Source organism: Sciurus vulgaris, assembly GCF_902686455.1.
Source record: "Sciurus vulgaris genome assembly, chromosome: 10".
In the NCBI taxonomy this organism is placed as follows: Eukaryota; Metazoa; Chordata; class Mammalia; order Rodentia; family Sciuridae; genus Sciurus; species Sciurus vulgaris.
In genome coordinates this window covers 10112040-10183249 of record NC_136470.1, presented here as the reverse complement: position 1 = coordinate 10183249, position 71210 = coordinate 10112040, and the positions used below count along the sequence as shown (strand labels likewise).

At 45.8% G+C, this 71210-nt stretch overlaps 4 protein-coding genes across 9 annotated transcripts; 2 read left to right on the top strand and 2 right to left on the bottom strand.

Moving 5' to 3' along the window:
- Nucleotides 1–13444: 13444 nt before the first annotated feature.
- Nucleotides 13445–16075, top strand: KCNE2 (potassium voltage-gated channel subfamily E regulatory subunit 2; the record flags this gene model as incomplete). 4 transcript variants are annotated; one of them, XM_079100809.1, is made up of 2 exons in its annotated part: nt 13445–13582; nt 15692–16075. In XM_079100809.1, the coding sequence occupies exon 2, from the start codon at nt 15701–15703 to the stop codon at nt 16073–16075; it is 375 nt and encodes a 124-aa protein (XP_078956935.1). In that variant the 5' UTR covers nt 13445–13582; nt 15692–15700. The 4 variants fall into 4 exon arrangements, with proteins under 4 accessions (XP_078956935.1, XP_078956934.1, XP_078956933.1 ...); XM_079100808.1 differs by having other exon boundaries at nt 15689–16075; XM_079100807.1 differs by having other exon boundaries at nt 13447–13611.
- Nucleotides 16076–18930: 2855 nt separating this feature from the next.
- On the top strand, nt 18931–28571 carry SMIM11 (small integral membrane protein 11). 3 transcript variants are annotated; one of them, XM_079100813.1, is made up of 4 exons: nt 18931–19039; nt 22952–23064; nt 27491–27668; nt 28378–28571. In XM_079100813.1, exons 2-3 carry the CDS (start codon nt 23053–23055, stop codon nt 27653–27655), a joined length of 177 nt encoding a protein of 58 aa, XP_078956939.1. In that variant the 5' UTR covers nt 18931–19039; nt 22952–23052; the 3' UTR covers nt 27656–27668; nt 28378–28571. The 3 variants fall into 3 exon arrangements, with proteins under 3 accessions (XP_078956939.1, XP_078956941.1, XP_078956940.1); XM_079100815.1 differs by lacking the exon at nt 18931–19039 and adding an exon at nt 22266–22350; XM_079100814.1 differs by lacking the exon at nt 18931–19039 and adding an exon at nt 22304–22434.
- Nucleotides 28572–35762: 7191 nt separating this feature from the next.
- On the bottom strand, nt 35763–60574 carry LOC306637914 (uncharacterized protein C21orf140 homolog). Its single transcript, XM_079100805.1, has 3 exons — nt 60537–60574; nt 59856–59965; nt 35763–38498 (listed from the first exon to the last, which is right to left on the bottom strand). The coding sequence occupies exon 3, from the start codon at nt 37382–37384 to the stop codon at nt 36629–36631; it is 756 nt and encodes a 251-aa protein (XP_078956931.1). The 5' UTR covers nt 37385–38498; nt 59856–59965; nt 60537–60574; the 3' UTR covers nt 35763–36628.
- On the bottom strand, nt 49437–60568 carry SMIM34 (small integral membrane protein 34). Its single transcript, XM_079100812.1, has 2 exons — nt 60537–60568; nt 49437–50937 (listed from the first exon to the last, which is right to left on the bottom strand). Exon 2 carries the CDS (start codon nt 50885–50887, stop codon nt 50552–50554), a length of 336 nt encoding a protein of 111 aa, XP_078956938.1. The 5' UTR covers nt 50888–50937; nt 60537–60568; the 3' UTR covers nt 49437–50551.
- Nucleotides 60575–71210: the final 10636 nt, after the last annotated feature.

The window sequence follows — 71210 nt, the reverse complement described above, 5'->3', positions numbered from 1 at the left end:
AAAAAAACCAAAAATGAGTCAAATGACTGGGAATACAAATCATATCACAATAATAACCCTGAATGTTAATGGCCTGAACTCATCAATCAAAAGACATAGACTGGCAGAATGGATTAAAAAGAAAAATCCAATAATATGCTGCCTGCAAGAGACTCATCTCATAGAAAGAGATACCCATAGACTAAAGGTGAAAGGATGGGGAAAAACATACCATGCACACGGACACAGCAAAAAAGCTGGAGTATCCATCCTCACTTCAGATAATGTGGACTTCAAGCCAAAACGAGTCAGAAGGGATAAAGAAGGACATTACATACTGCTTAAGGGAAGCATAAATCAGCAAGACATAACAATCATAAATATCTATGCCCCGAACATTGGCTCATCCATGTACGTCAAACAAATCCTTCTCAATTCCGGAAATCAAATAGACCACAACACAATAATACTAGGCGATTTTAACACACCTCTCTCACCGCTGGATAGATCATTCAAACAAAAATTGAATAAAGAAACCATAGATCTCAATAACACAATCAACAATTTAGACTTAACCGACTTTATATAGACTATACCATCCAACAAAGAACGAATACACTTTCTTCTCAGCAGTACATGGATCCTTCTCTAAAATAGTCCATGTTTTATGCCACAAAGCTACTGTTAGCAAATACAAGAAGCTAGAGATACTACCTTGTACTCTATCAGATCATAATGGACTGAAATTAGAAATAAATGACAGAATAAAAAACAGAAACTTCTCCAATACTTGGAGATTAAATAATACACTATTATATGATGAATGGATAACAGAAGACATCAGGAGGGAAATTAAAAAAAATTCTTAGAAGTAAATGAGAACAAACACACATCATATCAAAACCTCTGGGACACTATGAAAGCAATACTTAGAGGAAGATTTATTTCATGGGGCGCATTCAACTAAAGAAGTAGAAATCAACAAATAAATGACTTAACACTACAGCTCAAAGCCTTAGAAAAAGAAGAGCAGACCAACACCAAAAGTAGTAGAAGACGGGAAATAGTTAAAATCAGAGCTGAAATCAACGAAATTGAAACAAAAGAAACAATCGGAAAAATTAACAAAATAAACAGTTGGTTCTTTGAAAAAATAAACAAAATTGATAAACCCTTAGCCATACTAACAAAGAGAAAGAGGGAGAAAACTCAAATTACTAAAATTCGGAATGAACAAGGAAATATCACAACAGACACGAGTGAAATACAAAACATAATTAGAAGCTATTTTGAAAATCTATACTTCAACAAAACAGAAAACCTCGAAGACATCAACAAGTTTCTAGAGACATATGAATTACCTAAACTGAACGAGGAGGACATACACAACTTAAATAAATCAATTTCAAAAAATGAAATAGAAGAGGTCATCAAAAGCCTACCAACAAAGAAAAGTCTGGGACCAGATGGGTTCTCAGCCGAGTTCTACAAAACCTTTAAAGAAGAGCTCATTCCAATACTCCTCAAAGTATTCCATGAAATAGAAGAGGAGGGAACCCTCCCAAACTCATTCTAGGAAGCCAATATCACCCTGATACCTAAACCAGACAGAGACACATCGAGGAAAGAAAATTTCAGACCAATATCCTTAATGAACATCAACGCAAAAATTCTCAACAAAATTTTAGCAAATCGCATACAAAAATATATTAAAAAGATAGTGCACCATGATCAAACAAGGTTGGTTCAACATCCGGAAATCAATAAATGTCATTCACCATATCAACAGATTAAAAGTTAAGAATCACATGATTATTTCAATAGATGCAGAAAGAGCATTTGATAAAATACAGCATCCCTTCATGCTCAAAACACTAGAAAAAATTGGGGTAGTGGGAACATTCCTTAACATTGTAAAGGCCATCTACGCTAAGCCCATGGCCAATATCATTCTAAATGGTGAGAAACTGAAAGCATTCCCCCTAAAAACTGGAATAAGGCAGGGATGCCCTCTTTCACCACTTCTGTTCAACATCGTTCTTGAGACTCTAGCCAGAGCAATTAGATAAACCAAAGAAATTAAAGGGAACAAATTGGAAAAGAAGAACTCAAACTATCCCTGTTTGCTGATGACATGATTATATATTTAGAGAAACCAAGAAATTCCACCAGAAAACTCTTAGAACTCATAAGTGAATTCAGTAAAGTAGCAGGTTACAAGATCAATGCTCATAAATCCAATGCATTTTTATACATAAGTGATGAATCTTCAGAAAGAGAAATTAGGAAAACTACCCCATTCACAATAGCATTGAAAAAAAATAAAATACTTGGGAATCAATCTCACAAAAGAGGTGAAAGACCTCTACAATGAGAACTACAGAACACTAAAGAAAGAAATTAAAGAAAATCTTGGACGATGGAAAGATCTCCCATATTCTTGGATAGGCAGAATTAATATTGTCAAAATGGTCATACTACCAAAAGTGCTATACAGATTCAATGCAATTCCAATTAAAATCCCAATGATGTACCTTACAGAATTAGAGCAAGCTATTATGAAATTCATCTGGAAGAATAAGAAAACCAGAATAGCTAAAGCAATCCTCAGTAGAAAGAGCGAAGCAGAGGGTATCGCAATACCAGATCTTCAACTCTATTACAGAGCAATAGTAACAAAGACGGCATGGTATTGGTGCCAAAATAGACAGGTAGATCAATGGTACAGAATAGAGGACATGGACACAACCCAAATAAATACAATTTTCTAATACTAGACAAAGGTGCCAAAAATATGCAAGGGAGAAAAGATAGCCTCTTCAACAAATGGTGCTGGGAAAACTGGAAATCCATATGCAACAGAATGAAACTAAATCCCTATCTCTCACCCTGCACAAAACTCAACTCACAATGGATCAAGAACCTCGGAATCAGACCAGAGACCCTGTATCTTATAGAAGAAAAAGTAGGTCCAAACCTTCAACTTGTTGGCTTTGGATCAGACTTCCTTAACAGGACTCGCATACACAAGAAATAAAAGCAAGAATCAACAACTGGGATAGATTCAAACTAAATAGCTTTCTCTCAACAAAGGAAAATATCAGTAATGTGAAGAGAGAGCCTACAGAGTGGGAGAAAATCTTTGTCACTCATACTTCAGATAGATTGCTGATTTCCAGAATCTATAAAGAACTCAAAAAACTCTACACCAAGAATAAAAATAATCCAATCAACAAATGGGCTAAGGAAATGAATAGACCCTTCACAGAAGAAGATGTACAAGCAATCAACAGATATATGAAAAAATGTTCAACATCTCTAGTAATAAGAGAAATGCAAATCAAAACTACCCTAAGATTTCATCTCACCCCAATTAGAATGGCGATTATCAAGAACACAAGCAACAATAGGTGTTGGAGAGGATGTGGGGAAAAAGGTACACTCATACATTGCTGGTGGGGCTGCAAATTAGTGCAGCCACTCTGGAAATTAGTATGGAGATTCCTCAGAAAGCTTGGAATGGAACCACCATTTGACCCAGCTATCCCACTCCTTGGCCTATACCCAAAGGACTTAAAATCAGCATACTACAGAGATACAGCCACATCAATGTTCATAGCTGCTCAATTCACCATAGCCAGATTGTGGAACCAACCTAGATGCCCTTCAGTTGATGAATGGATAAAAAAACTGTGGCATATATATACAATGGAATATTACTCTGCCATGAAGAATGATAAAATTATGGCATTTGCAGGCAAATGGATGAAATTGGAGAATATCATGCTAAGTGAGATAAGCCAATCTCAAAAAACTAAAGGACAAATGATCTCGCTGATAAGCAGATGAGGACATATAAGGGGGGGTAGGAGGGGTTAGCGTTAGGGTTAGGGTTAGGTTTAGGGTTAGGGATAAGGAGGGTAGTAAGAATGGAGGAAGGACGGACTGTATAGAGAGAAAAGGGGGGGAGGGCTGGGGGGAAAGGGAAAAAAATAACAATGAATCAAACAACATTGCCCTATGTAAATTTATGATTTTTAATAAAAAAAAGAATAAAATCGATCATAGTTTTTTCATAGATGCCCTTTCTGAGGAAGTTCATGCTGAGCACAAATGAATATTGAATTTGTCAATTTTTTTTCTATTATTAGTTGAAATCATCTTGATTTGTTTTTCTCCTTTCTTGTATAAATATGGTGAATTACACTGTTTTTCAAATGTTAAATACCCTTTCATTCTTAGGGAAACCCCACTTAATCATGAGATACTGCTGGATCTGATTTGCTACAAGCTTGTGGAGAACTTTTGCACCTTTGCTTTAAAGTGTGTTATCACCTAGACATGTTTCTTATGTCTTTGTCAGGCTTTGTGATTAAGGTTACACTGACCTCATGAAGTGAGTTCTTCCACTGCAACTTTATGAAAGAATCTATAAAAGAGGTACATTATTTTTGCTTAAATTTTTGGTGGAATTCATGGCGCCATCTAATCTTGGAATTTCTTTCTAGAAGTCTTTTTAATTACACATTCAATTTGACTAGTAGATTTAAGGCTATTCATATTTTCCATTATGTGTTAAGGAAGCTCTAATAGTTTGTAACTTTGGAAGAACCTATTGATATCATCTAAGTTGTGGATGTATCAACAAAAAGTTGTTCATACATAATATTCCCTTATTATTTTTTCATTTTTTGTAGTATAATCTATAATATTCATTCCTAATATTAATTTATGTCTTCTCACATTTTTTGATTATTCTTGATAGAGCTTTATCCAGAACCAGCTTTGGTTTCATTGTTATGCATTTTATAATTGTTATACATTCCACCTCCTCATATGCCATTAAACCCAGAGTGCATTGTCAATATTTTTGTTTTAAATAGTCAACTCTTTTCTATAAGGAATTTTACAAAATGAGACAAAAATAATTTTTATTTTCTCACATATCCGCTATGTTTAGCACTCTTCATTCCTTTGTGTAAGTTCCAGTATCATTTTTCTTCAACCTGAAAAAATTTAACCTTTCTCATCGTTCTGCTTCAGTTTTCTGTAAAATTCTTAATTTTGCCTTTTCACATTTTTGGAATATTTTCTAAAGATGTAGAATTCTAGATTGACAGCTATTTTTTTTTTCAATACTTTGAAGATGTCATTCCATCTTTGCTTTTAAGGTTATATACCTTTGTTTCCTCTGTCTGCTTTTAAGATTTTCTCCTTGTTGTTAGTTTCCAGCGTAATTGTAATCATGAACAGGGGTGTAACTTCCTTTGAAATAATTATATCTGAGGTTTTGGGTACTTATTTAACCCATGGCTTGATTTTTTAAAAAGCAATTTTGGAAAAATCTCAATCACTATTTCTTCAAATATCACTTCTGATCTGTTCGCTTTCTCTTCTTTTGGGACATTTGTTAGTCCCTTTCCCTGTATCTCTTATAGTCCTTTTTGTTATTTTCTAATTTTTTTTTTTTTACTCTTACACTTCACTCTATTTCCTATGGCTAAGCTTCTATTCCTCTAATCCTCTCTTCAACTTTGGCTACTCTGCTAGCAAATCCATCCACTGAATTGATACATTTAAAAAAACAGATGCTAGTTTTCTGCCAAAATTCTATTTCAGAAATTTATATTTTGTGAAAAACTATTTATTTCACACAAATTTTCAAATGCTATTTATTGAGTGGATTTTTATTTACTTGGTTCTATTTTTCCTTGTTTTCTTTTTTTTTTAAATCAATTTCAGTTTTTCTTTCAAAATACCATTTATTGTACATTTTTAGTGGACCTTATAGCTCTTCTTTTTGGAAAATTTAACATTTTCTTTCTTTTTTTTTTTTAATCAAATGCCTGTATGTTATAAATTTGCCTCTAAAAAGACATTTTGCATCCCAGAGGGTTTCTTAGACGGCGTTCCCTGTGTTAGTTTTTATCATGGTGATTTCGTGATGTTTTCCTCTTTATGAGTTAACTGGTAGTGTTTTTTTTTTAGACATATCAGAGTGTCTTGACTGTAATTTTACTGTTTGTTTATAATTTAATTGTATTGTGGTCATAGAACCTAGTACATAAAACCAGTATTTAAAAATTTGGTGAGTGTTCTTTGAAGACTTAGCAGATTGTCAATTTTTTTTAAAAACATCTCAAGGGCACTTATGAAAATTGCATATTTATTTATTGATTGGATGTAGGATTCTACCTAGTCAATAGCCTGTTAATCCTACTACTCAGATATTCTCTGTGCTACTTATTTTAACCTCTCAGATTCTGAAACCTAATTCCTATCGTTGTGGATTCTACAATGATAAGCTGCCTATTCTGCTTCACCTACTTAGAGTTCACACACAAGCCCATGATGGTACTGTTTTCCTGGCAGATTGTTCCCTCTATAAAACTGCAGCTGCATTTCATGTCCTGTGAATCACCTGGAATTTTATTCTTCCTTAGATTGCTGTAGTTAGCTTTAGCTTGGAATATTTTTTGAAACTGTGTTTTCAATTTCTTATATCTTCTTACTTTAGACTTGTATCTTGCAAGAAGCACATAGCTAGGTTTTGCCTTGATGTTCAGTCAGGTAGTCTTTTAGTGTGTACTCCTTCCATTTAAGGATATAGTGATCACTCTATTTGAATAAATTTCTACCTTTCTATTTGGCAACTTCTGTTTGAAAGCTTTTTTCTGAACATCTTTTCCCCACCTTGTTACTATTGATTTGATAAAATAGTCTACTCTGGCATTTATTTAAACAAGGGAATTAATTTTTCTGCATTGTAATATGAAGTTTATTTTTTCCCATAATTACCCACACATTTTAAACGCAATGTTGATACCACTTGAGATCAAAACTACTCTGCCTTGGAGGAACTTATTCAAATAAAAGGGTAGAGTCTTCTCTTTGAAGTTGGATTTTGGGGAAGACAAAGTTGCTTTTTGTATAATTTACTCCATTTCATTTCATTTGAACTCATTTTAAAGGGATCATCACATTTCATATAAACAAACCACAATTATTTCAATATTATGCTTACATGAAATAAATTATTCAGAATACAATAAAATGAAATTGAATGTGCAGTTCTGGGGAATGTGTTTACGTGCATTTTTTCTGGAGTGTGGTTATTAATGTGCATCAGGTTCAGGATTCATGACATCAGAGTGTTTAAGAATCACCGACCCCGATCTGTGCCCTGGGCAACAGGGGCCCTGTGTACCACTGGCCCGGAAGATGCTATGGAAGGGGACTTTCTACTATGAGGCATGTCTGGGAAATGCAGCATGGAACACCTTCCTCCTGGGATTCACAGTGCAGGGGTCATTTTAAAGAACTGCTACTGTAAGCTGGACACAGAGGAGCATGCTTGTAATCTCAGGCACCCAGGAGGCTGAGGCAGGAGGATGGCCAGGTGGAGCCCAACCTGGGCAACTTAGTGAGACCCTCTCTCAACAAATAAATAAATAAAAAGGACTGGGTATATAGTTTAGAGGTACAATACTCCTGCATCCAATCCCAGCACCAAGCAAAAGCAAACAAACTATAACCTTCCCAAAACAGAGCAAATGAGACCCCTGCTGTGAAGAACCTTCCTTAACACTGAGCACGAGGGGAACTGCTCAGTGTTCGGGTTCTGCGGGACTTCCGCGGCTGTCTTGTAAACCTGCATCGACCAACTACACGTTGACTTTGCACTATCAGCTAGTTCTGAGGAACTTTATTTAAAACAACAAACAAACAACAAACAAGGTCTGGTTTCAATACGGCAGAGTTGTTCAGGTCCCTGCTTCCTCAGAAAAGAGGAAGAGGTCAGGAGAGGGGCAAACAGGCTTCTCAAGGTGGTGGAAAGGGACCCCACCAAGGGACAGCTCTGTGGCAGGCTTAGGAGCAACCAGTGCTGGGCAGGGCAGGAGGTGGCTCCTCTGGGAATGGCTCGGGGATAAAACACGTGGCGGCCTTTGAGGAGGAGGAGGTGGGAAGACAACCAGGTGGAAGTTTAAAAAAATAATAGAATCATGAAGTTCAAGGAGAGATGTAATTGCAGTTCCGTGCTTGGCTTATCAAGGGATGATATTTGCATTGTCCTAACAGTGCAAACCATAAAGTTGGACTGAACCCTAAATTGTAATGTGATTATTCAATGCTAAATTGTGTGTACTGTTAGGAGGGTGTGCAGACGGGAAGAGGGTGTGGCCATATAAACTAAAACCCTCCCTGCCTGAAGAGGACGTCAATAGATCGTAAGATGACTGAACTCATAGAAGCAAGAGTGAAGGGTGGCTACCACAACAACAAATGTTGGCGAGGGTGTGGGGAAAAGATAATGTTTGATCACACATTACTGGTGGGACCGCAAATTGGTGCAGTCACTCTGAAAGTGGCATGGAGATTCCTCAGAAAACCTGGAATGGAACCACCATTCAAACCAGTTATCCCACTCCTTGGCATATACTCAAAGGACTTAAAATTAGCATACTACAGTGACCCAGCCACATCAATGTTCATAGCAGCTCGATTCACAATAGCTAAGCTATGGAACCAACCTAGGTGCCCTTCAGCAGATGAATAGGTAAAGAAAATGTGGTACATATACACAATGGAATATTACTCAGCCTTAAAGAAGAATGAAATTATGGCATTTGCCAGTAAATGGATGAATTGGAGACTATCATGGTAAGTGGTATAAGCCAATCCCAAAAAAGCCAAAGGCCAAAAGTTCTCTAGGATATGTGGATGCTAACACACCACAAGGTGTGGCGGGGGGTAGAAATTCATTGGATTAGACAAAGGGGAATGAAGGAAAGGCGGGGGTGGAGGGGATAGGAAAGATGGTAAAATGAATCCGACATCACTTTCCTATATTCATATATGAGTACCCACCAGTGAAACTCCACATTATGTTGAACCACAAGAATTGGAAGCTATACTCCAGGTGTGTATAATACATCAAAATACACTCTACTAGCATGTATATCTAAAAAGAACAATTTTTTTTTAAAATGACTAAAAAAAAAAAAAAAAAAGACAGTGTCTACCAGAGGCTGGAGAGATGGGGTGGGAAGGTCATAATTACTGAAGGTATAGAATCTCAGGAGAAGTAAGTTTGATTTTTTTTTTTTTTTTGATCTATGGAACATCACAATGAATACAGTAATTATTGGGGCACCGTACACCTCAATATTGCTAAGAAAGTAAATCTCAAATATTCTCATCACAAAACATGTCACGGGTTTGAGGTGATGGGTTGTTAATCAGCTGGATGTAATCATCCTACACCGTATGCAAAAATCATAAGCTTGCTGTGTACTTCATTAATCTGTAAACTCTGATTTGGTGAATAGTAAAAATACAGCCAACGCCAGGTATTTCCTAGCAAGTTTGGTTGAGACAGAGAGGCACTAATGCATGTGAAGACCCCCAAAGCAAAGGCCGCCTCTCTGGTCACCCCCATGGCCTGTCATCAGCCATGGAGTGATCTCCTAACAGCTCGCCGGTTGCTCTGTTGGCTTGTGTCCATGGAGGTGGCCCAAGAACAACCCTGGCGGCTTGAGAGGCAGATTTGATTAGAAACAAAGCCTCCTACAGCTCTTCTCTTTTGAGAGAATTTTTGTTATTGTTTGTGCTGGAGGTGGGACTGAATTACATCCAATTTTATATCCAAATGCAGTCACAACTCCCTGGGTTTCAAACACATGTGCCCCATGTAGGCATAAGAGCCCTGTAAAGATGTGGGCTTCAATTTGGTTTCCAAAGAGAAGATTTGCTTTTATGAACCCTGTTTTCTGGGCAGATACCATTTTCCTCTCCTGTTGGAGGCAAAGCCAGTGGATCTACTGGGAGCCTGTGGCAGACATCCAGGAAGCTAATCCTGGTAGGGGAAGCTTGGATAGCTCTCTCCCCTCCATCATCTTCTCCATCCTCTACTGAGGCCTGGATCACACTTACACTCTGCTTCTGCATCAAGCTCCTCCACTCAAATCCAAATTCCTGCTTGTTGTTGTTGTTGTTGTTTTAATGGGACTGGGGGGTCAAACCGAGGGCATCCCACGGGCTAGGCAAGCACTCTACCACTGAGCTACATCCTAAGCCCTTTCTGTTATTTTTATTTTGAGTTGCCCAAGCTGGCCTTGAACTTGAGATCCTCCTGCCTCAGCCTCCCGAGTAGTTGGGACTACAGGTGTGTGCCACCACATCCCATTCGTTCCAGATTCTCGATCTCAGTTTTGTGACTTGTGTAGCGGAATATGGGTAAGAGCTATCTAAGAGTAGACAATTCAGGAGCTGCTTTTCACCTGGTGCTGGAATGTTCTATTCTGTGTTGAGGGTTAATCAAGCTCTACTCTTCGCTGTCATGTCTTCCTGCTTATTTTTCTTAAAAATAATAGCAGAGGCTCATATCTGTAGGACACTTACAACGTGCCAAGTTGTATACCAAGTACTGTAGATCCGACATCTCATTTGATGACAGCCTACTGAAATAGGAACTTTTATCTCCATCTTGTGTTTCAAGGAGCCAAAGACCAGGGTTGCTAAGCTGTTTGCTCCCCGGGCTTGTCGGCCTCCAACGTCAAGCTTTAACCCCTGTGATGTGTCACTTCCAGTTCTGCCTTCAGTGACCAAAGTGTAGACTTGCACTTTACGTAGGTTCTCCCCTCTGGGCACTAAATGCAAGAGTGAAGTTAGCAGCCAGGGCTACCATAGCAGGAGCTGGCCTCTGTTCCCTCAGTCCACCAGCAGGGGGCACCATCACCCAGTGCAATCTCACTCCAACCGGGCAGCATCCACTGCTGGCAGGCGCCTGCAGCTCAGCTGGACCTCCAATAGTCCCTTTCTGGTTGACTTTGCCTGGTCTTGTTCAGTGACCACAACCCTGGGGCAGAAGTGAAGAGTTACAGGTTCTTCAGAACACACCTATGTGTGCGGTAACTTTACCTTCCTCCACCATCCAGGTGCGTCAGATCACCTTGTTAGGGGACCACTGAATGAGAAAACCCGTCTGTGGAATGAAGTTAACAGCCACAGCCAAGTCACAGCCTTGAGAGTCACATTCGCCTGAGTCTCGAACCATCTTGGTTGAGTGTGACCTCTACCCAGCGCTGGGATTGGACTCCAGTCCTGGCTATGCTTCTCCGCCCTCTGGCCTCTTCTCTGTGCCTGGATTCCTCAGCTGTCAGGTGCATCCTCTTACACCTGGGGCTGTAGCCTGAGTTCATGGAATTAACATAACCAACACTTGGGGGAAGAACCTGGCACCTGGTATGTACTCATTCCTAAGAGTGCCTATGAAGTCCCACTCTGCCCAATTCCAAGGACTCCCGACAGGGCAGAAAAGGACTTTTTTGGTAATTAGGGTTTGCTTGGCTCCTTATGGGTCTTTAAACGCTTTGTTGGACCTGCTTTCGTTTCTTTGTATAATTAATACCTTTGTGACCAGTTTCTATTTTACAAGACAACAATGTTGCTATAAAGTCGATTGGAAATGGTCCCAGAGACCGGTACTGAAATAAAATCTAGCACACGGGGAGGTCCTCAGAACTCACCTGGAACCATGCTGTCCCCTCTGCAATGCTCAGCATCCGCTCAGAGATGGCCACATGCACCTCATCCTCCTCAGATCCCTTACTTCTGCATATGTCTGGCCTGGAACAGTGGCCCACTGAGGCACGTTGCTGAGAAGACTTTTCCTGGGAGAGATGTTCCCTGTGCCCACACACCTCCCTGGCTGCAGATGGCATCACGGGGCCCAGAGAGGGAACTTGGGCTGCTCTGTCCAAAGCCACGCTCCACAGAGGCACACCCCACCAGGCACCAAGGTTAATTCCCAACTGCCCGCCAGTATTTAACTTTCCACATCAGATTAGATTAAACATTTGGGCTCATAAAAGCCCAGGATTGCAGGCTGCAGTTAGCAAGGACTTAGCTGGTGCTCAGCAGCCTGAGATTTACGTCCAACCCCGAAGAGCTCCTAACACCAGCACGAAGGCTCAGAGCGGCCTGGCTCAGCCAAGGCCTTTTGCATTGCTGCCTATGTAAGTTCTACTGAAAATTCTTTGTATTTTTGAGGAATTAAGTAACACATTTATCTACTTTCCTTTTCCAAAATACTGTAAAGTAGATGCTTTTTCTGGTAGATGCTTTTTCTGGATGTCCTGGCCCATCTGCCCAGCCTCCCTCCCTCTCTCCTTTCCTTCTGTTCTTCCCTTCCTTCCTTCCTTGCTTCCTACTTTCCTTGCTCATTTCTTCAATAATTGTCTTTGGATGAAAATTCTGGAAGATGTTTTCTTTAGAAATGGGAGAATCATGGTAAATGTAGATCATCACATTTTTTCTCTTCTTGATGTAAAAAGATTTTGCTGCCCTTTGTAGACCCAAGTGATTCCAATGATCCATTGACTTTCAGGACAAGAGAACTTTGGGTTTGGGGGTCAATGGGTCTTGCTTTCCTTATATAGTGTCCGGATTGCCATTGTCGTGAATTATATACTCAGGATGGGAGAGCTGGAATTGTGGATTCTGTAGTCTGGAGACGGGATTCAATTAATTGATGTATGGAAGCTCAAACCACAGTCTTAGTCTTTTATCTTTTACCCAATTGAGCTGGCCGGCCACAGGCCTGGGGTCAGGCAGCTATTGGAATCTGTGACCCCTGGAGGGACAGGAGGAGTGCTGGGCACTGGTCTGCCAGGCGACGTGGGTTCTAGTCTGTACACTGTGGCCAACTTGAGATCCCTGTAATCTTGGACAAGTGATTTAAGCTCCCTAGACTACAGTTATTCCACCTACAAAGACTACACCAGCCTAAATCATCTCTGGGGGCCCTCTTCTGTGTGACGTGGTAAGAACAATCTATTGAAAATGCAACTTCCATTAGGTTGAACTACATGAAAATGCCAATATCTGACCATTTTAACCTACATAAGTGGCAACTTCATATGACTCAAAAGAACACAAAAATACTTAAGTTCATATTAATAAAGCAAATGCCCATTTCAGTGTTCATGGTGGGATAAATATGTATACCGAATCTGGTTGATGCTTGTCAGTTCAGTAGTTATTCTGGGAGTAGAACTTTAAATCAACCCACTTATCATCTGAATTACAATGTGGATCAGTGGAATCGCTTTCACACACCATGATCTGGATCTTTTCTGTGGTCATGAAACAGAAAATGGACTCCCCGGCCAAGCCACATCTCGTGCATCAGTATTCAAAGTTCCCTTGGACCTCACTTGCTCAGCCTGGCTGAAGGTCAGCACTTGGGTACCCAATCCCACTGGCCCTGGGCAGCCCTCTGATTAGGTCTGAATGCAAAGCACTCCCGCTCTGCCTAGCAGTGGGCCCTTGTCCATGTTAGGAGAGCTGAACAAATAACTGGCAGTACCGCCCGGCTCTCAAGGGCTGGCAGAGGCTGCCGTGCCCGCACCTGGAGGCCACCCGCACCACTCCAGGGGCCGTCAGCGCTGAGGGCTCCCGTCTCACAGGCAGACTTCCCTTAGCACACCCGGAGGATCTTTATTTTAGCAGCTTAGCTCTTCTGGGTCTTTTTTTAGTTGTTTCTGTGTTCCACCGGTTTTCCCAATTTGGCTTCTCAAAAGGAAAATGAATTCTCTCTCGAGTGAGTATGTGGCAGAAGGAATAGATAAGGTGGGAAAAAACGACCACATTCTTTCTGGAAGAGGTCATGGAGAAGGGCTGGGAGGGACGGAACAGGAAAGACTTAGGTGAAGTAGCCTTGCCCCGCCATGTTTTAGGACTCACCTTGGTATGGGCAGAGGGTGGGGAGCTGGCTCTCTAGAGGAAGCTGGTATGAACTCACCCCAAGTGAGTAGACCTGTCTCCTCCAGCGTAAAAGAAACAGAGGCCAAGTCTAGAGTGGACCAAGCCACTCAGCTGTGCTATCACGGAGAGCTGTATTACTGATGTGTCTGGTGGGGGGAGACGTAAGAGATGGATCTTAGAGCTCTTTGAAAATAGAACTGAGAAAAATATATTCATTACACTGATTTCCAATGAGGGAAATCTGGGAAGACCTGCTCTGTGGGAGAAATACTTAGAAGTGTATCTCTGCTTCTTTCCCAGACGGGAAACATCTCTTTTTCCTGAAGGAATGACACATGTTCAAGAGAGGCGACAAGCTAGTTCCTAAAGAAAAAAAAGAGGCAGCAGGTGGAAGAGTAAGGTAGAAAGGATAGAATGTGCAAATGTCCTGAGGCAGGAGAGCTCACTGACTTAGAGGAACAAAATCAGGTGTGACCACATCATTGAGAGCAGGGGATAATTGCAAAGGTGGGGCAGGAGCCAGCTCAGGCCAAGTGGGGTGCGCCCTGTTAAGAAACTGGATTTTATTTAAAACAACAGAAAGCTATTGCACCATTTTAAAATCAAGGGAATGGCATGATTCTGTTTCCTCTTAGAAAGAGCACATTGCTGTACATACAGAGCAGAGAGGACAAAACCCCAGTGATGAATGTACTGCATTGTGCTGCATCACCCAGGATGGGCGGCAGTGATGGGGATGAGGAGGAGAAAGACTTGAGAAAGATGAGGGACTGCTCAGAGTGTTTCTTGGCATCAATTTCCTACAATGCTCTTGAAAATACAATTGTGCACATTCCTTTCTTTGGGACAAAGCGCCACCTAGACCTGCCAGGTGGGCAAATTGGAAAGTCTGTCAGCACCTCTTTTGCCTGATGCTGCATCCCTAATCCCTATAACTTAGAAATGAGCCACTGCTTCATTCAACTGATTTTTGTTGAATGTTTATCATGAATGCAGCATGATGCCAGCTGTTGTGAGGTTAATGCTTGATCACGAGTAAACATTTGGAACATGAGAAAAGCATAAAGCATAAAGATTTTTATATATATATATATAAAGATATATATATAAAGATATATACACATATACACACATATACATATGCACATGTAATTACCACCCACTATTAACATTTTGATCTATTTACTTCATCTTTCCCCTATTTTCATAGGTATGTATACATTTACGTGGAGATGTATATATCAAAATGTATATATGTGTCATTTATGTCCACCATTAAAAGTTTTTTGTAAAGTGATTATGCATGCAAAAAAATGAATACAATGTATAAGATCAGTTCAAAGACTAACAAAATGTGCATTCAGGAGCTAGGCAGGTTAAGAAGAAACATCACAGCAAAAGGTGATGAACAAAAAGTGCATCATCAAAGAGGGAGACAGCTCATGTCACTGAAAAAAAGAAGTCATGTTTTCCTGTAAGGGTGCATAGGTGGATTCGAATGTAGCTTTCATGTCACCTGTAACAAAGTGTGTTTAATAGCAGATTGTCCAGAAAGAATTTTGAATGAAGAGGTATAAACCCTTAAGGGCCAAAATTCTGTGTATTACTCTTAAACAAAAAACCAGCTGCTGCTTTTATGCATACACATGACATATAAATAAGCAGTGTTCTTTAAAAATTAAAAAAAATCCTAGGCATTTTAATGTTGCAAAGTGCTGTATAAAGCTGAAACCTGTTCATTCCGTGTCACTGAAGTAGACATGAAACAACTGTAAAACTGTCTCCGTTTTTTCTCTGGTTTATTAAATTGCTAACAAAAAAAAAAAAAGGGAAGAAGGAGAAGAAATATCACCCTCCCTCTGCATCCCTCGCTCCCCTCCCAAATGCTGAAAGGGATCTGTTTTCTTAACCTTGTTCATCTATTTTATTATTTAAATGACAGCAGAAGGGAAACATGCCTACCTCACTCAATTTGACGCAGACCCTGGAAGATGTCTTCAGAAGGATTTTCGTTACGTACATGGACAACTGGCGCAGGAACACGACAGAGCAGCAGGAGGCGCTCCAGGCCCAGGTGGATGCCGAGAACTTCTACTACGTCATCCTGTACCTCATGGTGATGATAGGAATGTTCTCCTTCATCGTCGTAGCCATCCTGGTGAGCACGGTGAAGTCCAAGCGGCGAGAGCACTCCCAGGACCCCTACCACCAGTACATCGTGGAAGACTGGCAGGAAAAGTACAGGAGTCAAATTCTGCATCTGGAGGAATCAAAGGCCACCATCCATGAGAACGTGGGTGCAGCGGGGTTCAGAACGTCTCCTAGATGAGGAAGAAAGGGACCAAGCCAAGCCTGCCATCCAGGCGTGAGAGGTGGCCGAGCCACCACGCAGATCCAGATTGTTATTGTGTAAAGACACTGGGTTCCTCTCTGCTGAGACGTCCATGGAGATGATGTGGAGGTCAACTGAGACGGGGGACACTTCAATCTCGGTGATTTATGCCTGCTGGTGGGAGTGATCTCTGTGCTTTCATTTTCTATGCAATGTAAATGTCATTTAAATCAATGTCAATAGTAGAAATAAAGCCAAATTGGAAGCAAAGGGCTCGGGCAGTGGCGGTGGGACTAGAAAGAGCAGTTACAAATCACTCGACCTTCGGTCTCAGGAAATATTAGTCTGGATGTGATAAATTCAATTGATAAATAACCCGGATATCTTATTCAGAGGCTGAGGTTCAGAATCTATCACTTACTGATGGGATTGACAAAGGAACATTTATTTATTAATTTATGAATGCAGAGTCTGAAGTGATGAATGAGCAGAACCAGGAGGTGACCTTCCATTTCTGGTTTCCCTGGTGTCTAACGTGTCATAAGTCTGAAGACAACAAACCCTATGAGGGCCAACAAACCATACCAGAGAGGTCAAAGACTCAGGAAATGCCCTGTGCAACAGAAATGCCTTTTTAAACGAACACTCAACATTTCACAGAAAACAAACTTTTAAAAGTTCTCATTACTTAAGAAAAAAAATAACAAAAAGTTGACATGGCTTTCTGAACAACTTCATGTTCCCTTGATTTTCTTTTCTTCTCTTTACAGTCACTTATTTTCATCCATGTGTGAAGAGACTAAAGGTACAGGAAGAGGTCAAGTTGCCAGTGTCATGTTCAACATGCACAGCTGGACAGAGACTGCATTGACAGCACACAATTTCAGCTAGATAGGTGGAATAAGTTCAAGGACCTACTGTATAGCCTGGGGACAACAGTTAATAACAATGCATTGTATTCTGGAAAAATACCAAGGGAATCCTAAGTGTTTGTCCTCAGTACAAAAATGATAACTACGTGAGGTGAGATAATGTGCATGCAAATTACCTGGATTTTTTCATTCCACAATGTACATATACTTTTAAACATTGTACGATACATGACATGTGTGTACAATTTTCTCTCTCAATTTAAAAGAAAATAAATCGTTTGCACCACAGGGTCTGTGATGTCACAGGATGTCCAAGCCGGAAAGTATCTTGGAGATGGTTTTGTTCTTGTCAGGCGGCTCCATTTACAGATGAGGAAACTGCAGCACTATGGGATGAGATGCTTCCCTTCACCAATTCAATTGGGCAGTGTTTCCACGTGGGTTACTGGCCTGGACTCCAGCAGTTTAGAGATGAGTGAGACTCCCTGAGCTGCAGGAACACACAGAAGAGAGGGAGTCAGACGCTCCACAGAAGATGAATAACAAAGCCAGGAGGACAAAGCCCCAGCAGGGCAGGAGGGCAGTCCTAACCTGGGTCAACTGCTCTCCTCTCTGTGCAGCTGAGTGGGCAGTGAAGGGCAAAGGAGAGCTGTGTGGGGCCTTAGCACCGTGTAGCTTCAAGCCTAATCTCCTTCTCCCTCCCCAGCCAGGGCACAAGGATGGAGTGGGGACTCAACTCTTAGGATAAGAAGACGAGGTTCCAAAAAGAGCTCTTATTCAAAGCACGCTTATAGGACTCCTTGTACAAACGGTCTTACTCTGTTTTCTGTTGCTAACACAGAGTGTCTGAGACTAGGTATTATTTTGGCTTATGATTCTAGAGGCTGGGAAGTTGTGGCAGTCAGCTTTGCATTTTCAAAATACCTGACATACACAACTTAGAGGAGGAGATACTTATGTGGGCTCACAGTTTCAGAGGGTTCAGTTCATGGGGAGCTGGGTCCATTGCTCTGGGTGAGGCAGAACACCACAGCTGAAGGACAGAGTGGAGTAAAGCTATCAGCTACTGCCAGGCAGGAAGGAGGGAGAGTTGAAGGGGGAAAAGGGAAAAGGGACCAGGACAAGATAAAGTCCCCAAGGCCATGACCCCAAAGACCCATTCCCCTCAACTGGGCCCCACCTTCCACAGCCTTCTGACCTTCTATTAGTCCATCCAAGTACCAATGGTTCAACCTGCTGATGAGGTCAGATCCAATCACTTCCCAAGGTGCACCTCTGGACATTGCTACATTGGGGACCATGCCTTCAACTCACGCGCCTCTGGGGGTCAAGTCAGATCCAAACTATAACTGAAGTCCAAGAGCACAGCACCCGCCTCTGCCCAGCTTCTGGGAGGGCTGCAGCAGAAAGCGCAATGGCTTCGCAGGTGCATACAGGAGCAGCCCGACACCACTGGGCAACATCCTCACCTGCTCCCGGGTAGCTAATCCACAGCTCCAACAAACTCTCTGCCACTGATGGCATCAATGCCCTCTTAAGGGCGGATCCCTCATGACCCAAGGGCCTCTTAAAGGCCCCGCCACTCCCAACACCCGGGGGACCCAGCCTCAACGCAAGCTGTGGTGGGCCACAAACCATATTCAAACCATAGCACCAACTACAAGGCCTGATTCAAGTTACAGACTGAGATGTGCACAAGGTATCTGTTTCCTGCAACAGGCTTGCAACTGAGGCAGGAGTACAGGGTTAAAAGTTGGTGAAGGTAAAAAGAAGGCGCTACTCAATGGCTGGGACAGTAGTGTAAACTGGTTGGGCTCCTCCGAGCCGTCTTCTTCACTAGGCCCCAAGCTTGGCCCAGGCCGTCGGTACAAACGACTTCACCCGCGTGCAGACTGAACCGCTGCAGACGCGGGGCGGCCGCACAGGCCCACTGCGCCTGCTCACGGAGCGCGCGCTGCACCCGGGCATCCCGGGGCCGCTGCGCCTGCGCGCGGAGCGGTGCGTTCTGGGACCTGTAGTTTCCCGGGCTGGGTTGCGCGAGTCCCGGTTTGTGTCCAGCCAGGCGCTGGAGACTCCGCCGCCGCGAACTGTAAGTGCGTGACGTCCGGTAGCAGCAGCCCGACCTTTTTAGGGCGCCGGGAACTGGCGCCCAGCCCAGCGTTCGCGCTTGTCTCCGGATAAATGCCTGCGCCAGCTCCCGGGTGGGGACCGGGAGGGTGACAGCAGCCTTGTCCGCACCCGCACAGCGCGGACGCTTGTTTAGGCTGGCGCGCGGTCCGGGCAGGCCCAGAGCTGGTTTGGCCAGAGGGTGTTGCTCTCCGGGGATCCTGGGGACGAGCAAAGGTTCCGGACGCCCTGTTCTGTGCAGGGGTGAGGGAAGCGATGGCAGCCCCTGGCTCTCATCCTCGGGTCCTGGTGGACCAGGGGTCGCTCCCCGAGTGTCAAGGTGGTGGAGAGAGGACCTAGCTCTGGCCCCCCGAGTTCCCGAGGAGGAGCTGATGCTCCGGGGGTCCTCTTACTCCCCCAGTCTTGCACCGGAGCACAGGCACCAACCTCGCCCGCTAGATCGTGGGGTTCCAGAAAGTAGAGCTGCACTCGCTCCTCAGAGGATCCCCGAAACAGTATGTGGAGTCTGAGCAGAAGAGATTCGGAGCGTCTGATTGGCAGAGGTCAGGCCCCTCTGCAGAGCGGAGAGGGCCAAGTGACGCTCAAGGGTCGCTTGCCAACCCCTTCTCCGGACTTCTCTTACTTCAAGTGACTGGGTGAAGAGCTGGGGATGGGGACAACTTCAGAAAGTTAAAGGGCACGGCTTAGTTGTCACCGGAACCAGATACACACCGAGAAATAGACTGACCCTTGGGTGTGTTAGGCGTGCCAAGCAGAAAAGGGAACTCGTGAACAAGGCATTGCCCATACGGTTTTAATTGGCGTAGGAGAAATGAGTGAATAGGTTTTTTGTTTGTTTGTTTATCTTTAGGAGAAACCTGGCCAAAGAAAAATAAGGATGCTTTTGCAGAAAGAAAATGGAAGTATTTGCATTTATATCCGAGCCATTCGTTATTTTTGAGTTTTAAGCTAAGATTGTGGATAGTTCCAGTGGAGGTATAATTTTCCCGCCACACCAAAGATTTTATGCCCCTCAAAACTGCCCCTATTTTGGTGGTGTTTGCAGTCTAGCCCCCAGATGCCAGCTGTCCCTTGTTTCTAATATTGTATCAGGTGCACATATGATATTGGAGCAAACGGGCCACTGATATTTTTAGCTGTCTTAGTCGTTCTCATTTTCAGAAGGCCTACAAAGTGATATGAAAATGGCCCCACGGCATGTCATTTAAGAGAAGTGGGGAGAGTTGTCTTTCAGAGGCAGTGGGTGGCCCGGGGCAGGAGGCCTGATGAGGGTGCTTTACCTTCTTCTCCACTCTTACCCCCAACTCCCACTACTAATGCAGATTGACTTGTTTTCTTTCCTTTCTTTTTTGTACCAGGGATTGAACCCAGGGGTGCCTAAACACTGAGCAACATCCCCAGCCCTTTTAAAAAATATTTTATTTAGAGACAGGGTCTTGATAAGTTGCTTTCTGGTCTCCCTAAATTGCTAAGGCTGGTTTTGAACTCGAGATCCTCCTGCCGAGATTGCAGACATGAGCCACTGGGCCTGGTTGTTTCTTTCTTAAAGAGCTTGTATCTTATCACTCAGGGTAGGAAGTTGAGGCAGCTGCCAGTATATTTTTGCAGTCAGGTTCTATGATATCAGAGAGGATGGTGAATCATGATTTCCAGAATCACAGAAAAAGTCTTTGGGTTCTGACTTTGCAAATGAGAACTCTTTGGTTCAGAAGGTTAATGACTTGCCCCAGGTCACTGGGGCACCAGGAATAGAGTTGGGAACTCTCATTCTTCTCGTCCTTATTATTGCTCTTTATTCCATGCCCTGCTGCCCCACAGTGGCTCATTTTGCCCTAGATATCACTTATTTACATCCTTTGGCCTGATATCCATTAGTGGAGGAGATTTATCATATCACTAATGGTTGACGTTGATTTAGTGCTTTCTATGAGTTAAGCATGTGTTTAATGTTTACAGTGTAATTTCTGAAGGAGAATTTACAGATGAGGAAATCCAGGCTTAGAGAGGCCATGAGTCTTGTCCAAGGTCACTCTGCTAGTAAATATAACACATGTTCACCAGAAGGGCAGAACACTGAAGGTTCTTTCTCATTTATTTCCTCCTGTAAGTTTTGGGGATCTATTTATTGCCCTTGACCTTAGGAATTGATATCCTGTGTACATCAATTCCTGGAGTATGTGATTTGCACTCAGAAAATTTGTGGGAAACAGCTAGACTTCCCTGCTGTATTTGTACACAACTCACATCAAGCAGGAACTGCAAAAATAAGATTGAAAACAACTTCAAATATTTGCTTCAATACACTATATGGCTAAAGAGATTGCTCAAAATGAAAATTCTAGTGGGAGTTTATAACACATAGGAACACATTCTCCATGCAGTCAGAATCTGCTGCTACTTAGAGACAAGTAAGTGGTTTACACATGAAGATAATGATCACCTTCAGTCATCATGGTTAATTCAAACAGCTAGGGTTGAGATTCCTATCGTTAGCTTAGCTTATCTGACTTTGCAAGTCACAGGGAAAACTTGCTTATCTTGTGCCAGCTACTAGCTGGTTTTCAAATACCATAACCTTGAATAGATGAGGCATGAACTTTTTGTATTTATATGTTTTGTACAGAAAGTTTCTGTAAAGCACCTTTCTGGAAGTTTGTCTTATCTCCATTCTAGAGGCCCATGAAATTTTCTGTTGCTTTTCTTCATTCCATTTTGTTAGTACATTTAAAGAAAAGTGTCCCTGTAGGGCCCGGGGGTGTAGCTCAGTGGTAGAGCACTTGTCTAACATGCTGAAGGCCCAGGATTCCATCCCGAGCACTGCAAAAACAAAAGAACACAAAGCAAACAAATAAAACACTGGACAATGACAACAAAAGGTGTCCCCGTTAGTTTTGAATGCAGAGCATCAGGATAGCCAGCGGAGTCTCTGGAGCCAGACCTGATGGGTTCAAGTCCCAGGTGCCCCTGGGAGCTCTGGCTGTTTCTTAAACTTTATTTCCTCATCTATAAAGTGGAGATAATGAACTACCCCTCTAGGGCACTTATGAAGACTAAGTGAATGACTTCATCTAAGCAATTTAACGTACCCTGGCACACCAAAGTTAAGCTGTCATCATTATGCCATAAGTCATCAAATTTCAGAAAAAGTAGGGACCCAAGAGATCATCTGGTTGGCACTTCCTTTTTTCCTTTAGGTCCTGAGGCCCCAGAGGGAAGTCCCTTACCAGAGTGCAGGAAGTCTTAATCCAGAGCTCGGGTCTTCTGGCTCTTGGGGTATGCATCATACTCTAAGAAGAGTGACCCACGAGGGCCCAGAGCAAGTCCTGCCCTGTCACCTCCAGCTTCACCTTCCAGCAGGTCTCCCTCAGGCTTGAGAGGAAAATTTCCATATGAATTGCTTTCTCAGGCAACTTTTTCTCTATCATTTATTCCCTTCCCTCCAGTAACTTTTTAAAAACCAAGATGAGTTCAATTCATGCTTGAAGAACCTGAGAACAAAGACAATCATCCCCAAACCCAGCTTATGTTCAGGGCAGTAGTAGGGTAAAGGGACAGCCCTGGGGTGCAGGCTCTTAGGTCCACAGGTGAATGGAATGGGGGTTCACGTCCCTCAGGGGCCACGCTGCCACTTCTGTTGGGAGCTGTGGAGAGCTGCTAGGGAGATGTTTGGCTCAGGATGAGCCACGCCTGGCTCAGCCCTCATGTAGCCCTTCTGCTTCCACTGGGCTCTGGATGACCTTGTTTAGGACACTCAACCTGCCTCTGCAGAGCTTACTCTCTCTGCTCACGTGCCCCCTCTATGTAAGACGCTTGTTTTCCTAAGGTGTCTGCCCTGGAAACTTCAAGTTGATCTGTTTCTTTTTTTCCCTGCCAGATCAGACCTTTGAACTCCCAGGACCTCGCGTTTCAGCCCCCTCTCATGCACTTGTCTTGGGGGACTACAGTGATCAGGAGTGAACTCAGAGTTGGCCTACCATGAACTGGAAGGTAAGATAGTTTTGAACATTTATGATGTGGGATTTGTTTTTCTCCTTGTATTAGTTGGCTTTCAGTCACTATAATTAAATATCTGAGATACTTAACTTGTAAGAAAAAAAGGTTTATGAAACTCATTCCAGTCCAAGATTGGGTGGCTCCATTGCTTTGGGCCTCTTGTAGGGGTGCTGGATGACAATGGTGGGTAGCACACATTGGGGAAAAGAAACAAAAGAAGAAGAGACTAGGCTTCCACAGTTCCCTTTGAGGACACACCCCCAATAACCTAAAGGCCTCCCACTAGTTCCCACCTCCTAAAGGGCCATGACACCTCCCAGCTGTACCACCCTGGGAACCAAGCCTTGCACTTTTGGAGGACATTCAACATCCAAACCACAGTACTCCTAATTGTATAAATAAAGAGTAAAAGTTCTGTACACATAAATTAATTTAGCAAAAAGAGAGCATAAATATATTGAATGCTTTATTTTAAGTTAAAGCATATAAATGTACGTTTATTCACCAGACCCCTGAAGGAAAGCCAGGCCTTTCTTCAAGGGCACATCCGCTTCACTTTTCTTGTAAAACCATGCCTTCAAGCTTCGCCCACAGCTTCATATTTGGTTTCTTTAAAGTAGATGCAATGGGCTGAGCATTTGTGTCCCCGGACCTCACATGTTCCCCCTGAATCCCGACCTCGAGGTACTTGGAGGTGGAGCCAGGTTGTGATTAGTCAGAGGGTCGAGCCCTCATGAATGCGCTCTGGGCTCCCATGAAAGGGTTCCCCAGGAGCTCCCTCCTCACCCTCTTTCTGTCATGTGAGGATACAGGGAGTCTCCAGTCTGCAGCTGGGAAGAGAACCCTCACCAGAGCCCAGCAATGCCATAACTTAGACTTTCATCTTCCAGAAGGCCGAGAAACAAATGTCCATTGTAGATAAGCCAGCTATCACTACTTTGGTAAAATAGCCTGAATTGTCCTTAGACAGCGGATTAAGATCGTATGGAGCAGTCTACATACAAAATCTTTCCATGTTTTGTAATCCCCTTCCCTAATCTTTTATAGTTGTCTTGCAACAGCATTTTTTTTCCTAGTCAAACTTGCGTCTTTCAAAGCATTCACTTAAGTTTTTCTGGGAACAGCCTTCTTTAGAAGTCATAAATAAGTCACCTACTGTAGCAACTTGAACTGGCTGGAAATAAACACAACCGACTCCTGTAAAATGTTAAGTAAGCTGGTTAGAGTGGAAGTTCAAGGACAGCCAGAGAGTAGCCTGCTGCCTGGCTGTATCAGTGAGCTGTGGACAACAGCAGTTTTACAGAGGGAAGGAAAATATCCGTTTACACCCTTGAAGCCAGGAAGGTGAGGAGGCGGTTAATGTTTAATGTAGCTGCTTGAACAGTATAAAACTCATGCATCAGCTCATTATCCAGAGATGGTTACTGTTCACAATTTTGGTGCTTTTTCGATCAGCGTTTTTTCCCTTATATTCAGTGTGGTGTGTATTTTCAAATGTAGGATTTTATTGTATGTAGTTTTCAATTATTATAAGCATTCCTTTGTTCAAAACATCCAATGGCTTTCACTGCAAGGAGAACTGGAGAGGGCTGGAAGCAGGAGGAGGGAGCCAGGAGAATACGACCCCGCTTCCCCCTGCAGTGTGGGGCATGGGGTGGGCGGTGGCCTGCAGGAGGGCTGAGGGCCGCTGTTTGGAGAGAGCTGGTTGAAGTTGGTCAAGCATGCTTAACTGGAGCTCCTGGTGGAACGGGGAGGAAGGAAAGTCGACGCAGTGAACCGTGATGGAAAAGGGCCGGAGCAAAAAGCACCAGTGAGCTCGCTCTCTGCAGCACTGGGTCAGTAGGAGTGAGTCCAAGAGGCGTGGCTAATGCTCCAGGGCTTGGGTCTCCTACGTCCCCACAATTCAGCTGCCTGGGAGCTGCAGGATCATCCCTCTCCCCGGGGGCTTCTGATTGGGAAGGTCAGGGTGGGCCTGAGAGTTTGCATTTAGCAAGTTCCCAGGCGATGCTGATACTGTGGGTCTAAGGCAACAGCACAGAGTTTTTCTCCTTAGTTGTGAAGTGACATCAACCCACTTGGCTGCCCAGGCCAATCCTGCCTGTGACCAGGGGAGTCCTTTCCTGAGTCAGGAACAGACTCTTCTACACCCTTCCCAGCTCCAGGCAGACACAGCATCGCAGCAGATACAGCACCTTCAAGCTTCAAACAGGCCCCTTCCTCGTAGTGTGGGGAAGGACTGGCCTCTCCTCATCCCCGATCGCAGAGAGCCCCTGGGTAGGCCGGGGCCTGCCCTCCTGGCACCGAGAGCCTTGGCTGGTGATAGCAGTCTACACCACCTGTGTAACAGCAGCAGGTGTGGCCTTGCTGTTTAAAAAGTTGACTCTTCCTACATCACAGGTACCGGGCTTTTTTTTTTTTTTAATTCGCATTGATCCAAGCCACCACCAGCAAGAGCCATTTTTCCCCCAAGGTCCTCGTGTTTTGAGAGATGAAAGCAGTTTGTTGGAAGGAAGTCAAAAGAGAAGGTTGAACTCAGCTAAAGCTTAGGACCTTGGTGGGGGCAGGAAAGGGGACCTGGAGCTCTCGTGTTACCCTCAGTGTCCACTCTGCTGCCCTCACAGCCTCCCTCTCGGTCCTGCAGCTTCTGCCTCATGCCGTCTCCTCTCCAGTCCCTATGAAAAGAAAGCAGATACCGAACCCCCTTGCCGCTCCTCCAGTGGACGTGCTTCCATCCCCTTATGAATGAGATCTGCCTTCTGGCAACTGCTGCAGCTCGGCCTTGGAGTCAGGTCACAGAGACCTGTGGGTTGTCACGTGGTCTCCAGGGGCTCATCCACAGAGACGTGGAAACCTGGGAGCGAGGAGCACCAGGAGCCGGTGCCTCAACCGGCCTAGAACATTCTGACAAACACGGAAGCCTGGTGTCACGACATCGAACGTTCTCCTCCTAGCCGGGTTCTGTATGTGGAGCCACACCTTCACTCTGCAACGGACCCTTTGAGGGTTAGCCTGGGTCTGAGGGAGGAGGAGCCTGGCAGCCAGTCGGCATCGCACGCCGTTGATGCGTGCCAGGGACCGTGGTGGCAAGGCCGCACTTCGTGACTCGAGCGTTGTACAGTGTTGTCAGAGATGCCTTTCAAAGAGCATTTGTGTGTTCTTTACTATGAAAAGGACTTAGTGGCTGAAATCTTATTTGCTCAGCCTTCCTTATTAGATGTTTGTGTTCTCCACACCCCCATGATGTCCATTACATTCTACTACGTCACATGGTGACCTTCCTGAGGGGTCCATCCACAGCTGGTTAGTAACTTCAGAGGTGTCGCGCCCGGTTGCTTTCGTGAATGCGGTGACCAAGCCATCGTCAATTGACATGATTTAGTTGTAAGGTCGATGTGTATGACCAGGCAGTGCGGCCGTGGGTTTGGAGAGTTGGCGTGGGCCCCTTCCTCACCGATCACTGAATCCCACACTGCTGTTCAGCTCTTGGCTCAGGACAGTCTGTCTGCTGTGCGGCTACAGTGAGGATGCAAGAGGAAGGTCCCTGGGCGGCTCTTGGCGCACAGGGAGCCCCTGATCTACAGGAGGGATGCCGCGCCTTCTAACCCTGAGGGCCACGGCTGACTCGCGGAGAACGGAGATGATCATCATTCCACTCGTTCCACTCCATTGAAAATCTACAGTCGGAGGAAGGGAGGCTACCCGAGGACCTGGAACGTTCTGTTCCGGCTCTGGCTGCCGTGAAGGAGTCGGGTCCCAGGGTGGTTTTGACTCACTGGGTTTGGATCAATCTTAGGTGATCTATTAGAGGGAGGTTCACAGGTACTCCCTGTAGATTTATTGGTATCGTATATAGTAAGTAGTGTTTGGCAATTTAACCTAATGATTTTGTTGGTCTAACTCCTGCCTAGTCCTCTAAAATAATGATCATTTAACAGAAACATAGCTAGGCTTGAATATTTTGAGTTTACTGTCCATTATTTCACCCTCGAGTACTAGTGTTCATGAGTCTCCAGAATCGAGAGGAAATCGTAATGTACCAAACTGGAGAATCTGAGGAAGGACTGGTTCAGCTCATTGTGCAGGTGAAGAGGCAGAAACTCAGGCAGGCCCTGGACTGACTCAGGCTTTCAGCCTCTGGCTCCTTCCACTGGGCCAAGCTGCTGCCGCCTCAGAGGGGCTGGGTGATCAACAAATCCATGAAGTCGCAAAAGACCAGAGTTCTTGTGTCTGTGGAGAAGAGGGTGATGCACAGCAGAGCTGCCAGAGACAGGGACCCCATCTGCTTGGTCCCCGGTGTAGCCCCAGCACCTGGCTTCATGCTCATGACATAATAGGTGCTCAGTAAATACTCGTTGACCAAAGAAACATAACTGTGCGTATCACTGGTAGAACAATTAGAACGATTTCTTTCTTCTTTAAGGTTCTCGAACACGTGCCCCTGCTGCTGTATATCCTGGCAGCGAAGACATTGATTCTCTGCCTCGCATTTGCGGGAGTGAAGATGTACCAAAGGAAAAGATTAGAAGCCAAACAGCAAAATCTAGAGGCCGAAAAGAAGAAGCAAACAGAGAAGAAAACTAACTGAAGAGAAATAGAAGGTACTTGGGCTTTGCAAATGCAAACTATCCCGTGGGTTAGGGCAGGCCGGTTGGTGGGCATGACTCTGGCAAGAATGCCACAGCCCTGGGGTCTGAAGGACGGCGGGAGGGCATGTGGCCCCTGTCCTAGAAGTAGACCTGGTCCCTGAGGGAAGTGTGCAGAGACAGATGCCAGGTCCATCTGCTGCTGCGCCCGGTGCACAGAGCATCCATCTCCTCCTCTGAACCTGCAGTGGCTCCTTGTGGGTGGAGCCTGAGGACTAAAGACTGGAGCAGGCAGTAGGGCCAGGGAAGAGGACGTGCTTACAAGTTCAAAGGGATGAGCGAAGGCAGTTCTAGCTGAAATGTTGTTGACTGGATTTTTGTTCCAGAGTCATCATTGTATGAGTTAAGCTAAGAAGAGGGTGGCGAGTCTAGGTGTGAGATCCCGAAGCCCCTTCCCTCCCACAGAGTTGGTCCCAGAGTTGACCACTCAGGGACGCAGAGGCTGCTTGCACGGCCCTGCTCAGAACTAAGGGAGTTGGCCTTCCCCTAGGCTGGCAGCCCATCCGAGACTCCAGCCTTGCTTTAATCAGACAGGGTTTCGGAGGGAGGGAAAGCTGGCGCAGAGGGCATGCCCTCACAACGGGGCAGGGGCCCTCGCGCAGGACTGGCACTGAGCCAGTGAGCGGAGTCCCTTCTCCTGCTTCCCTGTGGTCTTGCTTTCTAGGTTTGGCCACTTAGGTGTCAGCTTGGGTGGACTCCAGCAGAGAAGGAGGAGCACTTAGTCACCGAAGATAAGTCTGAGGAGAAATTCCCAACCTCTACCTTTAATGTCAAATAGTGTGAATTTTTGTATGCTTTTGAAAGAATCAGTATTTTAATTACTAAAATAAAATACCTTTGTAAAAAGGGCTGTCCCTAGTCTTTGGAATAAGTTGAGTGTGTGTGTGTGTGTGCGCCTTTCTCGTGATCTCCCTCACACACACACACACACACACACACACACACACCCCAGTGTCCAGAGGACTCTTGCAGCCCCCTCCTGCAGCACTGCCCAGCTGTAGGTAGCAGGTCTTGGGTGTGTGTGCAGAGGTGGGTTCCTCAGGTGGCACTGCCTGTGGGGGATGGGGTCTGGCACAGGAAGCCCACCAGCTCTCCCCGGGCCTCCTACCACCCGTGTACCCCTACAAGTGTGGTCATTTTGGTTGTATTTTGTTGGGGTGATGGGAGGCTGTGCCTTTGTCCAGGGCCATCCAGGAGAGCTGGCCGCTGTGCTGACCCCTGGGGATCTCTGTGGGGAGGAGTCGCAGAGCGTGAACATGGGCCATGTTGGGCCCTGAGTCTAGAAGAGCTCACCTCTGGAGTCCTGTCATCCGAGAACAGAGCAGGCCCAGGGCTGTGCTTCAGCCTCTGTCCCCGACCCGTCTGCTTGCTGGGATGAGGGGAAGGCCACCCCAGGAGACGTTCTGATTGGGAGAAGAGAACTGGAGAGCTTTCTTACTCCGCAGCTAACAGACCTTTCTCTTCTCCCAAGATAGCGGAGTGGATGGGCGTGAGGAAGCGGTGACCATTGCCGTCAGCGTGGGGGCCGTGTGGGGAGCTGGGGGAGCGCGTGAAGAGATGCCTGCCCACCTTGGAACGTGAGGAGGTTCAGAATGATGTCTTTCTCAAGTCAGCTCTGGGATTGCTGGGTACTCCTAATGGACCCTGCAGCTACAAGCTGCAAATCGCCAGATAGTCAAAAAGCGACTCTCACTTGACCTGGTACCTCAGCCCCCAGGAGGCAGCTGCTCCAGCCCCTGCTGGGAGCCCTGGTGATGTCCACTCTGACCAGTCCCTGTGGCCTGTTGGAGTATGAACAGAGGAGCAGAGGGTGAGGCCCCTGGATTCCATGGTCTGCCCAGACAGGACCCAGAGGTGACAGGGGACCCTGGCCCACCCTCCACCTCTGTCAGCGCCCACGGGACCTGGCAGTGGTCTCACCCCGCACTGCTTCAGAAGCTGCCCCGGGCCTTGGCCTCTGCTTGCTGCCCTCAGTCTCAGCATGCCTGGTCTTAGACCCAGGCTCCTGGGCACATTTCCTCCCGTACCCACCCTGTGCCTCCTAAATCCCAGACACAGTCTGGGACTCAGTCAGCCTGGCCATAGATATTCGTGTTTGTTTTAAATACAGATGTCTCTCTAGGCTTTGGGATTTAAAGCTCAGCTCCGGAATTTGTGGATGACCTGTCCATTTTCTTGAAAGTTTCATAGAAGATGACCTAAGGGCCAGACGCAACCCCCGACGGCAACCAGCAGCCGTGGCTTTTGCGCCCTGTGTTTGGGTTTTGTTTTCTTTTTCAGTTACTTCCTATGCACTTCTCTACCACGAGGGGGAGATGATCAGTTACTCATTGGAGTTGGTGATACTGCACTCCCCGTGTAAATGAAGTCAGGAGATTCCTAGTTTGATATTAAATAATGGGTTGGATGCATGCATGTGTGGCTGGATGCGTGTAGGTAGATGAGTTGGTAAAGCCACAGCCTGGTCCCCCATCAGGACTGCAGCTATCCAGCAGCTTTCTGGACTACAAGAGAGAACACATATGTAAGGAATGGACAGCTGTCCCCAGGACCCTGAGAGATGTCTCAGAGAGCATAAGCAAACACACCTTCTCTGCCTACAGGAGGACCCCAGGAGCCCTCAGGCAGCTCCTACCGCTCACACGTATCCCTAACACTTCTGTGGGACTTCCAAGCTTGCAGCACACTAGGGGCAGAAAGGAAGAAAGGCAGTTGGCATCAGAGATGCCTTCAAGCAGGAAAGACCAGCAGACCAGGCCCGAGGACTCACTCTCTCCATGTGCCAAGCAGTGTGGTGGCCAAAAGCCCCACACTGGGCACCCACTTGATGCTTCGATAGTGATGACCATTGTCAGAAAAAAGAGGTTAGACCATTTTATACCCTCTGCTTAACGAGGCAGAGGCATAATGTTTAGAAACCAAATATTCTGGGATTCTTCAAAAGGGGTTACTATAAGCTTGGACGGGCTCAGCGAGGCGAGCTCAACGGCGGGACCAAATGTAAACTCGGCGGGCTTGGCGGGCACAGTTAGCAGCCAAATAAAATGGGACAGAAAAGTGGCCGAAGCAAGCTTTATTGGAATTTGGCTCTCTGGCGAAATTCCCAGACCCCCGGGGTATAGGGACCCAGAGAAAATCACACGTGGCCCTGGCTGCCCAGGGTTTTTATAGACTAGGATGGGAGGGGGTCCTGTTGAGTGACAGGTGGGTGTGAAGGGTCAGCGGAACTTTCCATCCACCTTGCTGTGAACTTTCTGGTCTCCTTTGGCAGGCTGGTTTTTGTTCTAGCTGCTCAGCTGTGCCCCCTACAGTCGACTAATTTCCGACCTAACAGTTACCTCTCTCAGAGCTGTCTAGAGTCTCTCCTGTATTAGGGAAACAGATGCCTGAAGATCTGCAGGTCTCCAGGCCTTTACAGGACTTGCATGATCACATGAGCGTTCTTGAGCTTGCCCGGCTCTGGGTTAAGCCCCAAGGGCACAGAGGTGGGGGGTACCCAGGCCCAACCTGGGAGAGCTCACATTCCATTGCCAGAAACACCCAAATGATCAAGGTAGGTGGGGGTTCTTCCTGCCATGCCAGAGACGGGCTCCTTGGTGAAAGTCTGTTTGAGCGTGAAGCCGGGCGAGTGACTTGGGAGAGTCTGTAAAGAGAGAACATGGGAGGGGTTTCTGAGCTGGTAGATCCTGTGGGAGGGAGGCCAGGAACTTGTGGGTCGAGCATTCCCAGGTGATTCTCTGGTGAGGTGCTGCGTGCCCCTCCTCCGAGATGCCCTCTTTAGCTGCGAGCAGAGGGAGAGTCAGCAGCTGAGTCGGGTCCCATGATTGGCAGAGAGAGGGAAGGGAGCAAGCATTTGCATGCGTCACCTCAGGACGGATTCCCAGAGGGTAACATTAACATCCTCCCCTTTTCACAGATCAGAAAACAGAGGCTCAGAGAGGTGGTCTCACTAACAGCCCCCAGCTGGTGGGAGGCAGAGCCAGGATTCAGGCTCCAGGGCTTGTAGTTAGTTGTCCCTGCTGTGCTGTCAGGTCTGAGTCATGTGAAAGGAAGACAGGCCAGAGTCACGGTACTTTGGAGACTGAGTCATAAAATCTCCAACAGATGGCACCCCTGGCATGACAGGGACCACGGCCAGGCTGTGGTGACTGGGGTGAGGAGGTGATGGTGCAGCGTGTGTGTTGGTGAATCCCGGGATGAGTCCCCACTGTCCCTCTGCTTTTGGCTCCAGGGTCACCTCTGCCAGTAGCTTCCTCCACGGGGCCCAGCCCCCGGCCCTGGGCTCCGAGCTGAGCGGAACCACCCAACCTGGAGGGTCCAGGCTTCTGTCCCTTGGTTCCCCTGGCCATGCATGCACTGCCAGGCACACAGAAGGCACCGGAAGATGTGGTAAGTGCATGGCTGGTGCCACCAAAGGAAGGGGGCAGGGAGTGTGGTTGAGACCACTGGTCACCCACATCAAAAGGCCTCCTCCCTAGGAATAATCACGAATTTTACCTGGCCACATTGCCCCCCAAATGAAAGGCTACACTTCCCAGCCTCCCTGTGACTGAGTCTGGCCAATCATGTTTAAGTGTGGCGTTGAATCTTCCTGGAAGGTTCAAGGAGGACAGGTGAGCCCTCTCTCCTTCCTCTCTCCTTCTCTGCTACCTGAATGCTAACGCAATGACTTGTTCAGCATCAACTTTGGACTCCATGACTAGGTGACTCTGAGGCCTGAACCAAGTATACGGTAATGAAGATAAAATCCTGGGCTCTTGATGTCCATCATGTCACCCCTGCACTGTCACCGTGGCTCTGCTTATTTTTGGTGATAGGTGTGGGGTACCTGTGCTGTTCATATGTCAGCAGGCTACCCAGAGTCCAATCTAATCTTGACTCGCACATGCAGTCAGTGCCCGACGTGCCCCAGGGCTTCCTGCCAGGAAGCTTGAGTTCTGGTTCTGAGTTCCCATCACTGATGTTGTGCATGGATCTAGATGAATGAGTTACTGCCCCGACCTGGGTTGGTTTGTATGTTTGTTTTGTAAAATGAGCTTAAGGATCACCGTCTTGTCTACTGTACGTGTGGTTGTCTGAAGAGAATGAGGTCAAGCACGTAAAGGACAGCGGGCAGGGGGTAAAACCATCACACGTAGGAAGAATGTGTACCTCCTGGGTGGGCAGCCTGGCCCCCTGGTGGGCCAGTGGGGCTCCATCCACCCTGGAATCACAGAGTCCCCTTGCTCATGCATGTCTGGGCTTATTCTAAGGACAGCTCTGTTTTCTAAAGCATCACCTGCTCTGGGTCACCTTGGTGCATGCCAGGGGAATGGAGATCTGACCATTGGTGGTGACAAAGGCCAGAGAGGACAGGATGTTCCATCAGCCACCACTCAGAAGCATAGTGCCATCAACATCATAGATGGTTCCAGAGGACTTGTCTATAGATGGGTGGCTCATATATTGTCACCCACTGGTAATTTCATACAATGCATGAAACGTGGTGGTTTCCAGAGATTCTGGGCTGGACTCACCAGTCTCTCTGTCCTACCCACACCAGAAGAAACCTCTTATTATTAATTCCCTAATCTATTGCAGATGGTCTTAAAAAGAAATCCCAGAGAACAAAGTTTCCTTTGATCAAAGTATCTTAAGATGTGTCTACTCTTACATCCTGGCGATAAAAGGAAGCAAAGATTTTCCTCAAAGAGTAAAGGGGAAATGAGGTCAGTGGCATTAGGTCTAATTGTGGACACATTTGCTTTGACCTGGACCTGGACAGTAATAATATGAGCTTCAGTTTTTTGAACATTCAGTTTGTGCCAGAAATGTAGTGACTTGGCACATGTGACACTATTTTAAAGCCCTCAACCTATTTTACTAATGAGTTAATTGAGCCTCAGGAAAGTAAAGCAACTTGTCCAGAGGACAAGTTAGCTAATAAACTGCAAACTTGAGATTCCAGCTAGGTCCATTCGATTCCCAAAGCACAACATCTGCTGGAAGTTTCCATGCTTACTACAAACCAACATTTCACAATTATGAATGCAATCCTCTGTAACTAATTCAATTGCACATTGAAGGTGGCTTCTTTGATCTCTCTGATTATATTGATGTCCTCTTTGCTCTGCTTGCTTTTCTAATGATTAAACAAGGCCTCAAAGGAATGGAATTCTAAACCCATTTTATTACATTGTTTTGGTTCTCAAACAAAAATAGCTCCTGTTGGTTTATCTTGTTCATCTGATAGCCTAAAAACATTCGATTATTTTTCTCACTGCAAAATAGCATATTTTGAAAAGGTTTTTGCCTCCTCAGTTTTGCATGGAAATGCACTTTTGTTGTGATGTCCGCCTGGAGGTGGTCGTTTTGCCAGCTGATATCTGTTGTGATAAGAAAACCTGGGCTTCGACAACCAAGCTCAACCTAGCAGTCAGGAGCCTGGGTTTGAGATTCTCACAGCCCTGGCAACTTGCTCACGTCTCAGTTTCCTCCTCTCAGAAGTGGGGAGATGAGCATCCACCTGGTGGGATTGTCCTGAGGATGGAATGAGCTCTCGTTGGGAAGAGGCAGGCTGAATAATGGCGCTGGCCAGGAGCTCTGGCTTGCAATCTTAGCTCCTCTGCAAGGCAGCAAGCTACCTGATCTCTGTAGCTCAGGTTTTCCCACCTATGACATCTACAGATAATAGTAAATCCTACATTGCCGGCCATTGGAATCACATGTGAACTCGTTTAATTAAATAAGTAACTGACTCACCCAGACACATGCACAATAGTGACATGAGGTTTGGGAGCAGAAGCCAACTCTTCCTGTCGGGATGCCACACACCCATCTCTAGCTGGCTCCCTGTGTAGCTGTTAGGGTTTATCACCACAGGCCTCTGTGCGGGTGTGTGATAAGTGTGGCGTTGAAGCAAAACCCACTTGTAACCCAAAAGTCAGGCCACTTACTCTTGGACCTGCACAGGGGCAGTGACCAAGGAAGGCTGAATACTATTAACTTTCTCTCAAGGAATTTAAATCCTAAAGCAGATGTGACATAAGAGAGAAGGCCACACAAAAACACTGCCCAAGAAGAGTTGTCTCATGGGGCTAATCGCCAATGGGAAATGCAGAATTTCAATTGGAGGAATAAGATATTTATTAGCAACAGGGCCAAATGATGAACCCCAAAGAGATCCCAGGCCTAATTCCTTGGAGCCAGAGAATTATAGGGAAGTCTTTTCATAGGTGGTCAAGTTAAGAGTTTTAGGATGCAAAGATGATTTTGGACTATTTGTGTGGCCCTAAAAACAGAGAGGAGAGTAAGAGGGAGACACAGGGAGATTTGCACAGAGGAGGAGACCGTGATGGGCCGCAAGGAATCCTGGAGGCCATCTAAGGCTGGAAGAAGGAAAGAGCATGGGCCCTGAAACTTCAGGGGGTGCTGTCCTGTTAAGACCTTCATTTTAGCTCACTGGAATTGGTTTCTGACCTCCGGCCCCAGAACTAAGGGAGAATCTTCCCATTATTTTCAGCTCCCATGTTTATGGTATTTTGTTACGGCAGCCACAGCAAAGTGATTCAGCACCATTAGCCCCAAAGTAGGATCCGCAGCAACTCAACTTCATGGTTCTGAGTGGCTGGCTCTTTGGGGGATGCTCTATCCCCCAGTTAAAAAGCACACTAGGATTCCCTTTATAACAACCCAAAGCTGCAGACGTCTACCACTTAGTTGCCAAAAAAGCACTGAATATCAATTTTCATCTGATGTAGTAGTCTTTCTGAATAATACCAGGAGGTTCAGGAGGGAAAGAAGACAAACAAAGAAAATGTTGCTTTCCACCCTTTGCCGTCAGGAACCTGGTCTCACGATCTTCTGCATAGCCAAGTCTTTCAGGAATTGAATAGAAACTTTCCTAATTATTTCTAAATAGACTTTATTTTTTGAGCTGTATTTTAGTCTCACAGCAAAACTGAGAAAAAGCACCGAGTTCCCATGTACCCCCACCTTACTTATTATCCCACCTGAGTTACTTTCCACATCCTTGGGGTGATTACTTCTGTGGTAAAATTACTGCTGCACATATAGAAACGAGTGCCTTTATGATATGTTTAATGGTGGTCAGGAATTTTTTTCTATAAATGTAAAAACTACAACCACAAATCCTTCCAGCCTACATTAGGGGTGGCCCCAAACTTGGATAGCAGGGTGCGGTACCAACCAGGTGTCTCAGTTGTGGGTCCTGAGAAGCTCCATGGCAAATGCTGGTGACTTCCCGCTAGGATTCTTGGAGTTGGATGGAGGGTGGTTGGGTAAATGGGTCCCACAGAGCTCATTCATGCCACCTGCATCACCTGTCATCTCTCCCCGGCCCTTTTGTTGGGACCACCAACCTGCCTCAGGGGGCTGGATGGGGTTCCATCCTCTCGGATGCTTCTCACTCACCCCCCAGCACCTTGCTGGTGAGGACAGAGGGACAATAGGAAAGAGCATCTCGCTTGGCCGCCGTGTGGATGGAGCCTCTTGCGGATGGCAAGCGGCTCCCTGGGCGTTGTTAGTGGGCTGAAGCTGCTGGACATAGTACTTACTTTTCACTTCTTTGCAACTGCCCTTGGCTCTGTTTATTCTTGGGCCTATGGATTTGACCACACCAGCTTTAACCTTACCCACCCTTCTTTGGGTCGGTTGGCCCTAACCCTCCCATTGACAAAACCCTCAAAGCGGCTTAACACAATAAGAGTGGAGACCCCTAAATTACCAGCAAGCTTTAATGAAGCCCCCAGTAAGCTCAGGACCGTCCAATGTCCTCAGGATCTTCTCCGGCCTCACAGAACCCTGAGCTCACTGCTGAGGTGTTGCTGCTGCCATAGTCCAGAACCAAGCTCAGCAGAACTGGAGGTGCAGACCGTACGTGTGGCAGGGCCTCGCCCTTGTTGGAAGAACTGTCCTTAAGAAAATTTCCCAAGATAATAATTTTCCCACCTCCGAACTTTCTTTGTTAGTGTTTTCCACTTGCTTAGGTTTATCCTTTCAAGCCCTTTGCTAATTAAATCACTCAAAAGTATAAACTGGTAGGAATAGACACTGTCAATGGATTGCAGACAAAACTCTCTCCTGTTATTGATGATGAACCATTTCAGAGAAGACCAGGCTGAGTCTAAGGGGTTCAGGTAGTTATAATGGGGAGGCAGACAGAGCAGTTTATGGCCGTAGGACCTGGCCACCTCTGGGCAGCACACTATGCTTGTTAGATTGATGACCGCTGGGCTGCTGGGCTGGACCTCTGCCTCTCTGTGTTCCGGGGGACTCCTGTCCTCCTGTGGCCCTCTCCCTTTGACCACAACAGCACACTTACCATAGTTCTTCTTCACCACCTCACAGAACTCGAGGAAGATGTTGTCTTCTTGTTTGATACAGAGTTCATCTCTGAGGAACATCCGATATTTCCAAGGCAGCCATCCTTGACTACCACCGGCGTGCACGATACACCACGTTGGAGTTTGCACGGAATATCCATTACTGAGGTCCTCTCCAGTTACCAGGCTTTCTGGGATATCAGTTTCTCCAAGATATATGGTCTGAAATCCATCATACTGCAGTGTCCTCAGGGTTTTTAGATACTGGAGGCATTGCCTCCTCCTGACGCTATCAAATTGACCTCTGATAATGATGCTTTTTAGAAGAGGGTTCATGAGGTGAGGCATTGTGGGGCCTCAAGTGCTTGACATGTTGCTCTCTCTCTGGGGACTGGCAAGGGTGACATGATGACCTCATAAAGGGCTTCCTCATAGCCACACCAGCCCCATAGCTACACTTCAGATTCAAACATCATGGGACACAGACTTGGCACCATTTCTGTCTGGGTTATGTGTTATGGGAATGGAAATTGCTGACCTCAGAAAATGCCACTTCAACGTCACTTCTGTAATAGGTCTGGGACAGAGACTGGCAATCTTTTCACAGTGATGAACCAAGTTTGTTTCCTCCATCCATTTGGTTCTTTAGGATGGAAACACTCACTTACATTCCTTTGTCCATTCCAGAAATATTTACTGAGCACCTACTATGAACTAGTTCCAAGCACTGAGTAACAGTCGTGACATGTCCAGTGAGCCTGGGCTTTGGGGGTGCAGGTCTGTGTCTGTGAGGTTTCTGCCAGCTGCCTGCTCACTTGCACAATCTTGTTGGTTTGTTTGTTCCGTAGGGGTAGCAGAAGGAGGCTATAGCAAAGAGCAAAAGAGTCTCAGTCTGCACACCTATCTTCCATGGGGCTGCCAGTTCTTGAGGTCATCTAATGCCATATATGGAGAGCATTTTTAATTTTATATATTCAGGGCAAAATGGCAGTTTGCTTTGATCTTTAGCAACCTCTTCCATTTCCTTTGTGTTTTCTTATCACTTTAATCCAAGACATTTTATAAATGTGCATAAGGAGCTCCTTCCGGTGAAGATGTGCTTGCCAGGGGGATGGATGGGGTGTCCCCCTTCTCCTCCACCAGGGTTTTCTTGGGACCACAGTTCAGGCAACCCCTGACGGGGTGCCCATGTCATCCTGGGAGTTAGCATGGAGCCTGTGGCCTCCATGCAGCCACTTCCAGAGGCCAGAAGCAGCAGGCTTCAGTCGGCAGTTGACGCCTGGTCATTTTATCTTAGGAGTTTTCCTTCAGTTAGTGGAAACCACTTTTCAGACCAAATTTGATGTGTATGTCAAAGGCCTGGAACGGAGTGTGGCTGCTCCGATTGAGGGGTCAATGGTGGTCCCAGCATCCTCTGCTCCGCTCCCTGGGTCTCCCCATCCATCCCACGGGAACTCGTGGCCTTGAACACAGAGTCAGAGAAACACTGTGAGGACTATGAAATCCAAGGCAAGGCCCCGGATGTGGGAGACGCCTCGGAAGCCCAGGAGGACGAGTAGGAAACACTGTCATTCATGTGGTGCCAACACGCACACACACACATGGTCTTTTATTTTTACACAGAAACAACAGAATAATAAGCAAATATCAATTAAAAATGCCACCATGGAGTGGAGGGGGAGAAAGGGAGTGAGGAAAGAACTCGAGGCTTCTCGGAAGGTCTCTTATTTTATGGTTTTAACTTTGCAAAAGAAACACATCTTATACTTACGAAAGAAAATCAAAAAGGAAAAATAAAACAAAATGATCTCTACAGATAAAAATAAGACAAACATCAACTAAGCTGTTTATCATGTCAGTGACAAAATCACAGCATACGTTTACTCCAAGTGACTCTGTAACAGTGTTTTTATTTTACATTCTCTGGTGGCACATATGTTGAGGACAAAGAAAAACACGAGAAATCTTACACTGTAATCATCAATCTTACCATTAGTAACAATACTGGTGTTATTATTTTGAAACTTACATCCATGTTTAAGGTCCACAAAATTTTTTCAGATAAATAAGTTTATAGTGTTGTTAGTACCCCAAGATTTGCAGCCTAAAAAAAATTCAAATAGGAAGGAATTGAAGATAGTAGTATGAATTCATGGTTAATTTTTCTCTTTGAAAAATACACATTTCCTACCTCTCCCTGCTGAAACGACCTAAAAGCCAAAACAACCCAGTGACAGTGTCTGCTTCTACCCCTATATCCTGGTCTCTAAATATCATTTCTTAGGAATCAGGGCTCTTGTGATTATATCTGGGGAGGGAACTTGTACAGGAGGAAGTGATGTGTCTTGCTCAGCCTGAAGGCCCAGAGGCTGTGTTCATTAGTTTTTCACTGAGAGGCAAAATGACTGAGAAAAACAACTTAAAGCAAGAAAGGCTTATTTTGGCTCAGAGATTCCGGTCCATGGTTGGCGAGCTCCAGGCTTGGGCCTGAGGTGAGGCAGAACATCATGGCGATAGGGCGTGGAAGAAAGTTGCTAAGCTCATTCCACCTCAGAAGCAGACAGAGGAGAAAGGACCAGGGACAAGATATAGTCCCCAAGGACCCACTCCCTCCAGTTTGTACCACTTCTCAATAATCCATCTAGCTCTGAATCCTCAATGGATTAATCCACGGATGAGACCAGAGCCCTCATGACCCAATAATTTCCCCGAATTCCCCAAATCCCCACCTCTGGACATTGCTGCTCTGGGGATCAAGTCTTCGTTCAACACACAAGCCTGTGGGAGACATTCCAGAACCAAACATAACAGAAGCCATCAAAGATACCAGGTCCTGTCAAAAGGATCCAGGTGTCAATGAAAAGGATGGCCAAGGATGTCAGAATGTGAACATCAATAAACAACAACTGCAATAGACTCAAGTGCAATGATTCTGTAAAAATATGTGGGTTCATAATGATACAAAACAGAAACAACATAACCATACAAATAGTGAAAAAAATTAGTCACTATTGGGGGTGACTTTGAAGGGCACCATTGCAGTATTCTGCCAGTTAAGAAGCAGAAGCATTTGTCTTGCCCTTCCTTTTGAGGATCTTTTTCAGAGTGGGAAATGCCAGGATGGACGGTCCAAGCAGATGTCAGGCCCAGGTGGTGGTGTGTGCCTGGCCTACTGGGCCGTGTAGTGAAGGAGAGGCACTCCAAGCACTGTAGTGAGCAGAGGCTCTGGCACCAGATAAATTCAGGGCCTAATCTCAGTCACACTCCTCACCAACCGTGACTTCCCAGTCTGTATAATGGGGAGAACGCCGGCCTCCAAGTGCTGAGTTGGGGACTAAGGAAGAAGCATATACACTCTGCTTGCACAGGGCTTCACCAGTGGCTGCCATCCTTGTAGAGAGGGATTGGCTGGGTCGACAGACCCTCAGATCTGGCAGTGACGGCAGAGAAAAGGAAAAGTGATGTGGAGAAGAGCAATAAGCAAGATAAAACTAAATGAAAGTAAGACATCACAAACTGACCAGTGATGAAAGGAAATAAAATGTCCTCCTTATGGTTAAAGTGGAAGATGTTTCCTTCCCTGCATCATTCCTATTTCTCTATTTCGTCAACAAATCTTGTGTGCCTGCAGGTTCCAGGCTCTGCGTAAATCTTGGAGTGGCTGCAGCGTCCCCTGCAAGGACGTTGTCGTCTTACAGGAGAGAAGAATCGAGGGTCTCCACACAGGGGTGGGAGCCCAGGTGGCCGCTGCTTCTGCAGGAGGAAGTGGACGGGATGGCAGCGCGAGAGCCCAGGATGGGTGGCAGCGGGGAGCAGACAGCTTGTCAACTGAGGCGTGTCTTCACAGGTAGTGACCCTGTATCTGGCACCAAAATCTCCCCTTGAGTAAAGTCTTCCTTACTGGGCTTTATAAAAAGTGCTGGGATAATTTTTCTCTAGTGCTTTCCTAGTCCCGGGAGAATGTGCAGCTGATGGTGGTTTCAGGGGGACTGTGGTCACCATCTTTGAAGGTTTCCCTGTTGAGTGGTGGACGGGCTAAACAGGGACACAGAGAAGTGACCACAAATCAGGGGAGGCAGGAGGGACCAGTGTCTGTGTGAGAACGGCATTGAGGGCGAGGGCACGGGCACCGGGTCACACTGTTTATGTGCTGTCTTCCTGTTTGCTAAGTGGTCTCTTCACAAGGGTACCTGAGGAGTGAGAGGACTTCCTGGTATTTTGGGTATCCTCACTGCTATGGCTTGGATCCAAAATGTCCCACGTTAAAGGGTTGGTCCCTAGCCTGTGGTGCTGTTAGGAGGTGGCAGAGCTTTAGGAAGTGGGGCTTAGTGGGAAGAGGCATGCCCTTGAAGGGGATATGAGGACCCTGCCCCGTCTTCTCTTTCTTTTATTTCCCAGCCACCATGAGGTGAACAGCCTCCTGCACCACACTCCTGCCATGATGTTCTGTGCAGTCACAGATCCAAAGCAACAGGACCAAACAACCATGGAATGGAAGCTCTGAAACAATAAGCCAAAATAAACCTTTCCTTCTTTTAAGTTGTTTACCTCAGGCAATTTGTTATAGTGATAGAAAGATGACTAACACAGCCAGTGTTCAAAATAAATAAGTAAATGAAAAAACTGGAAGTTCATTAGGTTGAGACAGCTGCAGGACCTTGGGATCCTGTGTAAGCAAACCAAAGCTCAACTCAACAGAAACAGTAACACAAAACTTAAACGCAACTAATCAGAAACTACCACACTGACCCTTCACTGAGGCCTTTCCACTTTAACCCATCAACGGCAGATACTCTGACTTGAGATTTTTTTTGACTGCGATTGTGTGAAAGCAATTTGTGTTCAACAGAAACTGTACTTTGAATCTGGTTTTGGCTCTTTCCCCAGGTTGGCAACGTGTGGTAAGATACTCTTGATATTGGGCAACAGAAGTGAGCCGCAGCTCCCAGTCAGCCACAAGATCAAGGGGAGAAGCGCCCCGGACTCCACGGTGTGCTGTGTTGTTTGGCACATGATGTTTGGCAGGTCAGGTGACCAAATGCATTGTCTGGACTTCCGGTATTTTCGGTTCACAGTGGATTTATCAGGGTACAAGCCTATCCTCAGCTGGACATCTCTGCCTTGCCTCCCTGAACACCTCTGGAAGTTTCCCCTCCGGCCCCCTCAGTGGGGTGCTGATGGGCTGCCCGATCCATGGGTTCTGAATGCTCAGATAAACGCATTACCTTTTTACTATGCCCAGGTTTATCGCTGAACATCTGGAGGGCTGCCGAGGGGTGGGGGTTAGAGGGGAAAGGGGATCGGTTACCTGTCAGAACTGAAATTTAAAGAAAAACTCTTCACTACCTTTGAAGTTACCAACACAGTGCATCAGCCCTGGAGGTCATTTCCGGTTGGATAGCTTCCCTGCTCCACTCACCAGAGAACCGCTGTTGGAATGTGTTCTGTGTTTATCCATTTTTTGCTTGGATATACAAGTGTATATATACATCCACAAACAGAAGTTTGATTTAAAAAGAAAACCTAAACATGTGTCATAGTCCATATGCCTCTCCGTAAGTTGCTGTTGTAAGTCTAAGGATCCCTCGTGGACATTTTCCCACGTCAAGACTGAAAAAGTCTTATTTTAAAAATCGTTTGATTGTATTGCATCGCATGGACGTGGCCTGAGTCTCCTACTCTGTGGCTGTTTAGGTCGTTTCAGGGTCTTTGCTGTTTCAAACAATGCCGGGATGAATATCTTCTCCTACCTATGCGAGTGGACGGGCAGATGCACAGACAAGGACAACCCAGAATGAGAGGCCATGAGCCACATCTGAGCTAAACGTTCCCCTCGAAGACGCTGGTGCCGACTGGACGTAGAGTGCACACACTCAGACGCCTCGGGGGTCATTTTAGAGCAGGCACAGAGGTCCTGGGTTTGGAGGACACCATCCTGAAGAAGACCCAGGAGATCCTGGAAGCCGTAGACCGAGCTTCCCTCAGAGACTCAGGTGGACTCTGAGGAGCACCTGTCAGGCCTTAGCCTGGGACAGCAGGTGGCACACAGTGGGGGAAGGTTGCGGCGTGTAAGGGGATGGCCAAGAGGGCTCTGCAGGGACTCCTCCAGTGCCCCACCCTCAGCCACCCAGGGAGAGGCCAGGCTGGAGTCTGGGCAGGAAGTGCTCTTGCACAGGAACGGAAGCAGCTGCCCTGGGCTCAAGCAAAGCATGGAGAGATGATGGCCAGGTCCACTCAGAACCTCCTGCATCTGCCACTGCTGCCACTCCCCCTGCAGCCTCCTTGAGCCAAATGTCCAGCCTCTCCGACTGTCCTCCTCCACCAGAGGCCTCCTCCTCCCCTTCCCTTGTTGCCAAGTCCCTCTTCAGGGCTTCCCCTCTTCTGAGGTTCTGGGAGAGAGCAGAGCCTGGGGAGGCGGGGACTGCATGGGGGGAACGTGTGCGTGCGCGTGTCCGAGTGTGCATCCTGTGTAGTGTGCACGTGCGTGTGTGGTCTGGAGACACCTGGGCCTGCTGGTGTGCACCCAGCTCCAGATGTGCTTCCTGCTTTCTCACCTTCTGAGCAGCCATGAGAAATGGGCATTCTGCCAGTGGGGGGTGACAGCACTGCCCCCAGCAGCCCCCCGGGCCCTCTTCCCACCCGGAAGCTGCTGGAATCATTAGTCAGGGTAAGTACCCGGTTCTCCTCAACCTCCTGTTTGGCTCCGGCGAAACGCCTCTGGCTCCTCCTGGGCCCCTCCCTGGGACAGAACATGGCAGCCACAGGCTTCTTCAGGGCCCCACCTGGAACAGTGGGCCCAGCGGGCACTTGGAGACGTGGCGCGGGGTTTTACAGGATGACTGACGCCGGGGCCCAAGGTGAGAATTCTCATGTTCTGTGGTGAGCTCGAGGTCTCCACAGGCTTCCAGGGCTTTCTAAGGGAAGCCAAGTCGAGAACCCCCACCATCTAGCTGTTTGCACAGCTAACAGAGCCCATGGAGGTTGGAGCCGAGCCCTGAGTCACACAGATGAGGAAGTGAGGCTCCTGGGACCCTCGACTCTAAATAAGCCAGAGTCTAGCGGATCCATTATCAAGGAATGGAGAGAGGGGTTGGCCTGTCACACCCCGTTCAGTTATTCGCCAAGGCAGGCACTAGGCTCAGGGTGATGCCTCAGCCCCCCTTCTATGTGAGGGTCTGGAGGAACTTCCTGTCCCAGACACTCCCAGGAAGTGACACAGCTGAGACACACTTTGACCTACTGACCCAAGTCAGCACTGAGCTTCAGGCTACCCCATGATCTAGAATAAGAGCCTTTCTTCCCACTCCTCACCTTGAAGGAAAAAAAGAAAAGTGTCTTTTGGACAAAGACTTAACTGAAACATCACAGAGCTTTGGAGTCTGATGGATTTAGCTTTGAACCACTGGCTGGCTGTGTGGTGATATGCAAGTTCCTTAGCTTCTCAGAGCTTCAATCACCTAATAATAATAATACCCCCATTCATGGGGTTTATAAAAGGAACACCAGATTGGGTACATGTGAATGCACTTGGCACTTGGTAGCATTCGTGACATTGGTTTTCTTCTCTTCCGACTGCACCTTTGGTGGGCATATGCCCCTCTGCCAGCTTCCATTTCTCCCACTCCGCTTTCTAACAGTACCTCGAGTCTGGCTGGGGTGCTCATCTGTCTCCCGTGAAGCGCTGGTTCTTTGGGAGACCACACCAGCTCCTGCTGAGGCTTAGGCCAAGCAGCACATTCCACTCCCCTGCCCATAACTGGGTTCCGAGCGTGCTGTCACCTCCGCGCCCAGGTAAGTCTCGTGATTCTTGCTTGGCCTGGGCATACAGGCTCTGGGAGTGACCGGGTTACATTCCTGCATTTCCTTCATGATGACGTCCTTCATCTTTCAAGTAAAAATCATCAACACTGTTCAGACACGTCAACCCAGCAGGGACTCAGGCTGGGACTCCACTTTGTTTTCTGCTATTCAACTTCCTAACGCGCTCCACGCAGTGTTTGAAGGGGGCGGGGTGCGGGATAAGGCGCCCTGCCCAGCTTGGAATGGCAGTGTCCTGCTGGTTCACGTACTGAGAAAGACACACAGGACAGGCCTGTCTGGGCCGCGGAGCAGCTTAGGGAAGAAGACATGTGACGACTGGGCTTTTAAACAGCCCCAGAAGACAGTTCAGCATGACCCTGACAAATAATAATTAAACTAATGATACTCTCCAACGAACTTCAGGGTTTGCATGCACGTGGAAGAAGCCACGTCACTAAAAGGATGTGGCTTGGGCTGGAGAGAGAGCTCAGTGGAAGAGCACTTGCCTAACAGGCATGAGGCCTTGGGTTCACTTCTCAGCACCCCCAAAGTGGGGCAATGATTGCAACCCTTATGGATGGCCCAACATAATCTGGCTGGTGGGTTTTACTCCATTAAATTTTCCAGTGTGTCTAACTGCATTGCTAAGTTGATGGTGAACAACCTCTTTCTCTGCTGTCCTAAGGTTTATGGATCATCTTTGCTTTTACCAACCTGCCGTCGTGGTGCCTTGACACTGTCCTCTCCAGGGGACCATTTCTCTGTGTTCCTGACCCCAGCACAGGGTCTGAGTCTTTTCAGGCTTGTAAGAAGCATCTGGTCAGCCACACAATGTCAAGACAAGAACATTTCCCCAATTACATGTAACGTGCCATCCTAGAATGTCACTTTAATAGGGCTGTTGCCAGAAAGGAGGAAAGATTGCCACGCAGGCTCACTCCTCACCACTACAAGCCCAGAGGAGGGCTCTAATACCTTGCCAATGGCACACACCCATACGGACTCACCTGCAGGAGTCTGGTGAGACAGAACCCTCCTGTGAGAGTGAAGTCCAGCCAGGCATGGTGGCTCACACCTGTAATCTCAGCTTGGGAGGCTGAGGCGGGAGAATTGCGAGTTCAAAGCCAGCCTCAGCAAAAGCAAGGCACTAAGCAACTCAGCGAGACCCTGTCTCTAAATAAAATACAGAATAGGACTGGGGATGTGGCTCAGAGGCCAAGTGCCCATGAGTTCAATCCCTGGTACCACCACCACACCCCTCCAACAAAAAGAGTGAAGTGCAAGTCCGGGGTGGAGCTCAGGTAGAGGCACTTGCCTGGCATGTGCCAGGCCCAGGGTTGGATCCCCACACTGCAATTCATCAATAAAAAAAAAAATGGCAAAGTGAAGCTAAACACCTTTATTACTCAGGCAGCAAGAAGGGACAGCCTCAGGAAGGGGACCTAGGACGGGGGCAATCTTATCTGTGTGTGGCCCACACGGCAGCCCAGCTGACGGTTCCAAAGCACACTTCATCCTGGCGTCACGCCTGGTGGTCACGGAACTCGCTGGGCTACAGTGTTGTGGGAGTCTTGCTCTGGCGGGGCTGGGATAGAAGGACTGGGTTTCAGTTACCTCCCACAAACACCCACCTCTACCCCTTCTGTCCCCATTCTAAAAAGAGTTGGTTAAATCTCCTCTTGGTGTCAATTTTACAGCCTCCCTGGGGTTTTCTTACTTCCTGAGAGTTTCACTTCAGCTAAACTGAGCTGGCTTAGCCTGGATTCAGGAAGGCATTTCTGTCTCTGGTACATCAAATCTGCCTGCTGCTGCTATTTCAGCCCTATCTGTCTGCACACATCATTGCATCCGTCCGCTGATTTCCAACACTCCAGGAATTTGTTCCATGAGACACACAACATCGTAGAAGATGAGGGCTGAGGGCCGTGGTGTCATTTCTCTAGGCTGTGCTGAAGTTGACCCTCTAAATTCTTTTTAATCCTTTTCCAAAATGTGCTCATTGCATCACACCAGAGAAGCAAATCATCATGCAATTGATCTGGCTAGAATGTCATGTAGAATAGATGGGGACCCTCCAGTAAACGCTATTTACTGCTATTATCAGCGGCAGACCCCCAGAGGAAGTCATTCTGTGTTGATTTTAAATGATCTCCATTTCAGAGGAAGCCTTTATCTGGCCTGACCTAAATCTTAGGAGACACTTAAGGTAGGGACAAAGAGAGATCAGGTGTTGGGAATGGTGGGGATCAGAGCGCTCTGCTTCCGCCTCCACAGGGATAGTGGCGTCCAGGTCTCTCCCACTCTCTGAACATGGTGCTGTGGCCCTCAGACCTCGCTGGTTCACCTGGGGAGCTGGAGTTCATCAAGTCAGTGACTAACTGCCCTGACCCTCAGTGTTTTTCAGATTTAAGGAGTTTTGTACGGAATGTCCATAACATAGTCGTACCTTGCATGACAACGTTTCTATCAGCAATAGACCACACACACGACGGTGGTCCTATAAGATTAAATGGAGCTGGGAACGTCCTACTGGCCAGGCATGTCGTAGCCTTGGAAGATCACATCACCACCTGCTCACAGTGACGCCAGCGTAAACAACCTGCGTGCTCTGCGGTGTGTAAAAATGCAACCATACAATTATTATGTACAGCATGTGATATGAGAAATAGCCTCATCCGTCTCGTGCTTGCTTGTCTCCTGACGGTATGGAGTGGGGACATGGAGTGACAGACCTGCACACCTAGATTAAGTGAACACACTCTGTGATGCTCCAGCAATGACGAAGTCACCTAATCGTGCATACCTCAGAAGATGTCCCTATCATTAAGTGACGCAACTGTACCTGAAGTAGCCTCCTACCAGTACCAGTTAAAATGGAGCCTACGCAGACCAAGTTCCCATCCGAGAGCCCATGTCCAATGCAGACTCAGACCAGCTCCCCAGAAAGTGGGTGAATTTGGATGGAGCAGTAGTGATGTGGCCTGGGAAAATGTCCTTGGATGTCATGTGACTGTACTGAGTGCCAGCAGGAAGATGGTGGCTCTTGCCCAAAAATGTTGGAGCCCGTCTCTAACTGCAGATCTACCATGACAGTCCTTCCTTGGGGCTTCCAAGGAAGTTTATTGACAAGTGTCAGGGGCCGAGTCTCACTGAGTACTGTTTGAGAGGTCAAGCAACTAGAAATCTAACGAATGATCATTTAACAGAAATAAGAAGTATGAAAAATCTATCTTTTCCTCACAAATACAAAACTGTCTAGAAATACAAAAATCTTGGTGAAAGAAATGATTCCACCACCCACATGCCACATCACACATCTTCTCTTTCCAGATTCTTCCCAAGGCCCACTTCCTTCAGGAAACTGTAACCAAAGGTATCGTTTTGGATATTTTTGGTGGTGAAGAACAAAAAACCCTACCTCTAATAAGCTCTCAAAAGGAATGTGTTAGCTCGCAGACTGAAGAATTCCAGGGGTGAACTGCAGCTTTGAGCATAGTTGACCAGGGCCCTGTTCTCTGCAATTTTCAGTCTGGTCTCCTCTCTACATTACTTTTGGCCCTGAGGTTGGCTTTCCTTAAAGAAAAATGGAAGCAACTCTCCCAGGTTTGGGTCTGCATTTAACCCAGTGAAGAGCAAGGGAAGGATTCTGCGTTTTATAGGACGGAATAGAGTTGCTCTAGAGTCCCCATTGAATTCCTCCTGGCCGTGCTCCTGGGTCAGCACACTTAGGTCTATGTGTCCACCCTGGACCCAGTGAGCGAGTCTGAGAGATGGAACGCAGGGACTGGATTGACCTGGGTCTCTCACTCTGACACTTGAACTGGGGGTAGCTGCGGCTTTCCTAGAAGCCTGAGCAAATGAAGGGCGACTGGCTGAGGAAGGGGAAGGTGCACGCCCAGAGGCACCAGCAAGCAGGACTGCCAATCATCTCACCAATGGTCGGGATCCCCTTACGTCCCAGCCACCCACTCCCACCTGAGCGTTCTGCATGCTCCTTGCTGTGGTGACATTGTCTTGGTCTGTCTTTGTGTCTTCTGTCCTGCCCTGCGGTGTCTCAAACACACGCGTACAGCCCACCAGTCTTGGTGACTGTCAACCAACTAACACTTTCCAACCCGTGGAACGAGGGGGATGATGATGAAAAGCAAGTGAGAGGAAGAGAAGTACTCAAACGAGCAACTCACCCCAAAGCAAAAGCTCGAGTTTAATTCTGACCTTTATGAGATTATAGGGATAACTGCAGACCACAAATAAGAAACACACACATATATATGTATATATGTATATATAGAAAGCAAAATATTTATGTAATCTGAAGAAAAACCAGAGCACAGGAAAATTTTTTTTTTTCCTCTAGCTCTGGGACATCTCCAAAAGCCAAGCTGGATGATCTTCACAGGACAGAATAGAGTTGCTCTCATTGCCGGCTGAAAGGCACTTAGAGAAATTCAGCTAATCACAGCTCCCTAAATTACTCAGTCATCTAAACATGACCTTAATTCTTGGACAAGTGTGTAAGCAAGAGATAACTGTAAAACATTCGAGTGAATTACATGGTGCTTAAAGTAACTAAACCCCAAGGCCTCTGCTCCACCTACCATCGAAACCTGAATCTCAGGGACTCAACTCATAGCAGGGTGGTTACATGATAGGCAGATGGACTCTCCTGCAGAACAAGACCATACAGCCATGTGGAGAGACTGGCTGCCAATGGATTAGTCATTTCCTGTTCCACGATGCAGCACCCCACCACCACCACCCCCAACCTCCACCACCACCACCACCGCCGCCATCTCCGTGACCCCAAACCTTCACCACCATCACAAATACCATCTCCACCACCCTCAGCATCCACTATCATCAGCACCATCAGGACACCAACATCAACTACCAACAGCAGCCTTTACCACCACCACCACCATCCGCCATTACTAACAACACCACCATCAGTACCATCTGTCACCATCGATCACCACTGCCACCACAAGGTTTATATTTTTATTCCCAGTTTGCTGTTCAAAATACCTTCCCAGGTCTCACTGGTTGCGTCTCATGGTCTCAGTCGCTCTCATCTCCTTGGCAGGGTTGGCAGATCTGTCCTCATTCTCACTTCATCTGTAAATTAAGTTCCAGAGGGGTGAAGTTGCTTGTGCCCGGACACCTAAGTGGTTCTTCTGAGTCCAAAACTAGTGCTTTCTTTAACGCACAGGACTCTCAGTGAAAGTGAAGGATTCCTAACTTCTCAAGTGAATGACTTTGGTCTTAAACTCAACGGAGTCAGAGTATTTACATGAAATGGCCCTTTGGGACCATTTATCCCAACTCCCATATATTCCAGGTTAGCAACTAACCACTTAAAGTTTATGTGACTCCACAGAAGTTTGTTCCAGAGTCAGCCTTCTTTCCATGACAAGAACACAGCGCTTTGCCTGTGCCCTGGAGTCTCCTGATTCCTCTAAGCACACTGAAGCCCACACTCTTCCTTGGAGCACAGGCTTTGCGAGCGAAGGGAAAGTGGTCTTCTACCTCCCATTCTCTTCTCCAACCTCAGAAAGCCTGAGATGGACCCAGGCTGCTGGCTTCCAGTGAAGCCCTATCAGCCTGCAGCGTCCCCAGCTCAGAGGTGCTTCCTTGGTCCCGCGCACAAGGGGGTGACCCCTCTTTCAAGGTTCCAGGTAAATCGGAAGCTTATCCCTTCGTCTGTTGCCTTTGCTCTCAGTGGACCCCCTGGGTCCCAGTCTGAGGCCCACTGTTTGCACACTTTGGCCCCAGGCTGGCCTGGCCGGGCTGCAGGACAGTCGTGTTGCTAAAAGTCGGTGAGGAGCACTTGGCCACCTTGCTCTGGAGCTCTTTCTTTTTGAGTTCATAGGTCAAATTTGAGTGATAAATATCTTCAAAGGACTTATCATTCTTCTTGAGGATGTTGCTGGCTAACCGGAAGAGGAAGATCACTCCATAGATGCCGATGATGGTGAGGAGGTACCATGCGGCACTGGTCCCATCCTTCAGCTGCAGGGCCCTGGTGGAGTTGGTGCCATTCCTCCCCTCCATGGGGCCACCCAGGAGAGCGCTGGCCTGGGTCTGGGGTGTCCACTCGATCACTGAGAAACAAAGAGGCCAGATGAGAGGCAGCATGCTGGCTGAGGACCACTTGGCCAAACCTCCCCAGCGAGAGTGCTATCTGTCCCCTGCGACTGCTCCAAGAGGCGGTCTTTATGGCATGGCGGGGGCCTAGCAACAGGTGGGCCAACACATCCTTAAAGTCGAGAGCTCCGAACACCAAGTTCGTGAATAGGAGACATGAGGTCACAAGGATCTCTGTCCCCCAGCAGCTGCAGCTAAAACACCAGCAGGGTTTCTTTGTGAATGAACTATTCGTATAGAAAGTAATGGTCAAAACTAATGAGGAAAATCTGGGGGGAAGAAGGCGATGAGTGAATTAACCTAACCAGAAATTCAAAACTATTAGCCAGAAAATTTAACGTATGTTAAATCATATAAGATCACGGCCCATCTTTGCACAGGGTAAGGGGGCGCTTTTCAGAACCAGGTCCAATTCTCCCTGCCAACTCTCCCCGTGAAGCTGCAATAGCTAAAACAACATGTTGTTGATATGAAGGCAAGAAGACCCGTGGAACAGAGCGGAGAGGCCACCCGCAGGTGAGGAGCTGGGCCCCTGGGAGGTGATAAAAGAGTGTATCTGATCAGGAGGAAAAAGATGGGCCCTTGGATAAGTAGCATTGATTCCTCATCTGTCACCACAGGTCACAGAGAGTCCAGATTTCAAAGAATCTCACATAAAAGACAAAATAATTTAAAGTCCTGGGAAAAAAACACAACAGACTTAGTCCCTTGGCATCTCACACTGGGACCTCCTATCTCAGTATAACAGAAAAATACAGAAGAAAGAAAGAAAAAGTTAAATTCAACTTCATTTAACATTTTTTAAGTTATTGCATAATATAAACTAAAAGGCATACAACAAATCAGAGGAACACTAGAACTCATATCACTAATTTTTTAAATGGCCCTCAGTTCTGTAAGAAAACGTCTAAAAAAAGTGCAAAAGGTGTGGACACAGAGGTCACAGGGGAACAGGGACCTTCAACACAAAGGAAAGCTCAGTAGGTTTGCAAACTACTGATATTTCAAAATCCAGGGTGTGGATACATTGTGGGCGGATGCGGCCCCTGAGTGACTGCTGGTCTCAACATAAATTCATGGAGTCTGCAGGGCACACTGACAAGGTCTACTGACGTTCAGTGCATTTACCTTTGACCCAGCGATTCCACCTCTAGCAATTAATCCTAGAGATGCTCTGGAACGTGCCTGACACAGCACTGCAGTCGGCTTGCTGAGTCCATGGGTCTGCACCATGGAGTTCAAGAGCCACAGATCAAAAATATTCAGAAAGTTCAGAAAGAAAAAACTGCACCACTACGGGGCAGATATGGACTTTTTTCTTGTCATTATTCTCTAAACGATACAATATGACAATGGTTTATAGAGCATGTGCATTGTATTAGGTATTATAATTAACCTAGAGAGGACTTAAAATATACGGGAGAATGTACCCAGGTTATGTGCAAATATTATGCCATTAAAGAATTCAAACATATGCAGATTTTGGTGTCCGTGGGGCCCTGGAAACCTCCGTCATGGAGACTGAGCAATGACTAGGTGCTTAAGGTAAGTCACTGCAGCCTTGCTATGACAACTAATGCTTGGGAACAGCCTGATTGGTATCAGCAGAAGGATGGTTAAATTCATTTCAGAAACTCCATGCAATGGAACTCTATGCAGTCATAAAAAAGAAGATTTTAGTTATTAAATATTGATGAGTTAAAAAAAAAGCTAAAGGCCATACAGTAAGCAATCAAGACAGGGAGTGTGTATGTGTTTGCTTACTGTTGCTGTAACAAATATCTGAGATAAATCAACTCATAAAGAAGAAAGGTTGGGAGATCCAAGATGGTGGACTAGAGGGAGGCTGCGTTCCTTGTCGCTCCATAACTCCGGTTTCAAGCAGAGGATATCTATTTCTTGGTGAGGCAGTTTTTGCTGCTTATTGATCCCCTGCTGTTTACCCCATTTGTCTACTGCGATCATCTGCAGTCTGCCAGCATATCAACGCCTTTTTTGAGTGCAGGTTGCTCACTGTCAGACACCTATTATCCACCATTTGCCTGCCTCTTGCCTGTCCATTGCCTGCCTTTCACCTACCCATCACCCACCACCCGAGGTTCACTTCCTGATCGTCTGATAGCTGCCAGCAGACTGACTGCAGACCGCCAGTGGAGCACCAGCTGCCTGCTATTGCCTGGAAGTTCACTGTTACAGAACCTGCAGGATCCCTCAGCCCGACCCATCACTCCCTGCCTCTGGGGCCCTCACATTGACTGACTGCTCCCTGCCGCCAGGACCTCCAGACCAACTGACTGTGCCCTATCACCAGGACCCCAGACTGACTGACTGCACCCGGCCTCCTGGATCCCGCAACCACACCAAACACACCCAACCACCAGGACCCTTGCCTGACCAACTGCACCCCACCTCCAGGACCTCCAGCTGACCACGTCCACACCCTGAGCTGCAGTTCCTCATTTGCCAACACATTTGGAAGCCAGAGGTGGCCATCTTGGATAATCCTGGAAGCAGCAGCTCCGATCTTTAGGTGGGGCAAATCCCATCCTGAGACGCCTGCTGGAGGCTTGAAGCTCATTGTCAGGTACCTCTCATGCATCAGGCTACTGAACTCTGGGAGGTTTCATTACTATATGAGTGTTATACTGTAGATTTTCTTTCTTCTCCTTATTGAACAATTTTAAGTTTTTATTTCTTTACTTTTCTTGCTCTCTTTTCCTTTTGTTTACCTGTTCCCTCAGAGTCTCTTTCTCCCTTTTTGCCTGCTAACATCCAATTTGATTACACTCTCACCCTTTCTATTATCTAGAACTTCTGTATATTCTTTTCTTATCCCATTAACAGCCACATTCTACATCCCTCTGCATCCTCTTTGTCCTCCATTAGAAACTGCAGACCTTATTGCAAACCTGTTTGTTTTACCGAAGATAATTTTTGAACTCATTCTGTTTATTATGACAATTTTGTTATTGTCCTCATAAGGGCTATTTGGTCTAGGATTGCATAGTGTCTGATTTGGGCACTGCTAATATTGATATCCCCTTAAAGAAAAGGTTTTGGAAACCTATAGGGCCACTATAAGCCTATAGGGGGAAATCTGCAATACCCCAGATCTGCACTGCTAGAGGGGAAGATACATGAACAACATGAAAAAACAAGGGAAGAAAATAATCCAAACAAATCTAGATTCTATATTAATAGAATCCAATGACAATATGGTAGAAGAAATGTCAGAAAAGGACTTCAGATTATACATGATTAAGATGATTTGCGAAGCAAAGGATGAGTTAAGAGAGCAAATGCAGGCAATGAATGATAATACCAATAAGCAGTTGAAAGAGCAGGTGCAGGAAGCAAAAGGTCATTTCAACAAAGAGAGATTCTCAAAAAAAAAAAAAAAAAAAAAAACCAAACGGAAATCCTTGAAATGAAGGAAACAATAAACCAAATAAAAAACTCAATGGAAAGCATCACCAAAAGACTAGACCACTTGGAAGACAGAACCTCAGACAATGAAGACAAAATATTTAATCTTGAAAATAAAGTTGTCCAAACAGAGAAGATGGTAAGAAATCATGAACAGAATCTCCAAGAACTATGGGACATCATGAAAAGACCAAATTTAAGAATTATTGGGATTGAGGAAGGCACAGAGATATAAACCAAAGGAATGAACAACCTATTCAATGAAATAATATCAGAAAATTTCCCAAGCCTGAAGAATGAAATGGAAAATCAAATACAAGAGGCAAATACACAAAATCACAACAGATCCACACCAAGGCACATTATAATGAAAATGCCTAACATTCAAAATAAAGATAGGATTTTGAAGGCTGCGAGAGAAAAGCATCAGATTACATATAGGGGAAAACCAATACGGATAGCAGCCGACTTCTCAACCCAGATTCTAAAAGCTAGAAGGGCCTGGAACAACATATTTCAAGCTCTGAAAGAACATGGTTGCCAACCGAGAATCCTATACCCAGCAAAACTAATTTTCAGATTTGAAGATGAAATAAAATCCTTCCAAGATGAACAAAAGTTAAAAGAATTTACAAATAGAAATCCTGCACTACAGAATGTTCTCAACAAAATATTCCATGAGGAGGAAATGAAAAACAACAATGGAGGTCAGCAAAGGGAGGAACTACCTTAGAGAAAAAACACTCAAAGGAGAAACCAAGCCAAGTTAAAAACCAAAAATCAAAAATAAGCCCCAATGACTGGGAATACATATCATATCTTAATAATAACCCTGAACATTAATGGCCTAAACTCATCAATCAAAAGACATAGACTGGCAGAATGGATTAAAAAGAAGACCCAACAATATGCTGCCTACAAGAGACTCATCTCACAGAAAAAGACATCCACAGACTAAAGGTGAAAGGGTGGGAAAAAAACCTACCATGCACACGGACTCAGTAAAAAAGTGGGGGTTTCCATCCTTATATCAGATAAAGTGGACTTCAAGCTAAAGTTAGTCAGAAGGGATAAAGAAGGACATATCATACTGCTAACTTTTTGTTTTGTCAATTTTTTGAATTGTTTCTTTTGTTTCAATTTCATTGATTTCAGCTCTGATTTTAATTGTTTCCTGTCTTCTACTACTTTTGCTGTTATTCTGTTCTTCTTTTTCTAGGGCTTTGAGCTGTAATGTTAGGTCATTTAGTTGTTGACTTTTCATTCTTTTCTGGAATGAGCTCCATGCAATGAAGCTCAGAACCATAAATGAAGAGAACCATAAATCAGGAAGACATAACGATAGTAAATATTTATGCCCCAAATGACAGTGCATCCCTGTACATCACACAAATCCATCTCAATTTCAGGAATCAAATAGACCACAACACAATAATTCTGGGTGACTTTAACACACTGCTGTCACCACTAGATAGATCTTCCAAACAAAAACCAACGAAAGAAACCATAGAACTCAATAACACAATCAATAACCTAGACTTAATAGACATATGTAGAATATTCCATCCATCAATGAGTGGATTCACTTTCTTCTCAGCAGCACATGGAACCTTCTCAAAAATAGACCATATGTTATGCCACAAAGCAACCCTTAGGAAATGCAAAAATATAGAGATACTGCCTTGTGTTCTATCAGATCATAATGGACTGAGAGTAGAAATCAATGACAAAATAAAAAAAAGAAATTACTCCAACACATGGGGACTAAATAGTATGCTAGTGAATGAAATATGGATAACATAAAACATCAGGGAGGAGATGAAAAAATTCTTAGAGGTCAGTGAGAATGATGATACAACATATTAAAATCTCTGGGATACTATGAGAGCGGTACTAAGAGGAAAATTCATTGCATGGAGCTCATTCCAGAAAAGAATGAAAAGTCAACAACTAAATGACCTAACATTACAGCTCAAAGCCCTAGAAAAAGAAGAACAGAATAACAGCAAAAGTAGTAGAAGACAGGAAACAATTAAAATCAGAGCTGAAATCAATGAAATTGAAACAAAAGAAACAATTCAAAAAATTGACAAAACAAAAAGTTGGTTCTTTGAGAAAGTAAACAAAATAGACAAACCCTTAGCCACACTAACAAAGAGAAGGAGGGAGAAAACTCAAATTACTAAAATTCTTGATGAAAAAGGAAATATCATGACAGACACCACTGAGATACAGAACATAATGAGAAGCTACTTTGAAAATCTGTATTCCAACAAAATAGAAACTACCAAAGACATTGACAAATTTCTAGAGACATATGCTCCTCCCAAACTGAACCAGGAGGACATACACAATTTAAACAGATCAATATCAAGCAATGAAATAGAAGAAGCCATTAAAAACCTACCATCCAAGAAAAGCCCAGGACCAGACATATTCTCAGCCGAGTTCTACAAGACCTTCTAAGAAGAACTCACTGCAATACTTCTCAAAGTATTCCAGGAAATAGAAAAGGAGGGTACCCTATCAAACTCATTCTATGAAGCTAATATCACCCTCATACCCAAACCAGGCAAAGACACATCAAGGAAAGAAAATTTTAGACCAATATCCTTGATGAATATAGATGCAAAAATCCTTAACAAAATATTGGCAAACCATATCCAAAAACATATTAAGAAAATTATACATCACGATCAAGTGGGGTTCATCCCTGGAATGCAAGGATGGTTCAACATCTGTAAATTAATAAACGTAATCCATCATGTCAATAGACTTAAGGATAAGAATCATATGGTTATTTCCATTGACGCAGAAAAAGCGTTCGACAAAATACAACACCCCTTCATGCTCAAAACACTAGGAAAAATAGGGATAGTAGGAACATACCTGAACATTGTAAAGGCTATTTATGCTAAGCCCATGGCCAACATCATTCTTAATGGAGAAAAACTGAAACCATTCCCTTTAAAAATGGGAACAAGACAGGAATGTCCTCTTTCACCACTTCTATTCAACACTATCCTTGAAACTCTAGCCAGAGCAATTAGACAGACTAAAGAAATTAAAGGGATACGAATAGGGAAAAAGGAACTTAAGCTGTCACTATTTGCTGATGACATGATTCTATATTTAGAGGATCCAAAAACCTCCTCCAGAAAACTTCTAGACCTCATCAATGAATTCAGCAAAATAGCAGGCTATAAAATCAACACACATAGATCTAAAGCATTTTTATACACAAGTGATGAAACATCTGAAAGGGAAATGAGGAAAACAGCTCCATTTGCAATAGCCTCAAAAAAAATAAAATACTTGGGCATCAATCTAACCAATGAGGTAAAAGATCTCTATAATGCCAATGAAAACTACAAAACATTGACAAAAGAAATTGAGGAAGACCTCAATTTCTGAGGAAGATGGAAAGATCTCCCATGTTCTTGGATAGGCAGAATTAATATTGTCAAAATGGCCATACTACCAAAAGTGCTATACAGATTCAATGCAATTCCAATTAAAATCCCAATGATGTACCTCACAGAAATAGAGCAAGCAATCATGAAATTCATCTGGAAGAATAAGAAACCCAGAATAGCTAAAGCAATCCTTAGCAAGAAGAATGAAACAGGGGGTATTGCAATACCAGAACTTCAACTATACTACAAAGCAATAGTAACAAAAACGGCATGGTATTGGCACCAAAATAGACAGGTAGATCAATGGTACAGAATAGAGGACACTGAAACAAACCCAAATAAATACAATTTTCTCATACTAGACAAAGGTGCCAAAAACATGCAATGGAGAAAAGATAGCCTCTTCAACAAATGGTGCTGGGAAAACTGGAAATCCATATACAACAGAAGGAAACTAAACCCCTATCTCTCACCCTGCACAAAAATCAACTCACAATGGATCAAGGACCTTGAAATCAGACCAGAGACCCTGCATCTTATAGAAGAAACAGTAGGTCCAAATCTTCACCTTGTTGGCTTAGGATCAGACTTCCTTAACAGGACTCCCATAGCATAAGAAATAAGAGCAAGAGTCAATAACTGGGACAGATTCAAACTAAATAGCTTTCTCTCAACAAAGGAAACTATCAGCAATGCGAAGAGAGAGCCTACAGAGTGGGAGAAAATCTTTGCCACTCATACTTCAGATAGAGCACTAATTTCTAGAATATGTAAAGAACTCAAAAAACTCTACACGAAGAATACAAATAACCCAATCAATAAATGGGCTAAGGATATGAACAGACACTTCACAGAAGAATATCTACAAGCCATCAACAAACATATGAAAAAATGTTCACCATCTTTAGTAATAAGAGAAATGCAAATCAAAACTACCCTAAGATTCCATCTCGCCCCAATTAGAATGGTGATTATCAAGAATACAAGCAACAATAGGTGTTGGCGAGGATGTGGGGAAAAAGCTACACTCATACATTGCTGGTGGGGTTGCAAATTAGTGCAGCTACTCTGGAAAGCAGTGTGGAGATTCCTTAGAAAACTTGGAATGGACCCACCATTTGACCCAGCTATCCCACTCCTCGGCCTATACCCAAAGGACTTAAAATCAGCATACTACAGAGATACAGCCACATCAATGTTCACAGCTGCTCAATTCACAATAGTCAGACTGTGGAACCAACCTAGATGTCCTTCAATTGATGAATGGATAAAGAAACTGGGTATATATATACAATGGAATATTATTCAGCTATAAAGAATAATAAAATTATGGCATTTGCAGGCAAATGGATGAAATTGGAGAATATCATGCTAAGTGAGATAAATCAATCTGAAAAAAACCAAAGGACGAATGATCTCGCTGATAAGTGATGATGACCCATAATGGGGGTTTGGAGGGGGGCAAGAATGGGAAGGCAGGACTGTATAGAGGGAAAAGAGGGGTGGGAGGGGTGGGGGGGAAGGAGAAAATAACAGAATGAATCAAACAACATTACCCTATGTAAATGTATGATTACGCAAATGGTATGCTGTTACTCCATGTACAAACAGAAACAACATGTATCCCATTTGTTTACACTAAAAAAAATAAATTTAAAAAAAGAAGAAAGGTTGATAAAGAAGAAAGACTTGTTTGATCTCACAGTTTCTGAGGTATTCAGTCCATGGTCTCTTGGCCCCACGGCTTTGGGGCCTGTGGCAAAGCAGCACATCATGGTGGGAACACATAGAGGGGGAGGCTTCTCACCTCATGGTAGGTAGGAAGCAAAGAAAGACAGGAAAGGGCAGGGTCCCCAAGTCTCCTTCAAGGACCCACCCTCCCATGACCTAACTTCCTTCTGCCAGGCTCTACTTCCTACATGTTCCACCAGTTCCCAATAGCACCGCAGGCTGGTGACCCAGCCTTTAGGGGACACTAATTTAGACCAAAGCAGTACAGAATATCCCTGGGAAAAAACTCGAGAATCTGGTACCTGTGTTGCCTCTGGGGAAGAGACGGAACGGGGGAAGGCGGTGGACTTCTCACTGTGTGCTCTTCTGTACGGTTTGTACCATGTTCTCTGATTTTCAAAAGGAGATCGATCTAAAGAGGAAGGAGTGCAAGCAGGCACCTTTCTGGTCTCCTTGGTGACGTGCCCCTGGGTAAAGACGCCGTGTGCCCTTGTCAGATGAGAAGATTAAGATCTCAACTGCTGTTTAATTCAAAACTGTGTTCTCTACTTGGGGAGCCAGTGAACAAAAGGAAACAATGAGAACCAGAGAAATCCCACATGATCCTTAGAGTCCTTTACTGGCTCAGACCCCGATTCTTGCCCTCTGTGAACGTAGACATATTCAGAAAGGTCATAGGCTAAATCTCAACCTGCTGGTAGACCAGAGGTGCTCTATAAGTGCCTCATGATTGATATTTGTTTGTTGCTCATTCATTTTTCTCAGAGGTATCAGGACTCTTGGTTATAGGCAGTTGCTGGGATGAGACCAGCTCATTATATGAACTATTGCAATTATAACGTACTTAACCTTTTTCTTATCAAAAGTTTAGGCTGCACTCAAGGGTTAACAGATCCTGCCGAAGAGAAGTGTTATTTTGCACTTGCGATTCAAGGATATGAATGAGCAAGCCCGGGCGAGCTGGGGCTGTAACGGGTACTCACATTCCCAGGCGGGCCTGTCCTTGACTCTCGGGAGGTGACTTCAGAGGGTTGCCCCGGGACGCGCAGAGGAAAGGTGGCCCTCCCTGCTGACCATCAGAGTCCCCCCGGGTGGGCCGCACGGGGTTGCTGAGCAGGGAGGAGCGTGGGACCCAGGAGGCCGGGCAGTACCGAGCAGAAACCCAGCGGAGAGCCAGCCTCCTGCGGTGAATCGCAGGTTCCCTGCCGGACCTGACCGGCTTCTGATGGCCCAGGAGGAAAAGCACTTCCTGCCCTCGACTCATTAAAAAGGTCTACATCAAACCAAGTTTCAAAAACAGCGTCCCCGGCTTTTCCAGGGCCGGCGAAGCCTGCGGTGGCGGGAAGTCGCCCTGGAGACCGGCTTGTCTCCGAACCGCCCTGTTGTGCCCTGGCTGGGTGGGGCCTGCGGATGGTCTCTCCCAGAAGCTCCTCGGCCCAGGTCGCCAGCCTCCTCTGGGACAGTCTCCTGCCAGGACACCCGGCGGGAGGAAGCAGGCCCGGGGATGCAAGTCAGGGCTCCCCCCGGGGGTGAGTGGCAATGTGTTCACGGGCCAGACCCAGGGGCAGGGCTGTCCTCTTCCTGGACCCCACAGTCACAGCCCATGGTGGACTTGAGGTGGACCTGACTGGAAAGTGCTAGAATGGGAGTCCAGGGCAGAAGTTCCCAGGAAAAGCAGGGTAACGTTTGGAAAATGGGCAGGTCCTTCACGCAGCCATGGTTGCCAGCCTGGTCTCCAAATCCTCACTCTGGGACCATGCCTGCCACAGCGGAGGGAGTGTTGGTTTTTTAAGATGTAATTTGATTAATTAAATTTAATCATCTTAAATGTAATCCAAGTGTCTATCAACAGATGAACGGATAAACAAAAGGTGCATATCTAATGCCATTATTCAGCAATAAAAAGGAGTGAGGTAGTGACACACGCTTCAAAGTGAACAACCTTGGGAACGTTATGCCTGGTGAAAGAGGCCAGTCGCAAAGGACCACATATTATGTGATATCCTCTATATATGAAATGTCCAGAACAGTCAAATCTATAGCAACAGAACACACATTAGTGGTTGCTTAAGGTACGGGGGAATGACAGAGGGGTGCAGGATTTCTGTTGAGAGCAATGAAACTTCTGAAATTGTGATACTAGTTGCACAACTCTCCTTATACTAAACACCTTTGAATTTTTATTTTAAATGGGTGAATTTTACAACATGTGAATTGTATTTCAATAACGTTGTTAAACGTTATCTTATAGCCATACAGTAGAATACTATGCAGTTGTGAAAAAGACTGGGGAAGCTACTTGTGCATTGCTGTATAATAATCTCCAAGGTGGATTGTGAAGTGAACAAGAAGAGCAGAGAGTGATGTTGCCATGAATGCAAAAATAGGAGAAAAGCCTGTATATCTGAGTTTGCTCGTGTAGGCATTGAAAGCCATGGAAAGCAAGCCCGAGAAATTAAGATCGGTGTTACCTGGGGGAGGAGAGGACCAGACAGCAGAGGCAAGAGAGAGTTCTCACTGTGTATTCTTTATGCTCCAAAGAATTTTAAATGTGCTTATGCATGCAAGCAGGTGTGTGTGTGTGTGTGTGTGTGTGTGTGTCCTATTCAATAGCAAATACACCCATTAGCCAGAGGTGGACTTTTCTTTAGCCTCCTGCGGTCTCCTCCTCTGGAATGCACTGTGGCATTCCTGCTTTGCCATGTGGACAGGGACTTCTGGCACTGCCCAGGAGAGGTGGAAGGGGCAGAGCCCTGTGGCACCGGGTGATACAGGGAAGATGGCAGTGAGCAGGACTGGGGGTCAGGCTGTGCCCTTGCTGTGTGACCCTGGCCAAGCCCCTTGCCCCTGCGAGTCACCGTTTCAGAGTGGAGCTTCAGCAGGATTCCATCTCCTTCCTGAGGAAGGCCCGGGGCTGTCTGCTGGACAAGGCCCCTTCCTGAGCAGGTGTCCGAACCCATGGGGGCGGGGTAAGGAGGTGCCCCAGGACACTGGTGTCAAGAGATGGAGCTGGAGAGTGAGTCATTTCTGAGTTTTGGTTTTTCAGCTCAGGAGGGTATTTTCGTGGGATGTGGGGAATGGTGCGTTCCAGGAAAATGGAGGACACACTGGGAAAGATGGCCTTTGCGAAGCAACCGCTACACAGCAGAGTTCACCTAGCCCCGTTGTAGAGGACTACTAACATGGAGGAGTTCTGTGTCAGGCGCTCTCCTGTGTCGAATTTCCACCTTCTAGAATCCTGTGAAGCAGGAGTGTTATTTAAATACTGTTTAAAGAGGGGACATGCAGGCCCAGGCAAGGGACTGGCCTAGTGTCACATACCTCATGGATTCCAGAGGTGGGTTTTCTGATACCAAAGTCCTTCTCCTTCCACATCCTGAATAGCACCTTCAAGACAGATCCAGAGCTTTGCATTGTGGCCCTGCCAGCTGAATCGTGAACCTTCCCTGAAGGGCCATGTAGCTATGGGTCTTGGAGATGGGGAACCGGTCCTCATCCCCCCACCATGGAAGATTAAACAGCTGAGGAACCCTGAGACAAGTGCAGAAAGCAAGTTTTACTTAAGAAAGGCACAGAGACAGACTTCTCCGGAGAAAGTGGGGCCCAGAGCTGGGTTCCACAGGAATGATGGGTCTTGCTCCTTTATGTCCCCCGGCTTCTCTTTCTTCTCCGTGTATGTGCCTAAGGACAGGAAGGAGGGGCACTGGGTAATCCCCTGTGTTGGGAGGTTAGCTGTTCGCAAGCCATGGTGACCAGCCTCATCCTCTCCACCCCCATCGTCCGTTACCTACACTGACTGCCAGGCCTTCTGCTCCTGCCTCAGTTTGCTAGGCATGTGACCAGGCAGGGCTGCAGGCAGATGGCTTTCTGGCAAAGGAAGCACATGGGGGGTTGTGGGGAGTCAGTGCAGGGGGCTCATTCTATAGACTCATTCTCTGCACCTCCTGTGCCCACCACCCCCAGGGATACCCAGGACCTTAAAGCTCTCCCTGTGGGCCAAAGGAGCCCACCATGTTAAAAGTCAGCCTTGGGGTGAGGGCGGTGGAACTCGGCGCTGGCTAAGTTCCCACGGGGCCTGCTCGACTCGGGAAGAGCTCCGGGGCTGCACCCCTGGGCGGGGTGCAATTTCCGAGCCCTTTGATGCTTCAGCTTAAACCTCTTCCTACTGTTTGTTCAACATGCAGCCTCCACCAACCAGCGGTGGAAAAAAAGCGTAAGGTTCAGAAGGGAAATGCAGATGCATTTTTAAATGGGATTCTATATTCAGTCATGGCCACATGGTACCATCTAATGGAGGGGGATCCTGTCCCTGGGTGGGGGTGGGGATTCAAGATCATGGTCACCCGCAGGGGCGGGGCAGCTGCCTGGGAGCAACTCTTTGTCCTTCACCAATGCTTACATAACAGTGAGTGCTTACATAACTCCCAGGAGGGCCAAGAGTTTTCTTCTGATGGGTGTACGCCTCCCTAGGCCTCTGCCGTGTAGACAAACACGGACCTAAACACAATCAAGCAAAGCCACTCACCCAGGGAATACTTGTCTGAGCTGCTGTTCTGGGAGAGAGGATTCCAGCATCCCTTGTACTTTTGACAATAGAGACCTAATTCTCCCAGAGGGCCTGGGCTTTTTATTTTTATTTTTTTCTGTCTATTTGAGATCCAGTGAGCTCACAAAATGCCTCACTGGGAGTGACAGTGAGTGTTGACTTGACTTCCCCCAAAAAGGTACAAGGGATTGAACTCAGAGGCACTCAGCCACCAAGCCACATGCCCAGCCCTGCTTTGTATTTTATTTAGAGACAGGGCCTCACTGAGGTGCTTAGTGCCTCGCTCTTGCTGAGGCTGGTTTTGAACTTGTGATCATCACATCTGGCTGCTCCAAAAATTCTTAAAAAGAAAGGAAACAAATGCTTTTGAATTTTGGGGTGTTGGAACTGGCATTTATTACTTTTTTTAGAAAGTCAACCAGTAAATCCTCATGTCCACCCTTGACATTGTTTCTCAGGAGAATGTCGTGGAGAGGCAGAGCCTCCTGGCCAGCTCCAGTGCCTCCAGTGCAAAAGGACATTTGAAACAGACAGTGAAGGAGGCTGTGGATCGCCCCTGGGATGCCTCCCCTCCCTCCTCCTCCAGAAAAAGGACTCCTGAAGGTTCCAGATGTTCATGCCTCCACAGTGGTACAACCTTCCAGAGGACATTTTAAAACATGCTCTGCAGATTCCTAAGATCTTTAGCTGACACGGTGTTGACTTTGGCCTAGCCTTTTAACTTCGTCGTTCTCTTCTACGGCCTTCAGGGGCCTTTATGTCACTACTTGTCACTCGTAAGGTGGACAGGAAGACCCAGGGTCTTTAGAACTGGAAGGGCCCTAGCAGCCTGGCTTTCTCCCTGACGCTGTGGGACTCTGGTCAAGTCACTTCAGTCCTCTATCCTCAGCTATATAAAAAGGCCACCAAACTATAACATGATTCCACAAAGCCAATGGGGCATTTCTTCTCCTAATCAATGAGTCCCACTGCCACCTGCCTGGCTGGCGGGATCTCCTGTACTTTCCTCCCTCTAAGGCCTGGTTGGCCAGGGCTCCCGGGGCTTGGTGAAGGGTGGGTAGGGTGGCCCGTCTGACCTCCCGCCCCGGCCAGGGACAGGCGTGGAGCAACCCTCTGCTGCCGTGGCTCCCGGCGTCTGCCCTGGCCTCTGCTGAACGCTGGACTCGCACCGTTGGCCCAGATGCTGAGCAGGTCTCCGCCTTCAGCGCTGCCCCCAGGGAAGCTCCGCTCTAGGTGCTCGCCTGCAGCAAGCACACCCGCAAAACTCTCTGGAACAGGACAGCTCTGCTTTCCCTACTCAGCTCTGGTGAGGGGGAAGAGAGCAGCCTTGAAGCAAGGAAGGGGCACCAGGCCGCCCCACTCCCAGCTGCCGACCTTGACCAAAAGTCCAGTTCAGACTTTGGCTGTGACCCGAGACAGCATGTTAAGACCGTTTCCAGTTCCCAGCCTAAGACCATAGGGGCCTGGAGAGATCACACCACACAGTGGGAAGGGCCCAGACAACAGGGCTAAGGAACTGTGAGAGCAAAGATAAAGCTACGTTATTATCAAACCCACGGGGCTTGTCTGTAAGGATGTGGTCACACTGGAGACACCCTGGCAGGCTGAGCCCCAATTCAAGTGTGAGCCAAAAGCGAGCGTTTATTGGCTCCTGTAAGCAAGAAGGAGAAGGGGCGCTGTGGATCCAAGGTGCGGGTCTAGGAGGGCCCTGGGGCTCTCCTCCATCTCAGCACTGATTTCCACCTTGTGGTGCCCAGATTCACACCTCAACAGTCCCACCGCCAGCAGAGAGGGTACTTTGTTGTTCGTCCAGCCAGGAAAATCCCAGGGTGTGGCTCTGATGGGCCTGAGTCAGGAGACCACTGCAGTGACCATGTAGAATCGGGATGCTGGTCAGTGACGGAGCCTGCTCCATCTGTAGCACATGCTCAGAAAAAGACAAAAGCTAACCTGTCCTAAGCCACCGGCTGCACCATGGAGCACGGATTGCAAAGAGACAGAAATGAGGCCACTGCAGGCAGCAGCCAGGAAGGGGTTGATGGTGTCTGAAGGATGCAGGAGAGCGAGTCTGGAGACACGATGATGGATTCAAGAGCTTTAGAAGATGGAATGCAGCGCTGGATTAGTTGGCGGGGTGGGTTGAATGGCATGTCCCTAAGAGATATGTCCACTTGAGACCAGAGAATGTGACCTTACTTGGAATAAGCGCTCTTGCATAAGTAAGGTAAGGATCCTGGAATGGCAGCAGCATGAATGAGAGCAGACCCTAAATCCAGTGATAAGTATCCTCATCAGAGACAGAAAAGGAGGACACACCTGGGGAAGGAGACCCGGCCAAGACGAAGGCAGACTGGAGTGATGGGGACACAAACCAAGGAATCCTGAAGCCACCTGAAGTTTTAAGAGGAAAATTCCTGCAGAATAAGTGTGGCCATGCTGGCATATGAACGTGGACCCCAGGATCACAGAATGAATTTCTGATGGTTTAAGCCAACAACCGTGTACTAATTTGTTATAGCAGCCCTTAAGCACTAATACTTTTGGATATAAAGATAAGCTGTACATGTATCATAAGGAGAGTCATCCTGAATAAAATCAGAATTATTTTGGTTCATTTATTCAAATATTCATTAACAATTATTTATTAAGCACCTACTATGTGCCCATAAGACATTGTTATAGGTAAGTGCTGGGAATACAGAGGAGAGGAAGGTAGAGTCTCTCCTTCAGGGAGCTTCTCTCTAGTGGGAGAGAGAAAAAAAGAAAACAAGCAAGGAAACAAACAGAAGTTAATAAAAAAAAAGTGGGCTTAACCCATAAGGAAACAAATGAGCTGCTGAAGTAGGAATGGAGAGGTGGAGGCGAGCTTTCTTTAGGAGGAATCATCAGGAAAGGTGGTCAGTACAGACAGGAAAGCCAGTTGCACTGTACTTTTATTTTCTCTTATATTAAATAGCCAAAAGATACTGTCTGAGAGTCAACTGAGGTATGTTTAAAAATAACCACTAGCGGGCGCTCGCGCTGGTGCACACCTGTGATCCCCTGGGCTCGAGAGGTAACAGCCGGATGATCGAGAGTTCAGAGCCAGCCTCAGCAACAGCAAGCAACCCAGTGAGACCCTGTCTCTAAATAAATTACAAAATAGTGCTGGGGAGGGCCCCTGGGTTCAATCCCAGTATCAAAATAAATACATAAACGAATAAAACAACCCATGGAAACAAATGGCCAGCAAGAGCATGAAGAGATGCTGGGCATCATTGGTAGTTGGGGGAACACAAATTGCACCCCACTGAGGTAGAACTCAATGAAAAAAGAAAATCAGCAAGTTCTGAGGAATGGGGCACAACGCATCTGCTCTGGAAAAGAATACAGCATTATTCAGAAAGTCAATCCTTGAAATTGAGGAGTTCTGGAAACGTTACCCAGGTATCCATCCACTTCATGGCCTTCACCCAGGAGAATTTGGAACAGCTATTCAAACAAGTGCTTGCACTCGAATATTGACCGAAGCAATAGTCACAAGAGCCAAGAGGTGGGAATAACCAACACCCCACACTTGGGTGGAGGGACGTATGTGTGAAGAGAATGGGGTTGTGTGTACAGCAGGCTGCTGTCCAGCCACAAGAAGGAATGGATGTCACTTATGGGCTGTGACATCCATCACCTTGAAATGCTGGTGTGACGTGAGCCAGATGCAAAAGGCCACACGTGTGGCTCCATTTGTCTGAAATGTCCAGAATGCGTAGATCTGTGGAGAAAAAGTGGATTGGGATGGGGACTTTAGTTTCCTTTTAGTCTGATGAGAATGTGTTGGAACTCACAGAGGTGATGTTGTCCAACACTGTGAATGTACCAAATGTCACTAAATTACACGGTACCCTAAAAAGGTTGATTTTATGTAATGTGAACTTCACTTAGTGCTAAAATGGCCCAGTAAAACATAGGGAAAGGATTTGAAATGACTCTACGCCCAAATGGTGATGCACCAATGGCCAGTAAGCACGTGAAAGAATGCTCAACCTCAGAGTCACCAGGGAAACACAATCAGAACCACGGCGACACTAACGTGTTTATAATCCTAAAAAGGGACAATGGGGAGTGTCGGCCAGGCTACAGAAAAACAGGAACTCTCACCCCACGCAGGTGGGGATGTTAAATGGTACCCTGGAAATCAGTTTGGCAATTTCTCATGAGCTAAATAAATCCCTTATGATGGAGCAATTCCACTCCTCTGCATGGACCCAAGAAAAATTTAAATATATATCTACGCTTGTACATAATGTTCACATGAGTATGATTTCTAATATCCCCAACTCAGAAATAATCCAGATGTCCATTCACTGACAAATGGAAAACCATAATGTGGTCTATCCCTAGGAAGAAACACAGTTCAGAAATGAATGTGCATCAGCCTTCGAAGCCTTGTGTGGAGTGGAAGAAACCAGCCACGAGAAGACCACACATCCCATGGTGGTGAAATCTATGTGAGATTTCTAGAAAAGGCAAAATCATGGAGACAGAAAGCAGAGCAGTGGGTGGCCAGGGCCACAGGGATTGATGTGAAGAGGCAGGAGGGAACCTGTTGGGTTGCTGAAAATGTTCTAAAACTGGATCGTGCTGATGGTTTACAATTGTATGTATTTATTAAAAATCATCAACTGTACATTTATTAAAATGTGTAGATGTTATGGCATGTATATTATGTTTTAATAAGGTCAATTTCAGATTTTCCATTAAGCACTAATTCTAGATGTTTAGGAGAAAACAATAAAATCTAAAGAAAGCAGGTTAAAAAATATTGGAAAAGGTAAGAGTGGAATTCAGAAGCCAGAAAAACAGTAGCACAGATAACGCATCTAAGAGTGGATTCCTTGGGGGCAGGGAATGAAACAAAATAAAAGAGAAAAAACAAATACATAAAAAAGAATTGCAAATGGAATAACCATTGATGTGAAGGAAACCAGATAAATGATTCTTTGATTCTGTCCAATTCTGTAAACAGATTCCAAAGTAGACCAAATGAACGGATTTCTAGGAAGATGTAAATGACCAAAAGTGAACTCAAGAGATTTTTTAAAATCAGAAGACATTGGTGAAACAGAAAGTGGCAAAAAAACTTTAAAAAAAAAATTTATCCACCCAGGGAACTAGAGCTGGTGGTTCCAATGGTTTCAAAAGTGAATCCTATGAAGCCTTATTGGTTGGAGAGGTCTAGAATTTTAAAACTGCTCTAAAGAGCGCAGAGAAAGGAGAAGGCTGGCCCACCAATGACAGCCTGATACAGTCACCATACTACAAGAAAACACAGGCCAACTTCACTTACGGATTAGGCATAAATAATCCAAATGTAATATCAGCCAAGAGAGTAACATTGCGGAATTACGGAAAGAATTAGGGAAGAGTTGGTCAATGTTCAGAAACCCCATTATTGGGATGTACCACAGAAAGACTTCTCAATAAAGTATGTTCATAGATGCTATACAGTTATCAAATTACAATTCCCTCCTGATTTTTAAAAGCTTGATAAATAGGAAGCTGGATACCAACCTAATATGCTTAATTAACTATATCTCAAGTCAGAAATTAGACTTTCTCTCTCTCTCCCTCCCTCTTTCTCCGCCCCCCCCCCCTCAGTACTGGGAATTGAACCCAGGGCTTCACCCATGCTAGAATAGTGCTTTACCACTAAGCTATATCACTATCCTTAGTAAAATTTTATTTTGAAACAGGGTCATGCTAAGTTGCTAAGGCTGACCTAAAAATTATGATCCTCCTCCCTCTGCCTCCTGAATTGCTGGGAATACAAGCTTGTGCCACAGAGCCCAGCTTAAATTTAAGTTTAATGGGGAAAGATTAGAAACAGCCCAATAGAATCCAGAATAACAAACAATTACCCACTGTCACCTAGAATTTCATTAAGAAATTATCTGACTCAAATAGACCAGAATGGGGGAAGAGGTACAAAAACTAGTAAGAAAGAGACAGAAATTATCACTGACTGGAAAAATTAAGAGGATCAGTTAAAAAACTATCAGCAACAGTAGGACCATTCAGTAAACTCAGTGGGTGCAAAAATATTTTTAAAAACTAACATGCAAGAACCTATATTAATAGCAATAACTGCAAATATAATTGAAGATTCTATTTATGACAGAGACAAAAAAGAGAAAACATCCAAGAGGGCGACAAATGTTCAAGATTTACACAAAGAAAATCTGAAAACAGGGATGCGAAGGAAGATCTGACTAAATGCAAATACCTCCTATTTTTTGGATAGAGAGACTCACTTATATAAAGATGACAATTCTTCCCAAATTAACCTATAAATTTAGTATAATCCCAATGAAATCATCAAGAGAGGCTGTAATGGTTAATCTGAATTATCAACTTGATTGGATTAAGAGATGCCAATGATTAACAGGCTTCTGGGTGTGTCCATGAGGGTGTGTCTAGGAATGATTGGCATATGGGATAGTGAACCAAAGTGAAGATCCTCCCTAAGGCACTGCCCAATAGGATGGAGGCTTGTATGGAATAAAAGTTGGAAGAACAAGGAAGCAGATGCAGATGCTAGCTCGAGATTCTTGAACGGGTTCTCAGTCGCTGCTTTGATCATCTGATGATATCGGATATTCTTCCAAAGCAGACTTTGCCAGTGATTCTTCAGGGAGTTTCCAGAAGCCTTGGTCTCATACTAGGGTAGCACTGTGGATTCCTCTTGTTCTGGGCTCCCGCCTCTTGGACTGCACATCTGCTGGTTCCTCCAGCTCTCCAGCTGCAGATGGCCATTGTGGACTATCCAGCTGCTGTCATGTAAATCCAATTTTTATAATCACACTCCCTGTTAATTCTGTTCCACTAGAGAACCCTGACTCAAACAGAGGCTTTGTTTGTTTGTTGTTTTATTTTGGTTTCCAGAACTAAACTGAATGTCAAAATCATCTGAGTCCATGGACCACCTGTTAAGGACCCCCCACTTGCTTTTCAATGATATATTTTGTGCTTCCAGGCCCACCTGTCTCTCAGTGCCAATGAATGAAATTCCGGCTTTTAAACTTAAAAAGTCACAGCAAGATTGCCGCAAAATAAAAAGAATAATTTCCTTCCTGCA

Excerpts from the sequence above, each read along its gene's own strand:
- LOC306637914 (XM_079100805.1), bottom strand. The coding sequence starts at position 37,384 with ATGCCTCACCTCATGAACCCTCTTCTAAAAAGCATCATTATCAGAGGT.
- SMIM34 (XM_079100812.1), bottom strand. The coding sequence starts at position 50,887 with ATGGAGGGGAGGAATGGCACCAACTCCACCAGGGCCCTGCAGCTGAAG.